We start from the raw sequence: 72,089 nt of genomic DNA on the forward strand, positions 1-72,089 counted from the left end.
AGGTCCCTGGAGGGTTCTGCTATTGACTCAAGAGCAGGGGCTTTCTTCAGATGACCCAAGAGTACATACCCACAAGTTTGGCAGCTGTGTGAGTAGTCAGAAGGGTCTGGTAGGAGCCCTTAGAAGACATATGGGTTGACAATTGTGGAAAAAAAAAACTCGTTGTATCAATCAGTAAAGTTTTCTCACAATTTCCACAATTGCATAATTGCATTAAATCAGGTACAGATCAAACTGCATAGAGATCTCACAATGGACTAGTTATGAGAAGGGAGATTTACATGTCACCAAGGTAACCAAAAAAACTTAAACATTAAGTCTCCTTGTATCCTAGTAACCCGTTCTCAATATCCATTTAATCAGCACATTTTGAGTCCCAGATGACTCATGTAGTTATCTAGTCCCTAGATAATCTTCTTGGACAATAGACTTTATTCTCAGGACAGCTCTGAAGGGGGCTCTGGTTCTCTGGTACCAAATCTAGAGGTTCCTATTCTGACAATATAATTTAGTACAATCTCTTATATTTGGTTCTCCAAACTTGAGACCTAAGAAAATTTTAGTTTCTGTACCATTCACTGTTTTTGTCCTTACCTAAATCCTGTACCTGATATAAGAATTAAAAATATATGAGGGTCCAACTGCAAAAATGAACTCTTTAAGATTACCAGACAGAGATACTATGAGCCAACTGGGAGAGCAAGGAATAGTTTACCTACCAGATCTATGGAGAACAGAAGAATTCATGACCAAACAGGAGATAGAGAACATTACAAAAAGCAAAATGGATAACTTTGATTACATTAAATTGAAAAGTTTTTGCACAAACAAAGCCAATGCAACTAAGATTAGAAGGAAGGTAGAAAATTGGGAAAGAATTTTTACAACCAGTCTCTCTGATAAGGGGCCTCATTTCTAAAATGTATAGAGAAGTAAGTCAAATTTATAAGAATAGAAGTCATTCCCCAATTGATAAATGGTCAAAGGATATGAACAGGCAGTTCTCAGATGAAGAAATTAAAGCCATCTACAACCATATGAAAAAATGCTGTAAATCATTATTGATTAGAGAAATGCAAATCAAAACAACTCTGAGGTACCACATCACACCTATCAGATTGGCCAACATGAGAAAACAGGAAAATGATAAATGTTGGAGAAGATGTGGGAAAATTGGAACACTAATGCATTGTTGGTGGAGTTGTGAAATGATTCCACCATTTTGGAGAGCAATTTAGAACTATGCCCAAAGGAATATAAAATGTGCACACCCTTTGACCCAGCAATAGCACTTCTAAGGGCTATATCCCAAAGAGATCATACAAATGGGAAAAGGACCCACATGTACAAAAATATTCATAGCAGCTCTTTTTGTGGTGGCAAAGAATTGGAAATTGAGAGGATACCCATCAATTGGGGAATGGCTGAACAAGTTGTGGTATATGAATGTAATGGAATACTACTGTGCTATAAGAAATGATGAACAGGCAGACTTCAGAAAAACCTGGAAAGACTTGTGTGGTCTGATGTTGAGTGAAGTGAGCAGAACCAAGAGAATGTTGTACACAATAACAGCCACGTTGTACGATGACTAATATTAATAAACTTAACCCTTTCCAGCAATGCAAGGATCTAAGACATCCCCAAAGGCCTCGTGATGGAAAATGCTATCCACATCCAAAGAAAGAACTATGGAAGTTGAATGCAGATCGAAGCATACTACTTGCTATCTTTTTTCTTCTTCTTCTGTTGAGTTTTGTTTCCTCTTTCTGGTGGTTCTTCCTATTGGTTCTAATTTTTAGTTACAAAATCACTAATGTGAAAATATGTTTAATAGGAATGTACATGTATAGCCTATATCAGATTGTACGCTGTCTTGGGGAGGGTAGTGGGGAGGAAAGGGGAGAAAAATTTTAAACTCAAAAGCATGTGAAGGTGATTGTAGATAAATCAAAATAAATTAATAAACAAATAAACAAAAAAGATTATCAGACAGATATGTTACAAATGGGAAAATAATACCATTATCAACACAAGTCATGTGTAAAATCTTATTTTGAGAATTTATTACTGAAACATACTTAAAGCCTGAATTTCTATGATGGATAAATTTGTAAGCTAATCATATTATCTTATTGCTTCCTCAAAATTTACTATTCCATTTATTTAGAAAATTTTCACATTATGTATTTGGTTTATTACTTTGTCTAATCATTTCCTCCTTGGGAGGATATCAACTGTATAGTATAATTTGGCCACAAACACAGGTTAAAATTGTAATATGTTCGTATTTGTATCCTATCATAGTAACTCAGAGATGTTCTAGTATCAATCTGTTATTTAATAGATTTAGTGTGGTACTTACAAAACTTCTTGATTATAGAAATTTGCTGTAAAAGGAAGAAGAGGGACATAGCTATAACAATGTTATGTACAATAGTAAATTATAGTCCCAGGAATTTTTCCCTTAAATAGAAAAATTTCACTAACCTTTATTTATAAATTGAAACTACCCATATTCTGGGGCTTCAGACATACAGCAAATACTTGCTAGTTGACTCATCATTAATACGTTGAAGCTCCGTCTTTAAAGCACCAAATACACTTTCATAATAGCCAAGAATTTTCAAATGAAAATTCGCTATTAAACTTGTTATTATCTGTTTTATAACCAATGTACCTCATTAAATATTTAACAGTTTTCAAATATCTATTTTTATCACATCATTTTAAAAGCCTAATTCGTGTGTAACAGCGTCCAGATTAAAAAATAGCTTTGTCGAACAGCATTTTTGTTACAATGGTCTCTTAAATTTCACAATGTAAGAGAATTTAGAAATACAATAATAACACACATCATTTCAGTTGACTGCATTTCCAAATCATCCCATATAAAAATCATTAATCTTATTACTTTTGGCATTTAAAACCCGTTTTAGAGTTACCAGGCATGGAACAATTACATTCGGTTAAAGAAATAAAAATAATGTAGTACTTAGCATATGCCAATCACTGTGTTAAGCCCTTTACAATCATTATATTATTTTGATCCTCACAACAATGCTAGGAGGCGGGTACCATTATTATTTTTCTCTTTACAAATCAGGAAACTGGGGCAAAGATAAGATAACTTGCCTAAGATTACATAGATAATACATTTTTGCAAATGGAACATAATTCAAGTTTGCCTACATTTTCCCAGCATTTTTTAATACCTGTATTTTGGAATCTAATTTGAGATTAGAGGGGTTAACAGGGAGAAGGAGAAGGTCTCTGATTTGGGGGAGTTATACTAGATCTTTGGTTTAAACAGTCTTTCCTCTTTTCATGGTCAGAAATGTCAAGGAAGGGTTAACAAGAGGTGGTTTTAAGGTGGAAACCTTTTACCTAATTTTTTTTCTTTCTTCACTCTAGAATTACTTCCAAACTAGCTGCCTTCTTTCATCGCCCTAGAACAATGCATCTATTAATCTTGCCATTTACTTTTAAATATTTTATCAAATCTAATCCTTATTTTTCCTTATCATAAATGCTACAGAGTGGTACCCCAAAACTTAATAAGTTATTTCAGAAAGGAGTCAGTTCCTGGAAGTACTCCAAATCTTAGGACTACTCCTCTGTAATTTTAAAAAAATAATCTTCCAAATATGCTAAGATGTTTTCAGCAGTTTTACAATCTTTGATTATCTGACCTTTTTTTTTTTTCTTACTACCTAATCCTCCAAGGAAAGCCTAAAGTGGGAGTTAATCCTCCTTCCTGGGAAAATTGCTACAAGTATGAAAGTTCATGAATCTTTCTTAGTGTTCTAAACACTTTGGCTATAGCCCTTAGATTTTTTTTTTTCTGGCTAGCTGCATTTTAAATCTTTCAAGGTAACAGAATCTACAGACATTTTACATGACACAGACATTTTACATTTTACAAAGACACAAACACAGACAAAATGACAAGAAAGATAGAAGCCGAACAAAATGTGAAGTCACAGTCAATACAGAGGTACAGTTATAAAGTCTTGCAGCTTCAACTTTACAGAGGTGTGTAGTTTAAAAAACAATAGAGACACACGCGGGGATAAGAGGCATGCAGTTACAATTTTACTGAGGTGTTCAGTTAAAAAAAATCAGCAGAGGCACACAGAGAGGCCAATTAAGAGATGTGTGCTGATTAAGAAAGGATATCCTTACCATCCAAAATGAACCAGGTCACACTGGAGGGGCCCTGGAGTTTTCCTCACAAATAATGGCAAGCTCAACCAAGGCAGGATCTTGAAATTGGAGCAGGGAGAAGGGTAGGGGACTCATAAGACAAGGGGGGAATCAGATTCCAGAGAAATAAAACTCTGGTGCACATAGTCCATTCCCACTGGTACCAGAGAGTCCAATGATCTGATTCCATGTCCAATCACACTTCTGACACCAATTAATGTCAAGTGGACCAAACTGGTCTCTAACTTGTGGATAGCCAGAGCCAACAGAACTGGCTGGAGACAGGAAAGTCAGGAATCAAACATAAGTTTAATTTCAAAGTGATAAAAACAGTCTGCAAGCAAGGAAATAGATTAGATGCATGTGCCAGAGCCCCATCCATAGTGGGAGCACTGGAGGCAGTGGGACTGAACCTTGATTTTTTTTTTACTTCTGGCTAGAAAAACAGTCAAATACTGTAGTGCAACAACAGTGAGGCACAAGAGCAAGAGTGAAGCAAGGTTGTCTAGTGATAAAATGTCCATTCATAGCAGGGCTTCATGTCTGGGCCTGTTGGAGCTTGATGAAGCTCAGGGACCATCACTTCTAGAAGGTGAGTGCAAAGAATTGTTGTTATACCAACCTCAGGGCACAGCTTGTTAGCTGGGCCTTCACTCTGGAAAACAGAGTCTCTCCTAATATCTGGACATTTCCCCCTTTTGACCAAAGGGAGGGGGCCTGAAAGAACCCCTACCCTTCTGGCCAATAAAGGAGAGGCAGGTATAAGCCAAGATGCCACAAGCGGCCAGTTGGACCAGGACAAGCATTTTTATCTCAGGAGGTCAGTTCCTTCAGGGAACCTATTGTGGAAGTATGTCCCAGGTACCATTGCTAGTTATTGTTTACTTGCAAACAGAAAAGAGAGGGAGAACAAGAAGGTAGAGGGAGAAATGCCAACACGTGCTTGAATCAGCACCTTGGTGGCTGCACACATAACAAAAGGGAAGAGGGAAAAAACTAGGATAGTGTATTCACCTTCCTCTGGAATCTTAGAATAGCTGTCTTATCTGGAAGTTGGCTACTTCTGGATCTGTACTAGACAAACCTTGAGGTCCCTGGAGGTTCTGCTGTTCACTCAGGAGCAGGGGCTTTCTTCAGATGACCCAAGAGTACATACCCATGTTTGGCAGCTGTGTGAGTAGTCAGAAGGATCTGGTAGGGGCCCTTAGAAGACATATGGGTTGACAATTGTGAAAAAAAACCAAACTCGTTGTATCAATCAGTAAAGTTTTCTCACAATTTCCACAATTGCATAATTGCATTAAATCAGGTACAGATCAAACTACGTAGAGGTCTCACAATGGACTAGTTATGAGAAGGGAGATTTGCATGTCACCGAGGTAACCAAGAAAATTTAAACATCAAGTCTCCTTGTATCCTAGTAATCTATTCTCAATATCCATTTAATCAGCACATTTTGAGTCCCAGATGGCTCATGTAGTTATCTGGTCCCTAGATATCTTTTCATGGACAATAGGCTTTATTCTCAGGATAGCTCTGAAGGGGGATCTGGTTCTCTCGTTCCAAATCTAGAGGTTCCTAGATAATTCTGACTTAATGTAATTTAGTACCATCACTTACATTTGGTTCTCCAAGCTTGAGACTTAAGAAAATTTTAGTTTATATACCATTCACTGTTTCTATCCTTACCTAAATCCTGTACCTGATATAAGAAGAAATATATATACATATATATACATATATATATATATATATATATATATATATATATATATATAAGGGTCCAACTGCAAAAATGAACTCTTTAAGATTATTAGACAGATACCATAAAATGGGGAAATAGTTTCACTTTCTTTACCATTATCAATACAATTTATGTGTACAAACTCAATCCAATTTTGAGAATTTATTACTGATACATACTCAAAGCCTGAATTTCCATGATAGATAAAATTGTAAGCTAATCATATAATCCTGTTGCTTCCTCAAAATTTATCATTCCATTTATTTAGAAAATTTTCACATTACGTATTTGTTTTATTACTTTGTCTAATCATTTCCTCCTTAGGAAGATATCAACTCTATACTATAATTTGGCCACAGATAACAGGTTAAAATTGTAAGATGTCCATACTTTTATCCTATTACAGTAACTTGGAGATGTTCCAGTATCAATCTATTATTTAATAGATTTGGTGTTGTACTTACAAAACTTCTTGATTATAGAAATTTGCTTTAAAAGGAAAAAGAGGAACACAGTTATAACAGTGTGATATATAACAGTAAATTACAGTCTCAAGAATTTTTACCTTAAATAACAAAATTTAACTTTATTTTAAAATTTAAACTACCCATATTATGTTCTGGGGCTTCAGACATATAGGAAATACCTGTTAGTTGACTCATCATTAACATGTTGAAGCTCCATCTTTAAGCCACCAAATACACTTTCATAATAGCCAGGAATTTTCAAGTGAAAATTTGTTATTAAACTTATTATCTGTTTTATAACAAATGTGCCTCATTAAATATTTAACGGTTTTGAAATATCTATTTTTATCACATCCTTTTAAAAGCCTAATTCATGTCTAACAGCATTTCTGCTACAATGGTCTCTCAAATTTCACAACATAAGAGAATTTAGAAATACAATAATAACACACATCAATTCAGTTGACTGCATTTCCAAATCATCCCATATGAAAACCATTAATCTTATTACCTTTGACATTTTAAAACTGTTTTAGAGTTTTCAGGCATGGAACAATTACATTCAATTAAAGAAATAAACAATTCTTGGAGCAGTGGAACCCATGAAAGGATAAATAATTTTCCAGCCAAAGGCAACTGAGAAATTCAGCAGGAAAGGTCTGTTGCACCTGGGTAAGAGTGGAGCACAGTCCAGTATAGGCCATGCCAACACAAACCCAGCCATGGAAAACCAGGAACAAGACTTGGGAGACACTGAATGAACAGTGGCATCAACTGCTTTCAGAGCTCTGAGCCTACAGATGATAAGGGGGTGGAATAACTGGCCAGAAGGAGATACAGGGGTCTCCTTGCTAGCACTGAGGCAGGACTTGGTTCTGTTTATTTTCCCATACTTGATTTTGGGTCACAGTCTTGAGTGGCAATCCCAGAGCAAGGAAGAGCACTAGAATACCAGAGCTTGAAGTCTCAATGCAGTGGAGAATCTTCTCAAAGTTCCAGGGTTGAAAAGAGTGCTTGTGGTCACTGACTGATCAAAGTACAGGCCAGGAGAGTAGTAAACACACCTTTCTTTGATCATACCACCTTGGAAGAGCTGAAAACTAACAAATCCCTAAAAATATCTCTAAAACCAGCTGCATAAACCCCTGAAGCTTGGGATAGTGTGCCCTCTACCCTGGAAACAGATCCATACTTAACAGATAGTTGAAAATCAAGACATGGACTGGGAAAATGAGCAAAGAAGAGAAAAAATTCTGACCATATAAAGTTACTATGATGACAAGGAAGATCAAAACACATACTCAGAAGATAATAAAATCAAAGCTCCTACCTCCAAAGCCTCCAAGAAAATTGCGAATTGGTCTTAGGCCATGGAACAGCTCAAAAAGGATTTTGAAAATCAAGTAAGAGAGGTAGAGGAAAAATTAGGAAGAGAAATGAGAGTGATGCAAGAAAATCATTACAAATGAGTCAACAGCTTGGTAAAAGAGACACAAGAAATATTGAAGAAAATAACACCTTAAAAACAGACTAGGCCATATGGTAAAAGTGGTCCAAAAATCCAATGAGGAGAAGAATGCTTTAAAAAGCAGAATTGGGGGGATGCAGGCAAGATGGTGGTATAAAAGCAGTGACTTGCTTGAACTCTCCCCCAAATTCTCCAAATACCTGTAAAAAATGGCTCTAAATAAATTCTAGAGCAGCAGAACCTACAAAAAAGAGAGTGAAACAAATTTCCAGCCCAAGACAACCTCGAGGGTTGATGGGAAAGGTCTATTGCACTGGGCTGGGAGAAAAACATAGTTCAGCGTGGGTGTGCAGGCAAAGACCAGGCCTCAGTGAACCTGGAGCAGGCCTTAGGGGGCTGAATCATGGGTAGTTGTGGCAGTTTCCAAACTTCTCAAACCACAAATGCCAAAGACAACTTAGAAGGTCAGTAGGAAAAGTCTGTGACTGTGGTGAGAGAGAAGCTCAGTACCAGCCCTAGTCCCTAGGCAGCCCCGGGGTGGTGGTTGCTTCCAGAGCTTGGCCTATAAACAGAGGGGGAATCAAGTGGCTGCTCAGAGGAGGAATGCAGGGATCTCTTTGCTGGTGCTGAGGCAGGAAGCTCTTGTTTTGCCTGTGCTTGGATCTGGGTCAGCGTTCTGGGTGGCAGTTATAGGACAAGGAGGAGTGCTGGCATGGTGAAGCTTGTAGTGGTAGTGGAAGAGAAAATCCTCCTCACAGTTCCAAGGCAGAAAAGAGAGCTTGTGGTCACCCATAGAGCAGAGCTCAGGCTAGGAAGAAGTAAACACCTCACCCTTGATCATACCACCTTGGAAGAACTGAAAATTTACAGGTCCCTAGAAGTATCTCTGAAAACAACTGCACAAAACTCCCAAATCTTGGGACAATACATTCTCCACACTGGAAGCAGACCCCTACCTTAACAAAGAGTTTAAAACTCAAGTAATTAGCTGAGATCATAAACAAACTGTGCAAAAAAAAAAGTCAGACCATAGAATCTTTCTTTGGTAACAAAGAAGATCAAAACATACAACAAAGACAACAAAGCCAAAACTCATACATCCAAAGCCTCCAAAAAAATATGAATCAATCCCAGGCCACGGAACAGCTCAAAAAGGATTTTGAGAAGCAAGTAAGGGAAGAAGAGGAAAAACTGGGAGGAGAAATGAAAGTGATGTAAGAAAATCATTAAAAACAAGTCAACAGCTTGCTAAAGGAGACCCAAAAAAATACTGAAGAAAATAACACCTTAAAAAATAGCCTAACCCAAATGGCAAAAGAGGTCCAAAAAGCCAATGAGGAGAAGAATGCTTTCAAAAGCAGAATTGGCCAAGTAGAAAAGGAAGTCCAGAAGCTCACTGAAGCAAATAATTCCTTAAAAATTAGAATGGAGCAAATGGAAGCTAGTGACTTATGAGAAATCAAGACATTGTTAAACAAAACCAAAAGAATGAAAAAATAGAAGATAATGGAAAAGTAGGTACAAAATCTCACTGAAGAAAGTAATTCCTTAAAAATTATAATTGAGCAAATGGACGCCAATGACTTTATGAGAAATCAAGAAACAATAAAAGAAAACCAAAAGAACGAAGAAAATAAAAGACAATATGAAATATCTCATTGGAAAAACAACTGACCTAGAAAATAGATCCAGGAGAGATAATTTAAAAATTATTGGACTACCTGAAAGCCATGATCAAAAAAAGAGCTGAGACATTATCTTCCAAGAAATTATCAAGGAAAACTGCCCTGATATTCTAAAACCAGAGAGTAAAATGGAAATAAATCCACTGATCACATTCTGAAAGAGATCCCAAAATAAAAACTCCAAGAAATATTATAGCCAAATTCCAGACCTCCCAGATCAAGGAGAAAATAATGCAAGTAGCCAGAAAGAAACACTTCAAGTATCATGGACCACAATCAAAATAACACAAGATTTAGCAGCTTCTACATTAAAGAATCAGGGGCTTCTAATATGATATTCTGGAGGGCAATAGAGCTAGAATTACAACTAAGAATCAACTACCCATCAAAACTGAATATAATCCTTCAGGGGAAAAATGGACATCCAATAGAATTGAGGATTCTCAAGTATTCTTAATGAAAAGACCAGAGCTGAATAGAAAATCTGACTTTCAAATACAAGACTCAAGAACAGCATAAAAAAGTAAACAGGAAAGGGAAATAATAAGGGACTTAAAAAGGCTAAACTATTTACATTCCTATAGGGAAAAATAATACTTGTAAGAATGGTCTTATTATTAGGGCAGTTAGAAGAGGGTGCAGGTGTGAGTTAAACATGAAGGGATGATATCTAAAAAAATAAAATTAAAGGGTGAGAGAGGAATGTACTGGGAGATAGGGAAAGGGAGAGGTAGAATGGGGTAAATTATCTTGCATAAAAGAGGCAAGGAAAGGATTTTTCAGTGGAGGGGAATGGGGGAACGTGAGGAGGAATGAATGAACCTTACTGTCATCAGAATTGGCTCAAAGAGGGAATGACATTGAATATTGAATAATTGAATGTGTAATTCAATTGGGTATAGAAATCTATCCTACCCTACAGGAAAGTAAGAGGGGAAGGGGATAAGAGAAGGGGGAGTGATAGAAGGGAGGGCAGATTGGGGGAGGGGGTAGTCAGAAGCAAAATATTTTTGAGGAGGGACAGGGTGAAAGGAAAGAGAATAGAATAAATGGGGGGTAATAGGACGGAGGTAAATACAATTAGCAATAACTATGAAAAAATTTTGAAGCAAATTTCTCTGATGATGGTCTCATTTCTCAAACATATAGAGAACTGAGTTAAATTTATAAAAGTAAGAGCCATTCCGCAGCTGATAAATGACCAAAAGATATGAATAGTTTTCAGATGAAGTAATTAAAGCTATCGATAGCAATATGAAAAAAAATGTTCTAACTCACTATTGATTGGAGAAATCCAAATTAAAACAATTCTGAGGTACTACCTCATACCTATTATTTTGGCTTATAGGACAGGAAAGGAAAATGACAAATGTTGGAGGAGATGTGGGAAAAATGAGACATTAATGCACCATTGGTGGAGTTGTGAACTGATTCAACCATTCTGTCAAGCAATTTGGAACTAAATGGCTATAAAGTCATGCAATGCCCTTTGACCTAGCAATATCACTACTAGGTTTGTATGCCCAAAGAGATAAAAAACAAAAAGGAGAAGGACCTATATGTACGAAAATACTTATAGTGGCTCTTTTCTCATGGCAGGGCATTGGAAATTGAGGGGATGCCCATCAATTGGGGAATGGTTGAACAAACTGTGATATGCAATTATGATGGAGTGCTGCTGTGCTATAAGAAATGATGAGCAGGCTTCTCTCAGAAAACCTGGAAAAACTTACATGAGTTGATGCAAAGTGAAATGTACTGTGTACAAAGAAACAGCAACATTGTAAGATGATCAGCTGTGAATGACTTAGCTATTCTCAGCAATGCAATGATCCAAGACAACTCTTAAGGACTTATGATGAAAGAAGCTATCCATCCCCAAGGAAAGTACTGATGGTGTCTAAGTGCAGATTGAAAGCATACTTTTTAAAAACTTTTAAAAAAATTTTTCTTATGGGTATTTTTTGGCCTGTTTTCTTTTACAACATGACTAATATGGAAATGTTTTACATGACTACACATGTATAACCTATATCAAATTGCTTGCTTTCTCAATGAACGAGTGTGAGGAGGGAGGAAGAGACAGAATTTGGATCTCAAGGTTTTAAAAATGAATGCTAAAAATTGTTTTTATATGTAACTGGGGGAAAATAAAATACTTAATAGAGCTGTGAATCAGTACAACCATTTTGGAAAGCAATTTGGAATTATGTAAATAAAGTGACTAAAATGTCAAAAAAAAAATTAGGAGATACCCTGTTTTCCAGAGCTAAGAACCAGTTTGGCATAACAACAATCCTTTGCGCTCACTCTTTGGATGATCTCACCCTCTGGCAAAATCATATAATTATTTTATTGCCTTAACCAGCACCAGGTGTTCTCTGAGCTTGGACAAGTTTTGGTTGTGAAGCCCTGCTATGACTCAAACTTGTAGCATTGTTGCTGTTACCCCTCATTGTGAGGGATACAGCTCACTGTGCAGCCATTGGTATAAGTATTGAAATCTCCCCACAACTACCTCAGGTCCCCCCACTAGTGATGGGGTCCAGTCCATTTGTCTAGATCCCCTCCTTGTGTACAAGATGTTTTCCTCACTTTGAAATTAAACTTCTGTTTGATTCCTGACTCTGTTGTCTTTAGCCTACTCTGTTTGGTCCCAGCCATCCACAGGTTAGAGAATGGTTCAGATCAGTTTGCATTTGTTGATGACAGAAGTAGAATTGGACATGGAACTGGGCAATTGGACTCTCCTGTACCAGTGGGAACAGACTAGGCACCACCTTGGTCGAACTTGCCATTCTTTGTGACACAAACTCCAGAGCCCCTCTGGTCTCCCGGTTTATTTTGAATCATTTTGGTAAGGATGTCCTTTCTTAAACTGCACTCCTCTGTTAATTGGCCTCTCTCTGTGCCTCTGCTGCTTTGTTGTTATTGTTTTACTGCACACCTTTGTAAAATTGTAACTGCGTGTGTTTGTTTTTTAAACTACACACCTCTGTAAAATTGAAACTGCATGCCTTAGTAACCTTGTGCCTCTCTATGAACCATAACTGCGTGCTTTGTTAAAACTATATGTGTCAGGGGCAGATAGGTGGCACAGCGGATAGAGCACCGGCCCTGAACTCAGGAGGACCTGAGTCCAAATCCGGCCTCAGACCAAACACTTGACACTTACTAGCCACGTGACCCTGGGCAAGTCACTTAACCCCAATTGCCTAAATAAATAAATGAATGAATGAATGAACAAATAAAACTATATGTGTCTGTTTGCATCTGTCTTGTCATTTTGTTTGTATTTATGTCTTTGCAAATTGTAAAATGTCTGTTGTGTTTGTGTTGTGTGCTAGATTCTATTACCTTGAAAGATTTAAAATGTAGCCAGCCAGAAAAACTTCTACGGGCCATACCCAGTTTAGAACACTGGGAAAGATAAATGAGCTTTCATAACTGAAACAATTGTCCTAGTAAGCAGAATTAACTCCTAATTTAGCCTTTCCATGGGAGATTAACAAGAAAAGAGAAAAAGAAAACATCTGCAAGACACTTTGTTCTGTTATTTCAGCTTTGGCTATGTTGGAATTACAGAAATAAAATCAGATAATCAAAGTTTGTAGAACTGCTAAAAACATCTTGGGAGATTAAGGAGTTTGGAAATTAATCATTTTAAGACTGTAGGGGAGAACTCCTGAGACTTTGGGATAATTCCAGGAACTCACTCCCTTTTGATATATCTTAGTAAGTTTTGAGGTACCACTCTGTAGAATTTGTTATAAGAAAAAATAAGAATTAGATTTTATAAAAGTTTTAAAAGTAAATGGATTAATGGCTTCATTATTTTAGGGCAATGAAGGAAGGCAGCTAGTTTGGAAGTAATTCCAGAGTGAAGAAAAAAATAGATAAAAGGTTTATACCTTATAGCCACCTCTTGTTAACCCTTCCTTGACATTTCTGACCATGAAAATAGAAAAGACTGTTTAAACCAGAGAGACTCCTGTGACTGCCCCAGGTCAGAGACACTCTCCCTGTTAAACCCCTCTCATTTCAGATCAGATTCCCAAATATATGTGTTGAAAAAAGTGCTGGAAAAATGTAGGGAAAATTGAATTATATGCCAGTTGCAAAAATTTATTAGCTGTGTAATCTTAGGCAAGTTATCTTATCTCTGTTTGCCCCACTTTTCTGATGGACAAAGGGAAAATTAATAATGGTACCCAGCTCCCAGGGTTATTTTAAAGATCAAAATGATGTAATTATTGTAAAGTGCTTAACAAAGTGACTGGCATATGCTAAGCACTAAATTATTATTATTTCTTTAATTGAATGTAATTGTTCCATACCTGATAACTCTAAAATGGTTTTAAAATGTCAAAGCTAATAAGATCAATGATTTTTATATGTGATAATTTTGAAATACAATTCATTTCTTAAATCATTGTATTTCTAAATTCTCTTACATTGTGAAATTTGACAGACCATTGTAACACAAATTCTGTTAGAAAAAGCAATTATTTAATCTGGATGCTGTTACATATGAATTGGTCTTTTAAAAGGATGTGATAAAAATAGATATTCGAAAATTATTAAATATTTAATGAGGAATATTTTGTTATAAAGCAGATACTACTACTAATAATAACATATAAGAGCAAATTTTCATTTGAAATTCTTGGCTAAAATGAAAGTGTATAGGGTGGTTTAAAGATGTAGCTTCAACACATATTAATGATGAGTCAACTATCAGGTATTTGCTGTATGTTTGAAGCCCGAGAATATGGGTAGTTTTAATTTATAAGTTAAGGATAAATGAAATGTTAACTTTTAGGGAAACATTAGGAAAGATATTCAAACCCTAAATTGTGTTTAGTGAAATTTTGTTATGTAAGGTAAAAATTCCCGGGACTGTAACTTACTATTATTTTGAATTTTAATTACAGGGATAGTTGCCAGAATTATCTGGAAATTGCTAAAGCTGAATGTTTGTGCCTGGGAAAAGTTTTGGGAATGACCTTAGCACAGCCTACATAGGATCTTCCTGACTCTATTTTCCCATTGTGCTATTTTTTTTCTGAAAAGGAAATTCCAACCTGGTTAATTTTGAGCCTTGCATTTAATACCCTGTGACTACATGATTGGCTGTCAGATATGATTCATGCTTGGAATCAAAAAGAGCTAAGGGCATTTTTCACTCTGTTATGATATATGACATTGTTATAAATATATCCTTATTTTCCTTTTATAGCAAATTTCTATAATCAAGAAGTTTTGCAAGTACAATACTAAATCTAGTAAATAACAGATTGATACTGGAACATGTCTGAGTTACTGTAATAGGATGCCAGTATGAACATCTTATAATTTAACCTATATTTGTGGTCAAATTATAATATAGGGATGATATCCTCCTAAGGGGAAAATGATTAGACAAGGTAATAAAACAAAGATGTAATGTGAAAGTTTTCTAAATAAATGGAATAGTAAATTTTGAGAAAGCAACAGGATTAGACTGTTTTCTCTAATAGCTATATACATATGCATATGATTGGCTTCCAAATTTATCTATCAAGGAAATTCAGGATTTGAGTATGGTTTAGTAATTCTCAAAATTAGATTAAGGATTTTACATATAAATTGTACTGATAATGGTAAAGAAAGTGAAATTATTGTTAAAGTAACTGTCTGATAATTTTAAAGGGCAGAAGAATTCATTTTACAGTTGGACCCTCATAAATTTTTAAAAGATTCTTATATCAAGCACAACATTTAGGTAAGGATAGAAACAACAAATGAAATTCTTGGAAGTTTCAAAGTAGGAGTACAAAATTTAAATTATATTAAGTAAGAATTATCTAGCAACCTCTAGATTTGGAAACAGAGAAGAAGAGCCCCCTTTAGAGCTGTCCTGAGAATAAAGCCTATTGTCCATGAAAAGATATCTAGGGACTAGATAACTACACGAGGCATCTGGAACTCAAAATGTGCTGATTAAATGGACATTGAGAATGGGTTACTAGGATACAAAGTGTTAGTTAATATTGGTGATAACCATTGTCTTGTTTTGGTCTTTTGTTTCAAGATGTTTACGTTTAAGTTTTCTTGTTACCTTGGTATCATGTAAAGTTCCGCAACGTAACATTAAGGTGACCTGATTTAATGTAATTATGATTATGAGAAAACTATATTGCATTGTTTGAACCTAGACTTACATGGCTAGAAAGCTGTAAGATCTCCATGTCCCATTCAGAGATCCTTAACCAAGGACCTATGTTATGCTGACCAGAAATTCACATTCAAAGATTAATTGCAAAGTTTTTCCTAAGCACCCCTACCAGGTTCTTCTGACTACTCCCACTGCCGTCAAACTTGTGTGTGTGGACTCATTGGAGCGAAGCCCCTGCTCTTGAGTGGATGGCAGAACCCTCCAGGGTTCTCTGGTTTGTCTAGTATGGACCCAAAAGCAGCCAACATCCAGACGAGAAACCTGTCTAAAGATTCCAGATGAGGGCTGAGTATACTGTCCTAGTTTTTATTTTTTCTTTTCCCCTTTGTTATGTGCCCAAAGCCAAGGCTCTGATTCAAGCATGTGTTGGCATTTTCTCCCTCAACATACCTGGACCCCCTATTTTTTCTGCTTGCTAGCAAAGAATGGCTAGCAATGATACCTGGGACATACTTCCCCAATAGGTCCCCTGAAGGAACTGACTCCTGAGATACAAATGCTTGTCCTGGTCCAACTGGCCCCTTGTGGCACCTTGGCTTATACCTGCCTCTCCTTTATTGGCCAGAAGGGTAGGGGTTTTTTCATACCCTTTCTCTTTGGCCAAAAGGGGGAAATGTTTAGATATTAGGAGAGACTCTGTTTTCCAGAACTAAGGCCCAGCAAGCAAGATGTGCCCTGAGTTTGGCGTGCCAACAATCCTTTGTGCTCATTCTCTGGATGATCTCACCTTTTAGCAAAATTACATAATTATTGTACTACTTTGACCAGCATTAGGTGTTCTCTGAGCTCAAATAGGTTCTGCTCACAAAGCACTGCTAAGAATCAAACTTGTAGCATTATTGCTGTTACCCCTCATTGTGAGGGATACAGTTCACTGTGCTACCATTGGTATCAGTCTTGAGATCTCCCCCACACTGCCTCATGTCCTGGGCAGGGCCTGGAACATGTGTCTAGATCTTCTCCTTGCCTTCAATTCACTTCCCTCACTTAAAAATTAAGTGTCTTTTTGATTCCTAACCCTTCTGTCTCTAGCCTGTTCTGTTCAGCTCTGGCCATCCACAGGTTAGAGGCTGATTCAGGCTGGTTGACAGTCACTAGTCTGAGGGTCCTTCCACCTCTGATAGTCTATGGTTTTAATTATAAGGTTCCTTTTAGTTCCAATCATTTGATGTTTTTTATTTTAAAGTTCCTTCCAGTTCTAAACATTCTCTGTTCTCTATTTTTAGGATATTTCCAGTTATAAACATTCTATGGCCCATAGTCTAAGTGTCTGTTGAGGACTGACATTCTGTATTCTGTATTTTAAGTTTTCTTTTAGTTCTAGACATTCTAGGTTCTATATTTTCTGGCTTCTTCCATTTCTTAACATTCTATTCCCAATAGTCTAAAGGTCCTTCCAGCTCTGACATTCTATGTTTTCTATTTTAAGGTTACTTCCAGTTATAAACATTCTTTCTTTTCCATTTTTGGATTCTTCCAGTTCAAAACATTCTATGGTCATTCATCTAAGGTTCCTTTGAGCCCTGTCATTCTGTATTCTTTATTTTAAGGTTCCTTTTAGTTCTAATCATTCTAGGTTCTCTATTTCAAAGTACCTTCCACTTCTAAACATTCTATAACCAACAGTGTAAGGTTCTTTTGAAGCCTAACATTCTATGTTCTGTATTTTAAGTTTCCTTTTAGTTCTAAACATGCTATGTTCTATGTTTTATGGTTCCTTCCAATTCTAAACATTCTATACCCACTAAAGGTCCTTCCAGCTCTGACAGTCTATGTTTTCTATTTTAAAGGTAACTTCCAGTTCTAAATATTCTCTGTTCTCTATTTTAAGTATCCTTCCAGTTCTAAACATTCTGTGGCCAATTATTTAAGAGTCCTTTGAGCTCTGTCATTGCTTGTTCTTTATTTTAAGGTTACTTTTAGTTCTAAACATTCTTTGTTGTATATTTTATGGTTCTTTCCAGTTCTAAAGATTCTATATCAAATCCCCTAAAGGTCCTTCCAGATCTGATATTCTATGGTTTCTATTTTAAAGTTCCTTCCAATATTAAGCATTCTATATTCTCTATCTTAAGGGTCCTTCAAGTGCCCACATTCTATACCCAATAATCTTAGTGTACTTTCAGCTCTGACCTTCTAAATTCTCTATTTTAAGTTTCTTGTCAGTTATAAACTTTGTGTTCACTATACCCTAAGGGTCCTTATAGCTGTGATACCCTATGGGTCCCTATTTTATGGTTCCTTTCAGTTCTAAACATTCAGTATTCTGTATTTCATAGTTCATTCAGTTCTAAACATTCTATGTCACGTAGTCTAATGGTCTTCCAGTTCTGACATTCTCTCTTCTCTATTTTAAGGTTCCTTCCCATTCTTTACATCCTATGCTCAATTAACTAAGGGTCATTACAGTTTTGATATTCTAATGTCTCTAAGTTAAGGGTTCTTCCAGTTCTAAACATCCTATGGTCAATAGTCTAAAGTCCTTCTAGCTCTGAGAATTTGTGTTCTCTATTTTAAAAGTCCAACCAGTTCTAAATAGTTTATGACCAATAGTCTAGGGGTCCTTCCAGCTCTGACATTCAATATTCTCTATTGTAAGGTTCCTTCCAGTTTTAAACATTCTAGGCGCTCTATTTTAAAGTTCCTTCCACTTCTAAATGTTCTATGGCCAATAGTCTAAGGGTCCTCTGAGCCCTGACATTCTATGTTCTGTATTTTAAGTGTCATTTCTAAACATTCTGTGTTTCACATTTTATGGTTTACTCCACTTACAAACATTCCATACCCAATCTCCTGAAGGTCCTTCTGGATCTGACACTCTATGGTCTCTATTTAAAAATTCCTTCCAGTTCTAAACAATTTATTTTCTCTATTTAAGTTCCTTCTATTTCTAAAAATTCTTTATTCTCCATCTTAAGGGTCCTTCAACTTCTCACATTCTATACCCAATAATCTAAGTGTACTTCCAACTCTGACATTCTAAGTTCTCTTAAGTTTCCTTTCAGTTATAAACCTTCTATCCCCTATAACTTAAGGGTCCTTACAGCTTTGACATCCCTAAGGTCCCTATTTGAAGGCTCTTTTAGTTCCAAATATTCAGTATTCTCTATTTTAAAATTTGTCCACTTCTAAACATTCTACCATTAATAGTATAATGATCTTCCAGTTCTGACATTCTATGTTCTGGATTTTGAGGTTCCTTCCAGTTCTTAACATGCCCAATAGACCATGCGTCCTTACAGTTTTGACGTACTATGATATATAAATTAAGGAAGGGTACTTCTTTTTCTTAACATTCTATGATCAATAGTCTAAAGTCCTTCTAGCTCTGATATTTTGTGTTCTCTGTTTTAAAGGTCCTTCCCATTCCAAAGAGTTTATGGTAAAAACTCTAGAGGTCCTTCTAATTTAGACATTATATGGTCTCTATTTTCATATTCCTTCCAGTATTAAACATTCTGTATTCTCTAATTCAAAGTTCGTCCAGTTCTAAACATTCTGTGGCCAATAGCTTAAGGGTCCTTTGAGGCCTGACATTTTATGTTCTGTATTTTAAGGGGTTTTTTTTTTAATTCTAAACATTTTAGGTTCTCTATTTTAAAGTTTCTTACATTTCTAGACATTCTATGTTCAAGACTCTAAGGGGACTTTGAGGCCTTACATTCTATGTTCTGTATTTGAAGATTTCTTTTAGTTCTAAACATTATATGTTTTGTATTTTATTGTTCCTTCAACTTCTATATATTCTATACCCAATAGTCTAAAGGTCTTTCCAACTCTGACATTCTAAATTTTCTATTTTAAGGTAACTTACAGTTCTAACATTCATTGTTCTCTATTTAAAGTTCCTTCCTGGGGCAGCTAGATGCCGCAGTGGATACAGCACTGGCCCTGAAGTCAGGAGGACCTGAGTTCAAATATGGCCTCAGACCAAACACTTAACACTTACTAGCTTTGTGACCTTGGGCAAGTCACTTAACCCCAATTGCCTAAAAAAATAAAAATAAAGTTCCTTCCTGTTCTAAACATTCAATATTCTCTTTCTTAAGGGTCCTTCAAGTTCTCACATTCTATACCTAATAATTTAAGTGTACTTACATCTCTGACCTTCTAAGTTCTCTATTTTAAATTTCTTTTCAGTTCTAAATATTCTATGCACTATAACCTAAAGTTCCTTAGAGGTGTGACATTCTTTTACATATCTTAATGTTCCTTTCAGTTTTAAACGTTCTATATTCTCTATTTTAAAGTTCATACTATTCTATATATTCTATGGCTAATAATCTAATAGTCTTCCAGCACTGACATTCTATGTTCCATATATTAAGGTTCCTTTTAGTTCTAAACATTCTGGGTTCTCCATTTTAAAGTTCCTCCCACTTCTAAACATTCTATGGGCAGAAGTCTAAGGGCCTTTTGAGGCACGACATTCTATGTTCTGTATTTTAAGTTTCCTTATAGTTCTAAACATTCTGTGTTCTCTATTTTATGGTTCCTTCCACTTCTAAACATCCTATATCTCATAACCTAAATGTCCTTCAGGGTCTGACATTCCATGATCTCTGTTTTAAAATTCCTTCCCATTCTAAATAATCTATTTACTCTATTTTAAAATTCCTTCCAGTTCTAAACAATCTATATTCTCTTTTTAAAAATTTATAAAATTCTAAACATTCTACGGCCAATCGTCTAATGGTCTTCCAGGTCTGACATTCTCTCATCTCTATTTTAAGGTTCCTTCCTGTTATTAACATTCTATGCCCAATAAACTGAGGGTCCTCACAGTGCTGACATATTGTGATCTATAAATTAAGGGTCCTTCCTGTTCTAAACATTCTATGGTCATTAGTCGAAAATCCTTCTAGCTCTGACATTTTGTGTTCCCTATTTTAAAAGTCTGTCCAGTTGTAAACATTCTGTTGCCAAGAGTCTAGGTGTTCTTTCAGCTCTGATATTCTGTAGTCTCTATTGTAAGGTTCCTTCCAGTTTTAAACATTCTAGGTTCTCTAATTTACAGTTCCTTCCACTTCTACACATTCTATGGTCAGTAGTCTAAGGGTCTTTTGAGCCCTGAAATTCATTATTCTTTATTTTAAGGTTCCTTTTAGTTCTAAGCATTCTATGTTTTATGATTCCTTTCAGATCTAAACATTCTATCCCCATAACCCTAACGGTCCTCCTGGGTCTGACATTCAATGATCTATATTTTAAAGTTCTTTTCAGGTCGAAATAATCTATTTTCTTTATTTTAAAGTTCCTTCCAATTATAAACATTCTATGTTCTCTATTTTAACTTTGTTTTTTGTTCTAAACTTTCTATGCCCTATAACCTAAGGGTTTTTACATCTCTGACATTCTATGTTCTCTATTTTATGGTTCCCTCCAGTCCTTGACATTCTATGCCCAGTAAACTAAGAGTCCTTACAGTTTTGACATACTATGGAATATAAACTAAGGGTCCTTCCAGTTCTAAACATTCTATGCTGAATATTCTAAAGTTTTTCTAACTCTGCCATTTTTTCCCTTGGTTTTAAAGGTCCTTCCAGTTCTAAACAGTTTATGGTCAATAGTCTAGGGGTCCTTCCAGCTCTGATATTCAATGTTCTCTGTTGTAAAGTTCCTTCCAGTTTTAAACATTCTAGGTTCTTGAATTTAAAGTTCCTTCCACTTCTATACATCTACGGTCAATAGTCTAAGGGTCTTTTGAGCCCTGAAATTCATTATTCTTTATTTTAAGGTTCCTTTTAGTTCTAAACTTTGTAGGTTCTCTATTTTAAAGTTCCATCTAATTCTAAATATTCTATGGCCAGGAGTCTAAGGTCCTCTGAGGCCTGATATTCTATGTTCTTTATTTTATGTTTCCTTTTATTTCTAAACATTCTGTACTCTATATTTTATGGTTTCTTCTACTTCTAAACTTTCTGTACTCAACACCCTAAAGGTCCTTCTGCCTTTGACATTCTATGGTCTCTATTTTAAAGTTGCTTTATAATTCTAAACAATCTATTTTCTCTATTTTAAAGTTCCTTCTTGTTCTAAACATTCAATATTCTCTATCTTAAGGGTCTTCCAAGTTCTCACATTCTATACCCAATGATCTGAGTGCACTTCAATCTTGGACTTTCTAAGTTTTCTATTTTTAATTGGCTTTCAGTTCTAAACCTTCTGTGGCCTATAACCTAAGGGTCCCTATAGCTGTGATATTCTATGGTCCCTATTTTAGCATTCTTTCCATTTCTTAATATTCTATGCCAAATAAACTGAAGGTCCTTACACTTTTGACATACTATGGTATGTAAATTAAAGGTAATTCGAGTTCTAAAACTTCTGTTGTCAATATTCTAAAGTTCTTCTAGCTCAGGCATTTTCTGTTCTTCCTTTTAATGGTCCTTCCAGTTTTAAATATTTTATGGCTAATAGTCTGAGAGGGGCCTTGTAGATCTGAAATTCTATTGTCTCTATTTTAAGGTTCTTTCCAGTTCAAGACATTCTATGCTCAATTGTCTAAGGGTCCTTCCAACTCTGACATTCTATGTTTTGTATTTTAAGTTTCCTTTTACTTCTAAACATTCTATGTTCAATATTTTATGGTTCCTTTCCCTTCTAAACATTCTATACCCAATACCCTAAAGTTCCTTCTGGGTCAGACATTCTGTGTTCTCTATTTTAAATTTCCTTCTAGTTCTAAACAATCTATTTTCTCTAAGTGCACTTCTTTCTCTGACTTCTAAGTTCTTTATTTCAACTTTTTTTTTCAATTCTAAACCTTCAGTGCCATATAAGGACCTAAGGGTAGTTACAACTGTGACATTCTATGGTCCCTATTTTAATATTCCTTCCAGTTCTAAACATTCTATGGCCAATAGTCTAAGGTCCTTTGAGGTCTGCCATTGTGTTCTGTATTTTAAGGATGCTTTTAGCTCTAAACATTTTATGTTCTATATTTTATGGTTCCTTCCATTTCTAAACATTCTATACCCAAGAGTATAAAGTTCCTTCCAGTTCTAAACAATTTGTTTTCTGTATTTTAAAGTTCATTCCAGTTCTAAACATTCTATATTCTCTATCTTAATGGGTCCTTCAAATTCTCATATTCTATACCCAATAATCTAAGTGTACTTCCATCTTTGACTTACTTATTTCTCTATTTTAAGTTTCCTTTCAGTTCTAGATTTTCTTTGCCTGATAACCTAAGGATCCTTACAACTATGACATTCCATGGTCCCTATTTAAAGGTTCCTTCCACTTCTACACATTCTGTATTCTCTATTTTAAAGTTCGTCCAGTTCTAAACATTGTATGGTCAATAGTCTATATGTCTTCCAACTTTGACATTCTATAGTCCCTATTTTAATGTTCCTTCAAGTTATTAATATTCTATGCCCATATGATATGGGTCTTTACAGTTCTGACATACTATTATCTACAAATTAATGGTCCTTCCACTTCTAAACATTTTATGGTCAGTAATCTAAAGTCCTCGTAGCTCTGACATTTTTGTTCTCTATTTTAAACATCATTCCATTTCCAAACAGTTTATGGTCAATGGTCTATGGGTCCTTCCAGCTCTGACATTCTATGGTCTCTATTTTAAGGTTCCTTCCAGTTCTAAATATTCTATATTCTCTATATTTAAGTTTATCAAGTTCTAAGCATTCTGTTGCCAATATTCTTAGTTTCCTTAGAGGCCTGACATTCTATGTTCTGTATTTAAAGTTCTTTTTAGGTATAAACATTCTATGTTCTATATTTTATGGTTCTTTCCACTGCTAAGCATTCTATTCCCAATAATCTAAAGGTCCTTTCAGCTTGGACATTCTGTGTTTTCTCTTTTAAGGTTACTTCCATTTCTAAACATTTTCTGTTCTCCATGTTTAGAGACTTTCCCATACTAAACATTCTATGGTCAATCATCTAAGTGTCTTTCCAGCCATCCAATTCTTTATTCTTTATTTTAAGGTCCCTTTTAATTCTAAACATTCTAGGTTCTCTATTTTAAGATTTCCTTTTAGTTCTAAATATTCTATGTTCTATATTTCATGGTTCCTTCCACTTCTAAACTTTCTATACCCAATACCCTAAAAAGCCTTTTGGGTCTGACATTTTATGGTCTCTATTTAAAGTTCCTTTACAGTTATAAACTAACTATTTTCTCCATTTTCAAGTTCCTTCCATTTCTAAATATTCACTATTCTCTATCTTAAGGGTCCTTCAAGTTCTCACATTCTATACCCAATAATCTAACTTTATTTCTATCTCAGACTTTCCAAGTTCTCTATTTTAATTTTCCTTTCAGTTCAAAACCTTCTATTCCCTAACCTAAGGGTCCTTACAGCTGTGACATTCTATGGTCCCTATTTTATGGTTCCCTGCAGTTCTAAACATTCTATATTCTTTATTTTAATGTCTATCCAGTTCTAAACATTCTATGGCTAATAGTCCAATGGTCTTCCACCTCTGACATTCTATGTTTTCTATTTTAAGGTTACTTCCAGTTCTAAACATTTTCTGTTCTCTATTTTTAGGGTCCTTCTAGTTTTAAACATTGAATGGCCAGTCATCTGAGAGTAATATGAGCCATGTCATTCTATGTTCTTTATTTTAACAGTCCTTTTTGTTCTAAACATTCTAGATTATTTATTTTAAAGTTTCTTCCCATCCTAAACATTATATGGTGAAGAGTCTAAGGGTGCTTTTAACCCTGACATTCTATGTTCTGTATTTTAAGTTTCCTTTTAGTTTTAAACATATTATATTCTATATTTTATGCTTCCTTCCATTTCTAAACATTTATTACCCAATACCCTAAAAATCCTTCCAGGTCTGACATTCCCTGGTTTCAATTTTAAAGTTCCTTCCCATTCTAAACATTCTGCTTTCTTTACCTTAAGAGTCTTTCAAGTTCTCACATTCTGTACCCAATAATCTAAATGTACTTCCATCTTTGACCTACTAAGTTCTCTATTTTAAGTTTCCTTTCAGTTCTAAATCTTCTATGCCCTATAACCTAAGGATCCTAACAGCTGTGATATTCTCTGGTCCCTATTTTAATGTTCCTTCCAGTTCTTGACATTCTAGGGCTAATAAACTAAGGGTCCTTACAGTTTTGACATACTATGGCCTATAAATTAAGGGTTCTTCCAATTCTAAATCGTCTATGGTCAACAGTCTAAAGTACTTCTAGCTCTGATATTTTGTTTCTTCTCTGTTTTAAAGGTCCTTGTAGTTCTAAACAGTTTATGGTCAATAATCTAGGAGTCCTTCAAATTCTGACATTCTGTGGTCTCTATTTTAAACTTCTTTCTAATTCTGAACATTTTATATTCTCTCTTTTAAAGTCTGTCGGGTTCTAAGCATTCTGTGTCCAATAGTTTAAGGTTCCTTTGATGGCTGATATTCTATGTTTTTTATTTGAAGTCTCCTTTTAGTTCCAAAACTTTTGTGTTCCATATTTTATTATTCCTTCTGCTTCTGATAGTATAAAGGTCCTTCTAGGTCCGATACCATATGTTTTTATTTTAAGGTTACTTACAATTCTTAACATTCTCTATTCTTTATTTTTTGGGTCCTTTCAATTCTAAATATTCTATTTTCAGTTGTCTAAGGGTACTTTGAATACTTCCATTCTCTGTTCTCTATTTCAAGTTTAATTTTACTTCTAAACATTCCAGGCTCTCTTTTTAAAGGTTCCTTCCAATTCTGAATATTCTATGCTGAAGAGCCTAAGGGTCCTTTCAGCCCTGACATCCTATGTTCTGTAAATTAACTTTCCCTGTGTTGTAAATAGTCGATGTTCTATATTTCATGGTTGTTTTAACTTGTAAACATTCTATACCCAATACCCTAAGATCCTTCTGGTTCTGACATTCTATGGTCCCAATTTTAAAGTTCCTGCCAGTTTCAAACAATCTATTTTCTCAAATTTAAAGCTTCTTGCAGTTCTAAAAATTCAATATTCTCTATCTAAAGGGTCCTTCAAGTTCTCATATTCTATAACCCAATAATCTAAGTGTCCTACCAGCTCTGACTTTCTAAGTTCTTTATTTTAAATTTTCTTTCACTTCTGAACCTTTTCTGCCCTATAACCTAAAGGTCCTTACAGTTGTGACATTCCATACTCTCCATTTTAAAGTTCCTTCCAGTTCTAAACATTTTATATTCTCTATGTTAAAATTCATCCAGTTCTTAAAATTCTACATTCTTTAATCTAATGGTCTTCCAGCTGTGATACTCTTTGGTGTCTATATTAAGATAAGTTCCAGTTCTTAATATTCTGTGCCCAATAAAATAAGAATCCTTAAAATTTTGACATACTGTGATCTATCAATTAAGGGTCCTTCCAGTTCCACACATACTATACTCAACTCTCTAAGCATCCTTCCAACTGTGACATTTTTTTCTTCTCCATTTTAAAGACCATTCCATTTCAAAACAATTTATGGCAATATTCCATGTTCTGTATTTTAAGTTTCCTTTTATTTCTACACATTCTATGTTCTGTATGTGATAGTTTCTTCCAATTCTAAACATTCTATACCCAATAGTGTAAAAGAACTTCCATCTCTGATATTCTAGGTTTTCTATATTAAGGTAACTTCCAGTTCAAACCTTTCTATGTTTTTGATTACATTAACATTAATTGAATGTTAAGTTCATTCAATTCTAAACATTTCTGGGCAATACTGTAAGGTTCCTTTGAGGCCTGACATTCCATGCTCTATATTTTAAGTTTCCTTTTATTTCTACACATTCTATGTTCTATATGTGATAGTTTCTTCCAATTCTAAACATTCTGTAACCAATAGTGTAAAAGAACTTCCATCTCTGACATTCTAGAATTTCTATATTAAGGTAACTTCCAGTTCAAACCTTTCTATTTTATCTATTATGTTAACATTAATTAAACATTAAGTTCGTTCAATTCTAAACATTTTCTGGTCAATACTCTCAGGTTCCTTTGAGGCCTGACATTCTGTGTTCTGTATTTTAAGGTTCCTTTTAGTTCTAAACGTTCTAGGCTCTCTATTTTAAAGTCCCTTCTACTTCTAAACATTCTATGGCCCATAGTCAAAGAGTCTTTTGAGCTATGACATCCTGCCTTTGGATATTAAGTTTCCTCTTAGTTCTAAATATTCTATGTTTCATCTTTTCTACTTCCTTCCCCTTCTAAACATTCTATACGCAATGCCATCATGGTCCTTGCGGGTCACACATTCTATGTTCTCTTCTAAAATTTCCCTTCACTTTGAACATTCTAGGCCCAATAGTGTAAGGGTCTTTCCAGTTTTGATATTCTTTAGTCTGAATTTTTAAGAGTCCTTCCAGTTCTAATCTTCCCACGTTCTCTATTTTAGAGTACACATTCTATGTTCTTTATTTGAAGAGTTCTTTCCATTTTTATCATTCTATACCCAATAGTCTAAAGGTCTTTCCAGCTCTGACATTCTATCATCTTTAGTATAAGGCTGTTTTCAGTTCTAAAGATTCTGTCTTCTATATGTTAGAGTTACTGCCAGTTCTAAACGTCCTATACCCAGTAGCCTTAAGGTTCTTTCAGCTCTGGCATTCTATTGTTTATATTTTGAGGTTCCTTCTAGTTCTACATGTTCCATATTCTCTACTTTAAAGTTCATCCACTTCTAAACATTCTGTGGTCAACTGTCTAAGGGTCATTTGGGAACTGATGTATTATGTTCAGTATTTTAAGGTTGATTTTAGCCTAAACATTCTGTGTTCTATATTTTACCGTTCCTTCCACTTCTAAACATTCTATTCCCAATACTTTAAAGGGTCTATTTTAAGTAATCTTACATTTCTGAAGATTCGCCGCTCTTTATTTTTTGGGTCCTTCGAATTCTACACATTCTATATTCTCTATCTGAAGGGTCCTTCATGGTGTTACATTCCATATGCAATGATGTAAGTGTACTTCCATCTCTGACCTTCTAAGTTCTCTATTTTAAATTTCTTTTTCCAGTTGTAAACCTTCTCTGCCCCATTACATATGGATCGTTGCACCTGTGACATTCTGTGATCGCCATTTTAAAGTTCTCTCCAGTTCTCAACATTTTGTAAAATTTATCCACTTCTAAACATTCTAGAGTCATTAGTCTAATGGTCTTCTAGCTCTGACATTCTTGGGTCCCTATTTTAAGATGCCTTGCAGTTCTTAATATTCTATTCCCAATAAAATAAGGGTCCTTTCCATTTTGACATGCTATGATCTATAAATCCAGGGTCCTTCCATTTTGCACCATTCTGTGCTCAATTTTCTAAGGGTCGCTCCAACTATGACATTCTATGTTTCCTGGTTGAAGGTTCCTTTCAGTTCAAAACATTCAATGTTCTATATTTAATGGTTCCCTCCCTCTATAAATATTCTCTACCCAATACCCTAAACGTCTTTCCGTGTCTGACATTCTTTGTACTCTATTTTGAAGTTTCTTCCAGTTCTAAACATTTTATATTCTCTATTTCAAAATTCATCCAATTCTAAACATTCTACGGTCAATAGTCTGAAGGTCTTCCAGCTCTGACATTCTATGATCCCTATTTTAAAGTTTCTTCCACTTTTAAACATTGCGTATTTTCTATTTTAAATTTTGCCCACTTCTAAACATTCTACAGTAAATATTCTCTAGGTCTTCCAACTCGGACAAACTATGGTCTCTATTTTAATGTGCTATCCAAATTTTCATATTCTATGCCCAATAAAATAAAAGGGTCCTTACAATTTGGACCTACTATTATCCATAAATTCAAGGTCTTTACAGTTCAAAACATTCTATGCTCAGCTGTCTAAGGGTGCTTCCGACTGTGACATTCTGAGTTCTCTATTTTAAGGTTACTTCCAGTTCTAAGCATTCTATGTTCCAAAGTCTAAGGGTGTTTTGAGCCCTGATGCTCTATGTTCTGAGTCTTCAGTTCCTTTTAAATTGTAAACATTCTATGTTCTGTACATTTATGGTTCCTTCCATTTCTAAACATCCATTACCCAATAGCTTAAAAATCCTTCAGAATCTGACATTCTGTGTTCTCAATTTGAAACTTCCTTCCAATTCTAAACATTCTATATTCTCTATCTAAAGGGTCCTTCAAATGCTCACATTCTATACCCAATAATCTAAGTGTTCTTCTAGCTCTGACCTTCTAAGTTATCTATTTTAAGTTTCCTTTCAATTCTAAAACTTCTCTGCCCTATAACCTAAGCGTCCTAACAGCTGTGACATTCTATGGTCTCTAATTTCAAGTTCCTTCCAGTTCTACACCTTTTACATTCTCTATTTCAAAATTCATCCATTTCTAAACATTCTACAGTCAATTGTCTAATGGTCTTCTAGCACTGACATTCTTTGGTCCTTATTTTAGGTTCCTTGCATTTCCTAATATTCCATGCCTAATAAAATAAGAATCCTTAGAATTTTGATATCCTGTGATCTATCAATTAAGGGTCCTTCCAGTTCCAAACATACTATACTCAACTCTCTAAGCATCCTTCCAACTCTGACATTTTTTTCTTCTCCATTTTAAAGATCATTGCATTTCCAAAGTTTATGGCCAATACTCTCTGGGTCCTTCCAGCTCTGACATTCTATGGTTTCTGTTTTAAGGTTCCTTCCAGTTCTAAACATTCTATTTTCTCCATTTTAACGTTCCATCACTTCTAAACATTCCATGGCCAAGAGTAAAAGTGTCCTTTGAGGCCTGACATTCCACGTTCTGCATTATAACTTTCCTTTTATTTCTACACATTCTATGTTCTATGTTTGATGGTTCCTTCCAATTCTAAACATTCTATACCCAATATTGTAAAAGAACTTCCTTCTCTGATATTCTATGTTTTCTATATTAAGGTAACTTCCAGTTCAAACCTTTCTATGTTTTCTATTACATTAACATTAATTGAACATTAAGTTCGTTCAATTCTAAGCATTTTCTGGCCAATAGTCTCAGGTTCCTTTGAGGCCTGAAATTCCATGCTCTATATTTTAAGTTTCCTTTTATTTCTACACATTCCATATTCTATATGTGATGCTTCCTTCCAATTCTAAACATTCTGTAACCAATAGTGTAAAAGAACTTCCATCTCTGACATTCTAGAATTTCTATATTAAGGTAACTTCCAGTTCAAACCTTTCTATTTTATCTATTATGTTAACATTGATTGAATATTAAGTTAGTTCAATTCTAAACATTTTCTGGTCAATACTCTCAGGTTCCTTTGAGGCCTGACATTCTGTGTTCTGTATTTTAAGGTTCCTTTTAGTTCTAAACGTTCTAGGCTCTCTATTTTAAAGTCCCTTCTACTTCTAAACATTCTATGGCCCATAGTCAAAGAGTCTTTTGAGCTATGACATCCTGCGTTTGCATATGAAGTTTCCTTTTATTTCCAAGTATTCTATGTTATATGTATTCTAGTTCCTTCCCCTTCTAAACATTCTATACCCAATGCCATCAAGTTCCTTGCAGGTCACACATTCTATGTTCTCTTTTAAAATTTCCTTCCACTTTAAACATTCTATGCCCAATAGTCTAAAGGTCTTTCCAGTTTTGACATTCTTTAGTCTGAATTTTAAGAGTCCTTCCAGTTCTAATCATCCCACGTTCTCTATTTTAAAGTTCCTTCCAGTAGTACACATTCTATGTTCTTTATTTGAAGAGTTCTTTCCATTTTTATCATTCTATACCCGATAGTCCAAAGGTCTTTCCAGCTCTGACATTCTATCATCTTTAGTATAAGGTTGTTTTCAGTTCTAAAGATTCTGTCTTCTATATGTTAGAGTTACTGCCAGTTCTAAACGTCCTATACCCAGTAGCCTTAAGGTTCTTTCAGCTCTGGCATTCTATTGTTTATATTTTGAGGTTCCTTCTAGTTCTACATGTTCCATATTCTCTACTTTAAAGTTCATCCACTTCTAAACATTCTGTGGTCAACTGTCTAAGGGTCGTTTGGGAACTGATATATTATGTTCAGTATTTTAAGGTTGATTTTAGGCCTAAACATTCTACGTTCTATATTTTATCGTTCCTTCCATTTCTAAACATTCCATTCCCAATAGTTTAAAGGGTCTATTTTAAGGATACTTAAACTTCTAAAGTCTAAAGGTGTGTTGAGCCCTGACATTCTGTGTTCTGTATCTTAAGTTCCTTTTTAATTCTAAACATTCTATGTTCTGTATTTTATGGTTCCTTCCATAACACCCATTACCCAATAGCTTAAAAATCCTTCAGAATCTGACATTCTGTGTTCTCAATTTGAAACTTCTTTCCAATTCTAAACATTCTATATTCTCTATCTAAAGGGTCCTTCAAATGCTCATGTTCTATACCCAATAATCTAAGTGTACTTCTACCTCTGACCTTCTAAGTTATCTATTTTAAGTTTCCTTTCAATTCTAAAACTTCTCTTCCTTATAACCTAAGGGTCCTAACAGCTGTGACATTGTATGGTCTCCATTTTCAAGTTCCTTCCAGTTCTACACCTTTTACATTCTCTATTTGAAAATTCATCCATTTCTAAACATTCTATAGTCAATAGATTAATGGTCTTCTAGCTCTGACATTCTTTGGTCCTTATTTTAAGATTCCTTGCAGTTGCTAATATTCCATGCCCAATAAAATAAGAATCCTTAAAATTTTGACATACTGTGATCTATTAGTTAAGGGTCCTTCCAGTTCCAAACATACTATGCTCAACTCTCCAAGCATCCTTCCAACTGTGACATTTTTTTCTTCTCCATTTTAAAGATCATTCCATTTCCAAACAGTTTATTGCCAATATTCTTTGGGTCCTTCCAGCTTTGACATTCTATGGTCTCTGTTTTAAGGTTCCTTCCAGTTCTAAACATTCTATTTTCTCCATTTTAATGTTCCTCCAGTTCTAAATATTCCATGGCCAAGAGTCAAAGCATCCTTTGAGGCCTGACATTCCATGTTCTGTATTTTAAGTTCCTTTTATATCTACACATTCTATGTTCTATATTTGATGGTTCCTTCCAATTCTAAGCATTCTGTATCCAATAGTGTTAAAGACCTTCCATCTCTGACATTCTAGGTTTTTTATATTAAGGTAACTTCCAGTTCAAAACTTTCTATTTTTTCTATTACATTAACATTAATTGAATGTTAAGTTGGTTGAATTCTAAACATTTTCTGGCCAATAGTCTAAGGTTCCTTTGAGACCTGACATTCTATGTTCTGTATTTTAAGGTTCCTTTTAGTTCTAAACATTCTAGGTTCTCTATTTTAAAGTCCCTTCTACTTCTAAACATTCCATGGCCCGTAGTCAAAGAATCTTTTGAGCTATGACATCCTGCATTTGCATATTAAGTTTCCTTCTAGTTCTAAATATTCTGTGTTATATATTTTCTAGTTCCTTCCCCTTCTAAACATTCTATACCCAGTACCCTAAAGGTCCTTCCAGGTCAGACATTCTATGTTCTCTTTTAAAATGTCCTTCAAGCTTAAACATTCCATGCCCAATAGTCTAAGGGTCTTTCCAGTTTTGACATTCTTCAGTCTGAATTTTAAGAGTCCTTGTAATCATACCATGTTCTCTATTTTAGAGTTCCTCCCAGTACTACACATTCTATGTTCTTTATTTGAAGAGTTCTTTCCATTTTTATCGTTCTTTACCATATAGTTGAAAGGTCTTTTCAGCTCTGACATTCTGTCATCTTTAGTATAAGGTTGTTTTCAGTTCTAAAGATTCTATCTTCTGTATGTTAGAGTTACTGCCAGTTCCAAACATCCTATACCCAATAGCCTTAAGGTTCTTTCAGCTCTGACATTCTATTGTTTATATTTTGAGGTTCCTTCTAGTTCTACATGTTACATGTTCGCTACTTTAAAGTTCATCTACTTCTGAATATTCTATGGTCAACTGTCTAAGGGCCATTTGGGAGCTGATGTATTATGTTCAGTATTTTAAGGTTGATTTTAGCCTAAACATTCTATGTTCTATATTTTATTGTTCCTTCTACTCCTAAACATTCTATTCCAAATAGTTAAAAGGGTCTATTTTAAGGATACTTACAGTTCTAAACGTTTGCCGCTTTTTATTTTTTGGGTCCTTCCAATTCTAAACATTCTGCATTCTCTTTTAAGGTTCCTTCATGGTCTTACATTCTATATGCAATGATGTAAGTGTACTTCCAGCTCTGACCTTCTAAGTTATTTATTTTAAGTTTCCTTTCAATTCTAAAACTTCTCTTTCCTATAACTTAAGGGTCCTTACAGCTGTTACATTCCATCATCTCCATTTTAAAGTTCCTTCCCGTTCTAAACATTTTACATTCTCTATTTGAAAAGTCATCCATTTCTAAACATTCTACAGTCAATAGTCTAATGGTCTTCTAGCTCTGACATTCTTTGGTCCTTATTTTAAGATTCCTTGGAGTTCTTAATATTGTATGCTCAATAAAATAAGAATCCTCAAAATTTTGACATACTGTGATCTATTAGTTAAGGGTCCTTCCAGTTCCAAACATACTATGCTCAACTCTCCAAGTGTCCTTCCAACTGTGACATTTTTTTCTTCTTCATTTGAAAGATCATTCCATTTCCAAACAGTTTATGGCCAATACTCTCTGGGTCCTTCCAGCTCTGACATTCTATGGTTTCTGTTTTAAGGTTCCTTCCAGTTCTAAACATTCTATTTTCTCCATTTTAATCTTCCTCCAGTTCTAAACATTCCATGGCCATGAGTCAAAGGGTCCTTTGAGGCCTGACATTCCATATTCTGTATTTTAAGTTTCCTTTTATTTCTACACATTCTATGTTCTATATTTGATGGTTCCTTCCAATTCTAAACATTCTATACCCAATAGTGTAAAATAACTTCCATCACTGACATTCTAGAGTTTCTATATTAAGGTAACTTCCAGTTCAAAACTTTCCATTTTCTCTATTGCGTTAAAGTTAATTGAACGTTAAGTTCATTCAAGTCTAAACATTTTCTGGCCAATAGTCTAAGTTTCCTTTGAGGCCTGACATTCTGTGTTCTACATTTTAAGGTTCCTTTAAGTTCTAAACATTTTGTGTTCTATATTGTATGCTCCCTTCCATTTCTAAACATTTTATACCCAATACCCTAAAGGTCTTTCTGGGTCTTACATTCTATGATCTCTATTTTAAATTTCTTTCCTGTTCAAAAAATTCTGTATTCTCTATCTTAAGCATTCTTCAAATTCTAAAATTCTTTACCTAATACTCTAAGTATACTTCTAGCTCTTAAATTTTAAGTTCTCTAAGTTTCTTTTCAATTCTAAGCCTTCTTTGTTCTATGAACTAAGGTTCCTTACAATTGTGACATTCTATGGTCCCTATTTTAAGGTTCCTTCCATTTATTAATATTTTATGCCCAGTAAAATAAGGGCCCTACCAGTTTTTACATACTGTGGTCTATAAGTTAAGGTCCTTCCAATTCTAAACATTCTATGGTCAATAGTCTAAAATCATTCTAGCTCTGATATTTTTTTGTTCTCTATTTTAAACTGTGTTCCGTTTCCAAACATTTTATGGCCAATACTCTATGCGTCCCTCCTGCTCTGACTTTTGTGGTCTCTGTTTTAAAGGTCATTTCAGTTCTAAACAATCTCTTTTGTCTATTTAAAGTTGCTTCTAGTTCTTAACATTCCATATTCTTTATCTGTAAGGTCCTTCAGGTTCTCATATTCTATACCCAATAATCTAAATATACTTTCAACTTTGACCTTTTATATTTTCTATCTTAAGGGTGTGTCAGATTTACTCATCCTGTACTCAGGATGTACTTAATATCAGTGTGCTTCCTGTCTCACCTTCTAAGTTCTCTATTTTAAGTTTTCTTTCAGTTCTGAACTTAAGGGTTCTTACAGTTATGACATTCTATGGTCCCTGTTTTAATGTTCCCTCCAGTTCTTAACATTCTATGCCCAATGAACTAAGTGTCCTTACAGTTTTGACACACTATGGTCTATGAATTAAGGGTCTTTCCATTTCTGCACCTTCTATGGTCAATAATTTAAGGGTTGTTTTAGGCCTTACGTTCTGTCTTCTGTATTTTAAAGTTCCTTTTTGTTCTAAACATTCTAGGTTCTCTATTTTAAAGTCCCTTCTACTTCTAAACTTCTATGGCCCATAGTCAAAGGGTCTTTTGATCTATGACATCTTATGTTCAGATTTTAAGTTTCCTTTTAGTTCTAAATATTCTATATTATATATTTTATGGTTCTTCCCCCTTCTAAACATTCTATACCCAATACCCTAAAGGTCCTTCTGGGTCAAACATTCTATGTTCTCTTTTAAAATTTCCTTCCAGCTTAAAAATTTTATGCCCAATAGTCTAAGGGTCTTTCCAGTTTTGACATTCTTCAGTCTGAATTTTAAGAGTCCTTCTAATAATCCCACGTTCTCTATTTTAGAGTTGCTTCCAGTACTATACATTTTATATTCTTTACTTTAAGAGTTTTTTCCATTTTTATCATTCTATACCCAATAGTGCAAAAGGTCTTTCCAGCTCTGACATTCTATCTTGTTTAGTATATGGTTGTTTTCATTTCTAAAGGTTCTATCTTCTATATTTTAGAGTTACTTCCAGTTCCAAACGTTCTATACCCAACAGTCTTAAGGTTCTTCCAGCTCTGACATTCTATTGTCTATATTTTGAGGTTCCTTCTATTTCTAAATATTCCACATTCTCTATTTTAAAGTTCATCCATTTCTAAACATTCTATAGTCAATTTTCTAAGGTTCCTTCCAGCTCTAAAATTATATGGTCTCTCTTTTAAGGGTGCCTTGTGTTCTAAACCTTCTATGTCCTATAACCTAAGGGCAGTTCTAACCCTGACATTCTATATTCTTTATTTTAAGATTCCTTAGTGTTCTAAACATTCTATAGTCAGTAGTCTAAGGGTCCTTCAAGTTGTGTTATTCTATGGGTTCTATTTTTAGTGTCTTTCCACTTCTTAACATTCTATAGTCAAAATTCTAAGGGTCCATCCTAGTCTGACATTCTGTTGTCTCTATCTGAAGGTTCCTTAAGTTCTAAATAATCTAGCTTCAATAGTCTAAGAGTCTTTCTAGCTCTGACATTCTAGGTCATCTCTTTTCATAGTCTTTTCAGGTCTGACATTTTATGTTCTCTATGTTAAAGTTCCTTCCAGTTCTAAACATTCTGTGGTCAATAGTCTAATTATCCTTCCAGCTGAGACCTTCTATGGTCTCTGTTTTAAGGTTTTTTTTTCTCAGTTCTAAACATTGTGTGGTCACTACTCTAAGGGTCCTTCCAGCTATGACATTCTATGGCTAACACTCTAAGGGTTTTTCCAGTACTGATAATCTGTCTTTTCTATTTTAAGATTACTTCCAGTTCTGAACATTATCTGTGCTTTATTTTAAAGTTCCTTGCAGTACTACACATTCTATATTCTTTATTTTAAGAGTTCTTCCCATTTTAATCATTCTATACCCAATAGTGTAAGGTCCTTCCAGCTCTGACATTCTAACATCTCTGTTTGATGGGTCATGATAGTTCTAACCATTCTGTGGCCAGTAGTCTAAGTGGACTTTTAGCTGTGAGAGTCCATCCTCTATATTTTAAGGCTCCTTCCAGTTTTAAACCTTCTATGGTCACTGTTCTAAGGATCCTTCCAGCTCTGACATTTTATGATCTTTATTGTAATGTTGCTTTCGTTTCTAAAGATTCTATGTTCCATATTTTATGATTCCTTCCAGTTCTAAACATTTTATATTCTCTATCTTAAGGGTCCTTCCAGTTCTAACATTCTATGCTCTATAATCTAAGTGCATTTCTAGTTCTAATATTCTAAGTTCTCTATTTTAAGTTTCCTTTCAGTTCTAAATCCTCTATGCCCTATAACCTAAGGGTCCTTACAGCTGTGACATTCTATGTTCTATATTTTAAGGTTACTTCAATTTCTAAACATTCTATATTCTCTACTTTAAAGTTTGTCCAATTCTAAACATTCTGTGGCCAATAGTCTAAGGGTCCTTTGAGCCCTGACATTCTATGTTCTGTATGTTAAGGCTCATTTTAGTTCTAAACATTCTAGGTTCTCTATTTTAAAGTTTCTCCTACTTCTAAACATTCTATGGCCAACAACCTAAGGGTCCTTTGAGACTCAAAGGCCAATTCCATTTGTTCCACCTTGTAAGGATCCTTCTCACTCTGACCTATTCTCAGTTCTTGATTTCAAAGACCCTTCCACTTCACAACCTGTAATAAAGTTACTTCCAGCACAGAAATTCCATGTTCTATATTTTAAGGCCTCTTGTGGCTGTACCATTCTATGTTATGTCCTTTAAACCCTACTCTAGTTCTGAGATTCTCTTTTTTAATGTTTAACAACCCTTTGAATTGTTAGCATGCTAATTTCAATAGTCTATGACCCCTTCTAGCTCTGATATTCTGTGTTCTACTCTTAAGGTTTCTTTGTTCTCTGACATTCTGTATTTTTGTTTTTACTTCTTAACATCTCTTGCAGTTCTAAACATTTTATGATCATTTCAGGCTCCTTCCCACTCTGATATTCTAAGTTCTACATTTTCTGCTCCTTTTTGGTTTTTTACATTTTATATTTGATAGTGTAAAGTCCTTTCCAGTTCTAACATTGTGTTCTATGTTTAAAGGTCCCTTCTAGCTCTGACATTTTATTTTCTGTATTTAAAAAAACTCTTCTACTTCTTAGCATTCTGTTGTTGAAGGCCTCATTTTATGTTCTCTGTTTTAAAGCCTCTTTCCTTTTCTGACCTTCTATGTTCCATATTTTACAGTGCCTTTCAATTCTAAACCTTCTGTGGTAAATAGTCTAAGGCTCCTTTCAGGTCTGAAATTTTATTTCCTATATTTAAAGATCACTTCCAATTCTTATCAATCAGTGATCAGTAGTATAAAGGACCCTTACATCTCAGATATTCTGTTTCATATTTGAAGACCCTTCCAATTGTGACATTTTATTCCTTGTTTTGGTGCTCTCCTCCAGACTGAACATCCTCTATTCCATGGTCTCTAGTCAATGGCCTAAGACCTTTTCCAGCTGTGATATTTTTTATTCTGTATTTTAAAATCCTTCCCAGATGTTTTCTTTTTCCTTTTTTTATTAATTTATTTTGCTTTATCAACAATCACTTCCATAAACTTTTAAGTTTTAAATTTTTCTCCCCCTCCTTTCCCACCTCCCTCCCCAAGATGGTGCACAATCTGCACATATATATCACACATACATATGCATTCCTATTAAACATATTTTCACATCAGTGATGTTGTAAGTAAGAATTAGAACCAATAGGAGGAACCACCAGAAAGAGGCAACAAAACATAACAGAAGAAAAGAAATAGCAAATAGCATGCTTCAATCTGCATTCAAACTCCATAGTTCTTTCTTTGGATGTGGACAGCATTTTCCATCATGAGGCCTTTGAAGATGTCCTAGATCCTTGTATTGCTGAGAAGACTCCCAGTTGTTTTAAAAGTCTATGGTCAATAGACTAAGACCTCTTCCTGCTCTGATATTCTCAGTACTGGTTTTTAGCTACTTGCCAACTGTGACATTCTATTTTCTGTATTTTGCATTCCTTTCCAGTTTTTAACACTGTGATAGCCTAAAGCTGTTTCCATCTCTAACAATCTATACTTTGTGTTCCAAGACTTGTCCAGCTCTGTGTTCAATTTTTTCTTGCCACCTTCCAACTCTGACCCCCTATGTTCTCTATTTCATGTTACTTTCCAATTTCAAACATTCTATCTTTAGTTATCTAAGGTCCTTTCCAACTCTAACACTCTAGGTTCTATATTTTATTGTCCCTTCCAATTCATAATCTGCAAATGTCCATAACTTAAGGCTTGTCTCAGCTCACATATTCTCTGACTTATCTTTCTACGCACTTTCCAATTCTGAGATTTGTTGTTCTAGGTTTTAATGCCCCTTATATCTCCTTCTATTTTATTTTTTATATTTTAGGATTCCTTCTAATTCTAACATTCTAGCGTCAACAGTTTTAGGCCCCTAGAAGGCCCTTTCCATCTCTAAAATTCTGTGTTCTATGTTTTAAAGTCGCTTCTAGTTCCAAACATTCTATGGTTGATAGTCTAAGGACCATCCCAAGTCTGACATTCTGTGTTCTAGGTTTTAAGACACCTTCCAGCTCTGGCACTTAATGTTCAATGTTTTAAGGCTCCTAATGACTTTGAATTCTATACACAGTAGTCTAAGGCCTCTTAGAGATCTGACATTCCATGTCCTGTGCTTTAAGGCCCCTTCCAACTATAAATTCCACCTTCTATATTTTAAGTTCCCTTCCAGTTATAAACATTCTATGATGAATATTCTAAAGCTATTTACAATTCTCACATTCTATATTCTTTGTTTCAAGGCTCTTTCCATCTCTAACCATCTAAGTTCTATGTTTTAAAGGCCTTTCTAGCTCAAAGATCCTGTGATCTTTTAAGCCTCCTCCCATCTCTAACATTCTATTTTCTGTTTCAAAATCTCTTCCTGTTCTCAGCAATCTATAGTTAATACTCTAAGACTCCTACCACCTCTGATATTCTATGTTCCATGTTTTAAGTTCTCTTCCATTTCTTAGCATTCTATGGTCATTAGTCTAAGGCCTCTTTGAGCTCTAACAGTCTGTGTTCTAAGTTTTCATGCCCTTTCCAGTTCTAACATACTGTGTTCTATGTGTGAAGGTCCCTTCTTAATATGTGAATGTCAATAATCCAAGGTCTCTTCCAGCTCATATTTTCTATGTTCTGTTTTTAAGTAAGTGCCCTTTGAACTCTAACAATCCATGTTCTATGTTTTAAGGTCCTTTCCAGTTCTTAACATTCAAAGTCTGATAGTCTAAGGCTCCTTCCAGCTTGGATATTCTATATTCTATGTCCTAAGCTTCCTTCAACCCTAATACTCTATGTTCTATGTTTTAAGGTCCTTTCCAGATCCCACATTATTTGTATGATGTTTAAGGCCCCTTACATCTCTGATGTTCTTTTTTTTTTAAATAAAAATTTATTTATTTTTAGTTTTCAACATTTCCTTCCACAAGTTTTTGAGTTCCAAATTTTCACCCCATCTCCCCCCTCCCCCCACCCCAGGATGTCTTGCATTCTGAATATCCCTTCCCCTACTGTGTCCTCTCTTCTATCTCTCTCCCCTTCTCTTATCCCCTTCCCCTTCTATTTTCCTGTAGGGCAGGATAGACTTCTGTACCCCATTTCCTATATTTATTTCCCAGTAGCATGTGAAAACATTTTTTTAAACATATGTTTTTAAAACTTTAGGTTTCAAATTTTCTCTCTTCCTCCCTCCCCACCCACCCTCATTGAAAAGGCAAGCAACTCAATATAAGTTGTACATGTGCAGTTATGCAAAACATGTCCATAGTAGACATGTTGTGAAAAACTAACTCTATTTCCCTTAATCCTATCCTGCCCTCCCGTTTATTCTATTCTTTCTTTTGACCCTGCTTCTCCTCAGAAGTATTTACTTCTGATTAACCCCTTTCCCAATCTGCCCTCCTCTCTATCATCCCCCTGCTCTCTTGTCCCCTTTCCCCCCTATTTTCCTGTAGGGTAAGACAGATTTCCATACCCAATTGAATGTGTATGTTATTCCCTCCTTAAGCCAAATCCTATGAGAATAGATTCACTCATTCCCTCTCACCTTCCCCCCTTTTCCCTCCACTGTAAGAGACTTTTCTGTTTTTTTTTTGTGAGATAATTTACCCCATTCTACCTCTCCCTTTCTTCTTCTCTGAGTATAATCCTCTCTCATCCCTTAATTTTATTCTCCAGATATGACCCCTTAATCTTCAGCTCACCCTGTGCCCTCTATCTACATATACATACATATAATTTTTTTCCTCCAACTACCCTAATACTGACAAAGGTCTCATGAGTTATAAATATCATCTTTCCATGCAGGAATGTAAACAGTTCAATCTTAATAAGTCTCTTATGATTTCTCTTTCCTGTTTACCTCTTCATGTTCCACTTGAGTCCTGTATTTGAAAGTCAAATTTTCTATTCAGCTCTGGTCTTTTCATCAAGAATGCTTGAAAGTCCTCTATTTCACTGAATGACCATTTTTTCCCCTGAAGGATTATACTCAGTTTTGCTGGGTAGGTGATTCTTGGTTGTAATCCTATCTCCTTTGCCCTCCGGAATATTATATTCCATGCCCTGTGGTCCTTTAATGTAGAACCTGCTCAATCTTATTTATCCTGATTGTGTTTCCACAGTACTTGAATGTTTCCTTCTGGCAGCTTGTAATATTTTCTCCTTGACCTGGGAACTCTGGAATTTGGCTATAATATTCCTAGGAGTTTTCCTTTGGGGATCTCTTTCAGGAGGAGATCTGTGGATTCTTTCAATTTCTATTTTGCCCTCTGGTTCTAATATATCAGGGCAGTTTTCCTTGATAATTTCTTGAAAGATGATGTCTAGGCTCTTTTTTTATCATGGCTTTCAGATAGTCCAATAATTTTTAAATTCTCTCTCCTGGATCTATTTTCCAGGTCAGTTGTTTTTCCAATGAGATATTTCACATTGTTTTCTAATTTTTCATTCTTTTGGATTTGTTCTACTGTGTCGTGATTTCTCATAAAGTCACTATCTTCCAATTGCTCTATTCTAATTTTTAAGGAAGTATTTTCTTCAGTAATCTTTTGGACTTCCTTTTCCATCTGGCCAATTTTTCTTTTTAGGGCATTTTTCTCCTCATTGGCTTTTTGGACCTCTTTTGCCATTTGGGTTAGGCTATTTTTTAAGGTGTTATTTTCTTCAGTATTTTTTTGGGTCTCCTTTAGCATCACTCTCAGTTTTTCCTCTACTTCTCTAACTTGCTTCTCAAAATCGTTTTTGAGCTCTTCCATGGCCTGGGACCAATTCATATTTTTCTTGGAGGCTTTGGATGTAGGAGCTTTGACTTTGTTGTCTTCTTCTGGTTGTATATTTTGGTCTTCTTTTTCACCAAAGTAAGATAATATAGTCTGACTCTTTTTGTGCTGCTTGCTCATGATCCCGGCCAATTACTTGAGTTTTAAACTCTTTGTTAAGGTACGAATCTGCTTCCAAGGTGGAGAATGTACTGTCCCAAGCTTCGGGGGTTTGTACAGCTGTTTTCAGAGATACTTGTAGGGACCTGTAAATTTTCAGTTCTTCCAAGGTGGTATGATAAGGGGCAAGGTGTTTACTCCTTTCCTGGCCTTGCGACTACAAGTACTCCTTTCTGTCCTGTAACTGTGAGAGGGGCTCCTCTCTCACAACCACTACAAGGTCCACCAAGCCAGCGCTCCTCCTCACCCCAGCACCGCTGCCCAGAACTGTGGCCCAGATCCAAACACGGGCAAAGCAAGAGATTCCTGCCTCAGCACTGGCAAAGAGATCCCTGCAATCCCTCTCTGATCAGCCACTGGATTCCCCCTCAGTCTGTGGGCTGGAAGCTCAGGAAGCAGCTGCCCCCCCACAGGGCCACGCTCTTGGGGAATGGAGCTGAAACCCCGCCTTCCTTTCTCAGGCACCGACAGAAACAGACTTTTCCCACTGACCTGCTAATTTGTCTTTGGCATTGGTGGATTGAGGAGTCTGGAAACCTCCACAGCTGCCCGAGATTCAGTCCTCTGAGGCCTGCTCCAGGTTCGCTGCAGCCTGCACGCCCACGCTATGGCCTGTGCACCCATGCTGTGCTGCGCTGCACTCCCAGCCCGGCAGGATACACCTTTCTAATCAATCATCCGGGTTGTCTTGGGCTGGAAATTTGTTTCAGTCTGTCTTTTTGTGGGTTCTGCTGCTTCAGAATTTGTTTAGAGCCATTTTTTATGAGTATTTGGAGGGGTTTGGAGGAGAGCTCAAGCAAGTCACTGCTTTCACTTCGCCATCATGGCTCCGCCTCCCATCTCTGATGTTCTATGTTCTATGTATTATGACCCCATTCAACTCTGACATTCTACATTTTAAGTTTCAAGGTCCCTTCTAGTTCTTGACATTCTATGGTGAATAATAATAATAATAATAATAATAATAATAATAATAATAATAATAGATAGCATTTATATAGCACCTAGTATGTCCCAGATTATGTATGAGGTGTTAAAGGAGGAATAGTACCTCTCATGTAAGGACTTGGGGAGCCCTTCTCAGGACCGTTCATCCAACTTTAGTGTCCACCTTTCACTGAAATCTCACTTGTGGCTCCAAGAAGCTGTAACATGTACAATGACCACACCCTAGCAAAGCCATCTCGGCTGCCAGGCTAAATCTTGTTGAGGGTAACCGACAGTGCTCAAACCTATCAGTGAGTTAGGGGGTGTCTACCCCAAGCATATGAAGAGTTCCCCTGGCAGAATGCATAGATGAGAATAATTTGTTCCAATGGTCATGAAGGCAACTGATGCAGGTGCTGGGGAGTGCTTAGAGCTTGGTCAGACATTGAAGCCAGCAAGAGCATCCCTTGCCAGTTGTTTTGACTTTTGTCTTGATACTGGACTTTGATGATTCTGGAAGAAAGAGCGAGGCTGACAACTTTGCACAGCTCTGCCTCACTTAAATCCAATTCATGCACAAGTCAAGATATCACCCAGTGATGTCATTGGTCCTCTTTGAAAATGAAATACCACCACCAACAATAACAACTATGTGCCAGGAGCTGTGCTAAGTGCTTTACAAAGATTATCTCATCTGATTCTCAGAACAACCCTTCTAGGTCTATATCCTAAGGTCCATTGAGGTCAAAGGATATGAACAGACAGTTCTCGGATGAAGAAATTAAAGCCATCTATAGTCATGTGAAAAAATGCTCTAAATTGTTATTGATTAGAGAAATGCAAATCAAAATGACCCTGAGGTACCACATCACACCTATCAGATTGGCCAACATGACAAAACATGAAAATGATAAATGTTGGAGAAGATGTGGGAAAATTGGAACACTAATCCATTGTTGGTGGAATTGTGAATCCAACCATTTTGGAGAGCAATTTGGAACTATGACCAAAGGGCTATAAAAATGTGCATACCCTTTGACCCAGCTATAGCATTTCTAGGGCTATATTCCAAAGAGATCATACAAATGGGAAAAGGACCCACATGTACAAAAATATTCATAGCAGCTCTTTTTGTGGTGGCAAAGAATTGGAAATTGAGAGGATACCCATCCATTGGGGAATGGCTGAGCAAGTTGTGGTATGTGAATGTAATGGAATACTAGTGTGCTATAAGCAATGATGAACAGGCTGACTTTAGAAAAACCTGGAAAGCCTTGTATGGTCTGATGCTGAGGGAAGTGAGCAGAATGAAGAGAACATTGTACATAATAACAGCCACGTTGTGCGATGACTAATATTGATAAACTTAACCCTTCTCAGCAATACACGGATCTAAGACATCTCCAGAGGCCTTGTGATAGAAAATGCTATCCACATCCAAAGAAAGAACTATGGAAGTTGAATTGCTATCTTTTTTTTCTCTTCTGTTGAGTTTTGTTTCCTCTTTCTGATGGTTCCTCCTATTGGTATTAATTTTTACTTACAGCTTCCCTAATGTGAAAATATGTTTAATAGGAATGTATATGTAGAGCCTATATCAGATTATGCATTGTCTTGGGGAGGGTGGTGGGGAGGAAGTGGGAGAAAAATTTTCAACTCAAAAGCATATGGAAGTGACTGTTGATAAATCAAAAGAAATTAATAAAAGAAATTTAAAAAAAAATAAAAGTACTAAGGTCCATTGAATCTCTACCACTCTGGTTATATTCAAAATGCTTCTCCCCTTTTCAGCAAACATTTATTAAGGTCTTATCTATAAGCAAAAGGCCCTGCGATGGAATACAAGTATAAATAAAATAGTGACAGGTAGGTGGTACAAGGGATAGAGCACTGGGCCTGGAACCAGGAAGCCCTGAATTCAAATTCAGTCTCAGATATTTACATAACTGTGTGACTCTGGACAATTCATTTAACCTCTGTCTGCCTCAGTTGCCTCAAGTGTAAAACAAGGACAATAATAATAGCATCTAAAACCCAGGAGTATTGACAGGATCAAATGATGTAATGTTTGTAAAGCACTTAGCAAGTGCCTGGCACATAGTAGGCACTTCATAAATGCACATTCTTTCCCTTTTCCTTAACAGGGGTGGGGAACCTGTGGCCTCAAGGCCACATGTGGCCTTCTAGGTCCTCGGGTACAATCCAAGTTTTACAGAACAAATAATTTTATCAAATGATTTGTTCCGTGAAGTTTAGATTCAGTCAAAGGGCCACACTTGAGGATCTAGAGGGCCACATGTGGCCTAGAGGCCAAAGGTTCCCTACCCATGCTGAAGGAGCTTATATTCTCAAAGGGGAGATAAGAGATGTATACCACACACACTGCACATGGTGAATTATTGATGCCAAAGACAAGTATCAGGATATACACTTACTTATCTGTGATTTGACTCCAAGGACTAGTCAGTAACCCCTCTTGAGATTCAAGTGGGACCATGAGAATGACCTTATCAGACTTTGAAAGTAGGCAAAGTTTGTTATTTGGATCCAAGCTGACCCCTCTAGTAGTCCCCTCCCTTCAACAGTCCCCCTGCAAGGCTCCTAGGTTCCAATCCTGGCCCTTTGCTATCCCCTTACTCAAGTCTGGCCTCCATTGGTGATGTCCCAAGCTATAGACTTCTCCCTGCTGGGTCCTGCTTGAAAAAGGGCTGCTAACTGAATACTCTCTTTTTCTAACTGTGTGTCAAGTGTTCTCCCTTGCTATCGTTAACAAAAGGTCTCTCTGAGCTGATGTCTGCTTGTTCACAAATGTGAAGAACCACTATGGGGAAATATTTGGAGTGCAAATGGGCCTCTGGGTTGCTAGCATTCAGAGAACTTTAAAGCCGGGAGGGACCTCAAAAACTGTCAAGTCCCTTTGTCAGGTTGATATCATCTATGACAAGTAGTCGCTCAGCCTTGGCTTAATGTAAAAGGGAACCTGCCATTGCCTGAGGGAGCCCATTGCATTCTGGGATAGCTCTCATCAGGAGGGTTTTTGTTTTGTTTTGTTTTGTTTTGTTTTTGGCTAGGCAAGGGGCTTAAGTGACTTGTCACACAGCTAGTAAGTGTTATGTGTCTGAGGCCAGATTTGAACTCAGGTCCTCCTGACTCCAGTACTGGTGCTCTATCCACTGTGCCACCTAGCTGCCCCCTGACATCATTTCTAAATGCACCTCTGCAGCGGCTACCCATTGCCAAATGATGCCAAAGAGAACAAGGCTGGCCCCTCTTCCATGTTTTCAAAGAGTCAAAAATAGTAATCCAGTTCCCCTCCTCCTTTTAGCTTTCTCTTCTCCAACTGAGATATTTAGTTCCTGAAACTGACCTTATAGAGTGTGATCTTGACTCCCCTCACCATCCTGGTCACCCTATTCTGGACATTTTTCAGCTTCAATACTTAAATAAATTTTCTATGTTCTTCCTAAATCATGGCACTCAGAACTCAGCACAGTCCTTCAGGTATGGTCTGCCCAGGACCAGTAGAGTCAGCGAGCCCATCACCTTCTTGGTTCTGGAAACTGCGTCTCAGATTGCAGTTGGTGGCCACTCCATATGGGTATTTGCTGCCTTGGCTTATCTGTTAGATCACTCCTGTCTGTAATGGGGAAAGATATCCTCATAGCTGGGAGATCTTGAAGGGCCTTCAGAAAACAGGACAGCAGTAGACAAGTGGTGAAAGGCTAAGAGCAAACACTTTTCAAAGGAACAATAACAAAAAAAATCAATGGCCTGATAGTAAAGATTTCTCCTAATCACTAATAATAAGGCAAATGCAAATTAGAACGCCCCTGAGATTTTGCTGAACACCAAGAAACGTGGAAAAGATGAAAAAAGATGAGACGACTCAATGCCGGAGGGGCTGTGGAAAGATAGGCATGCTGGAACACTGTTGGCAGACCTGTGACTTGGTCTAACCATTCTGGAAAGAAAATGAGAAGTATATGAAGAGTGACCAAAATGTCACTTTGAAGTAACAAGAAGGTAAGAAGATGCAAAGAAAGTCACCAAAATGACCCTTTGACTCAGAAGTCCTGCTGCTAGATAGATAGATAGAGATAGAGATAGATAGATAGATAGATAGATAGATAGATAGATAGATAGATAGATACATAGGTAGATAGATAGATAGATAGAGATAGATAGATACATAGGTAGATAGATAGATAGATAGATAGATAGATAGATAGATAGAGATAGATAGATAGATAGATAGATAGGTAGATAGATAGATACATAGGTAGATAGATACATAGGTAGATAGATAGATAGATAGATAGATAGATAGATAGATAGATAGGTAATGAATTGATACAGAGCAAAGTAAACAGAACCAGGAGAGCAAAATATATATATATATATATATATATATATAAAGACTAAAATGATGTGAATGCAAAGAAGGAAGGAACAAAGAAAGAGATGAAGGAAGGAAGGAAGGAAGGAAGGAAGGAAGGAAGGAAGGGAGGGAGAGAGGAAGGAAGGGAGAGGGGAAGGAAGGGAGAAAGAAAGGAAGGAAGGGAAGGAGAGAGGAAGGAAGGAAAAAAGGGAGGGAGGGAGGAAGGAAGGAAAAAAGGGAGGGAGGGAGGAAGGAAGGGAGAGAGGAAGGAAGGAAGGAAGGAAGGGAGGGAGGAAGGGAGGGAGGAAGGAAGGGAAAAAGGGAGGGAAGGAGGGAGGGAGAAAGGAAGGAAGGAAGGAAAAAAGCATTTATTAATAAATACAACTTCTATGCCACACACTGTGCTAAGAACTTCACAAATATATCTCATTTGATCCTCATAACAACCCTAGGAGGTAGGTGGTTTTTTTAAATCTCTTTTATAGATGAAGAAATTGAGGCAAAAAAGATTAAGTGATTTGCCTAGGGTCACATAGCTAGTAAGTGCCTGAACTTGGATTTGAACTCAAGTCTTCCTGACCCCAAACACAGCGCTCTATCTACTGGGCCACCTTGTGTACCAATACAGTCCCATAGCATTACTCAACTTGTATTTTCCATAGGACTGGCCATTAGGTACAGAAGCAGAATTCTGGAGTTGGGACTCATGACATAGGAACTGGAATATGTGGCTGTTGTTAACATGGCCCAAGAGAGACATCCCAGCAGCTAAGTAGCACTGGGCCAGGGAAGGCCACAGTGTTATACCTCTAAGCTGCCAGACTGCTAAACAGCTCTGGGCCCTTGCATTCTTTCCTGTGGTCCAGCCCAGGAGCTGTAGCAGGAGAGCTAAAATCCCAGAAAGAACAGTGGCAGGGGTACTGCATTCAACTGAAATCCAGCAATTGGTATCATATCTTGTGAATTTTTATTTGTTTTTGTTCTGGACCTGTGACTTACATCATAAAATCATAACAGGCAGAGTAGGCTACAGAGTCAAGTTGGGTTCAGGTGGAGAACCAGTGCAGCTTCCAAACACCTCAGCAGCATCTTTTGAACCCTGGTAATCCTCCCGATTATATGACTTTCACTCCTGTGCAGGATGAGGGGTTGGACCCTGAAACATCACCCTTATACCTTATTCCTATTTCATCACCTTGGGCCAGTGGGGGGAAACCAGAACAGGTTGGAAGATAATTGGGGGTATATAGAAGAAGGAAGCTATTGGCAGTTTCTTTGCAATTTTATTATGTTTAATCAACCATATGGACACAGAAAATTTAGTTACTTATGTCATATCAATATATAGGGTCAAGATAGCTAGGAAATTTTCCAGACAACTAGGATGGGGCCTCTAGATAATGATGATAATGATAAATACACACATAGACAGATAGATAGATATCATTAATACAGAGCTTTCCATTTTGCAAAACCCTTTATGTATGCTATTTCCCTTGATCCTCACAACAACTTTGGGAAATGGATTCCTTTGTATTCCCATTTTACAGAAAAATTGTCCTATTTGCATAATTCAGAATTAAACTTATATATGTATAACCTAAATTTATTTTAAACCTAGGCAGGCCTCTTTCCTGCCTGGCCTTTGAAAGCCAGTGGCTTGGAAAAGTTGGGCTGCCTGCCCATGTCCATAGAGAGAAACTTTTGCATCCAAGGCAGTCTTTTGACTACCAGATTGGAGTTGAGTGCCACCTAGTGGGCAAAATGGTAAAGTACACTCAGAGTTCTGCTATGCTGATTAATGGAAAAGTGACACCCTGTTTTTCTGTAAGTCCCTGGGAGACAGGAGATGAGCTGGTATAGGTTGCTATTACTACTTCAGCTCGTCAAGCATCACCTGGGATGCCTACTAAGCACACACTGTCACATGCACAAAGGATATGAGAAGCTAATTTTCAAAAGAAGAAATGCAAGCCATCAGGAAGTGCCCCAGCTTGCTAAGAAGAATAACACAAACTAAAACGACTCTGAGGTTTCAACTCACATTCATCAAGCTGGCAGAAGTGATAAAATAGCAGCTGGAAATAACTTTTGGCAATAACTGATACTAGAGGACTGTGGGAACCTAGTCAAATGGATACATTGATTGAACTGAGAATTGTCTAACCATTTTGGAAAATAATTTGGGATTGGGGGAGGGGAGAGTTACTAAACTATTCCTACCTTTTGGCCCACCATTATAAATTAATTTCTTTTGGAATAGGGAACACATTGAGTTTGTCCAAGCTATTTTCTCCTTGGAAGTATCATTAGTTTAAAGAATCATCACTACTCCTAATTGACCTCCTAGCCTCTAGGCTTTCTCTACCCCAATCTTGGGTGGGTGTCAAAACAATTTTCCTAAGGTAAGGTCTGACTATGGAACTCGAAATTCTTCAGCGTCTCCCTATTCGCTATAGGATAGAATAAAAACTCCTCAGCCCAGCATTCAAGGCCTTCCATTGTGTGGCTCTCATTTCATTATTCACTTTCCTGTACTCAACATTCTAGCCCAACTGGACTGCTCATTACTGTCAATCTCCTCCTTCCCTCCTCCATTTCGACCATTCTCAGAGGCCAGTCCTGCATAGATTCTCTTAGAGAAACTTGTCAAGACTTTTTCCTTTCTCTCCTCCACAATATACTTATCTATGTGCATGATGAATGTTATAGTTCCCTAGAGATTGGAAATTTTTGAGGACAGAGACACTATATAATTTTTATCTTTATAAACCCAATGTTGAATACAAGAACCTAAATGTAGAAGAAACTCAGTAAGTGATATGAATTGAATTGAATTGAATTGACTTACTATAAAAATGCTTGCAGCTGCAGTTGTGTGTGTGTGTGTGTGTGTGTGTGTGTGTGTGTGTGTGTGTGTGTGTGATTCACCCATCATTTCAGCCAAAGGGTCAGAGAAATCAATTTGTGAAGCATTGGCCCTAGCTCCTGTGCAAAAAAATGGAAGAAAAAGTATTCTACAAAGCATAGCATGTTATAGCTGAAAGGGTCTTTAGAGAGTATGTAGTCCGGCCCAATCCTTGACAAATGAAGGCCCAGACAGGGAAGATGACTTGCTCAAGGTCATGAAGTTGGTAAGTGTCTTAGATGGGATTCTTAGATGGGATTTGAACCCAGGTCTCTTGAATGTACATTCAGGGTTATTGTCATTATGCCTATGTGACATACAACTTTTTCCCATTCTTGTGTTTTAGGGTTATTCTTCCTGAAGAAATTATATGCCTATGACTACACATGTCTAACCTGCATTGAGTTGCTTACCTTTTCAGTGAGAGTGGGTGGGGAGGGAGGAAGGGAGAAAATGTGTAACCCAAAATTTTAAAAACACGTGTTAAAAAAAATTTGTTTTCATATGCAACTGGGAAATAAGAAATTCAGGAAATGGGGTATAGACATCTGTCCTGCCCTACAGGAAAATAGAAGGGGAAGAGGATAAGAGAAGGAGGGGGAGAGATAGAAGGGAGGGCAGATTAGAGGAAAGGGTATATAGAATGCATGCCATCTTGGGGTCAGGGGGAGGAATGAGATGGGAAGAAAATTTGGAACTCAAAATCTTGTGGAAATGAATGTTGAAAATGAAAAATAAATAAATTTTAAAAATAAAATAAAAGAGAAAAAAATTATATGCCTATTCCCTAGTATAACAATCCTTAGCATCCTCTCAGGGTGAAATCCATCCTCACTGGACTCTTCATATCCCTGCTCTAGAGATCAGTTACAGGAGATCTCTAAGCACCAGCAGCCATTGAGCAGCCACACAATTCCCAAGGACTAAGACAGGGGGAAAGTTGGTAAGAGTGGACAGCTTTTGTGATTACCAGGTCATGTAACCAGAAATAGTCACCATGGGGAAGTGCAGGGGCTCCATAAAGCATGTCTGAGCTAGTCCTCCCAATAGGGAGAAAAGGCACCAAAGCCAGACCCAGGTACCATGTTGCTGGGCAGCTCTGACATTAATAGGCTGAGCTGACATTTCAGCTCAGCCAGGACTAGGGTTCACCACCTGGGGCAAATTGGAAGTGGATTGCTTGGCAGGCCAGTGTGAGCAGATGGTTACAACATGATAGTGGGTGGAGGACTCGAGGAATATTAAAATGAGCTGCTAAAAGATGATGCCTGTTGGGCTCCAAAAGTGGGAGCCTTTACAAAGTAATAGGTGCTAATCTCCTAGCTGTGCTCAGTTAGAGGCAGATGAAGATATTCCCAAAACATTTAAGGATCAACCTGGACTTGATGGCTTTATGAAGAACTTTTACAGAGAAATTAGGAATGGTGCAACCTGGCCACTTTAGCCAGCATGCATTTGGAAATGTCTCATTCACTTCCACTTCTGAAGCTTGTAGAATGGAGTTATTGGGGATCAGGGAATAGAGGGAAAAAAGAAAGAGCCCTTGAAATGTTGTATCATCAAAAGAATGCTAGAGTGGTATACTTTTAAAAGATCTTAGAACATGGAACACAGAATGTCAAAAAGAGAAGGGATCTCATAATACGACATATCAGAGCTAAATTGGACCTTGGAATAGAGGGTGTCAGAGTTAGGAGAGACCTTAGAACATAGACTGTCAGAGCTGGAAGGGCCATTAGAATATCAAATGTTACAACTGGGAGGAACTTTAGAGCATAGAAAATAAAATGTTAGACCTGGAAATGGCTCTTAGAAATGATCTAGTCTCTTTTACTTGCCCAGACAGCTGACAGATACATGCCTATAGTCTCTGCTGCTGGGGGTGGCTGAGAGTGGTGGATTGCTTGAGTTCAGGAGGTCTGAGCTGCAGTCCAGCTGAAGTCAATGAAGAGTGATCACTAAATCTAGCACAAATATGGTGAACTCTTGGGAATAGAGCAGGTAAAAGCTTCCATGGCAGTTAGTATTGGAATCAGGCCAGTGAGTGACCGCTGAACTTCCAGATTGGGCAAAGTTGAAAAGATCCAGTCTCTCCCGTCCATACCCCCCAACAAAAAAAAAAAAAGAAAAAGAAAAAAAAAGAAAGAAAAGAAAAGAAATTATCTAACTGAACCCATTCATTTTCCAGAGAAGAAAACTGAGGCACATAGACAGTAAGTGACCTGTACAATGTCACATGGGTAGAAACAGAGTAGAATTTAAATGTAGGCCAATTTATAGGTAATTTGCATGTCTTTTTAGATTGATTGGGGGCAGCTCAGTGGTACCATAGTGGATAGAACACTGGCTCTGGAGTCAAGAGAACTTGAATTCAAATCTGGCCTCAGACACTTATTAGCTGTGTGACCCTGGGCAAGTCACTTCACTCTGTTTGCCTCAGTTTCCTCATCTGTAAAATGAGCTGGAGAATTAAATGGCAAACCATTCCAGTATCTTTGTCAAGAAAACTCCAGTTGGGGTCACAAAGAGTTAGACATGACTGAAACAAAATGAAATAGATTGGTTGATAGGCAAATCATTTATTAAATGCTTATGACGTGCCAGGTGCTGTGCTAAGTACTTGGGGCTACAAATAAAGGCAATCGAGAAAGTCCTTGCCATCAAGAAGCTTACATTCTGTTGAAGGAAGACAGTTCCCAGAAGGGGACTCGGAAGGAGCAGGCCAAGGAATAGTCTGAACAGAGTGACTTGTTTAATGGCTAAGTTCCAGGTGATATAAAATGAAACTTCACCTCTAGGAGGACCGAGTGGCTGAGTCCAAGATTTGTGTAGGGGAGAAATAAAGATGATGGCCAGGATACAGGCAGTATGATGTACCAAAAATGTATTTAGTCCCATGTTAGATACAAAGAGCTATAAATCAGTTATTCTGACTGCAAATTCTTCCCTCTTTCTACTATGCTATGTTACTCCTCTACAGGGTCCCTGCAAGGTCCTTCCTCAGTGTTTTCCTTAACAGACCCTTCCATCCCTGCCCCTGAACTGGTTGAATATGTAGTTATCATTATAGACTCTACTCCTAATAAGATTATATTTGCAAAGTCCTTAGCATAGTGTCAGGCATATAGTAGTGCTTAATGTTTCCTGACTTTATTACAAAGTAACATGGGGCCCACATGAAGTGAGAATGCAAACAAAAAATAAGTCTCCTTCCCCCAACACCTCTGACCCTGAAGGTTTATCCTACTTGGCAAGAACCAACAGCTGCTGCAAATGTGAGATTTAGGAATTGGACAAAACCTTAGAGGTTAATGAATCCAACCCAGAATTGACAGTAAGAGATCAAGTATTCTATCTTTTTTTAAAAAAATGTTTATTAATTTATTTTGATTTATCAACAATCACTTCCATATGCTTTTGAGTTGAAAATTTTTCTCCCCCTTCCTCTCCCCTACCCTCCCCAAGATGGCGCACAATCTGATATAGGCTTTACCTTTACATACCCAGTAAACATTTTCACATTAGTGAAGTTGTAAGTAAAAATTAAAACCAATACCAGGAACCATCAGAAAGATAAAACAGAATTCAACAGAAGGTAAAAATAACTGATAGCGATTTGACTTCCATAGTTCTTTCTTTGGATGTGGACAGCATTTTCCATCCCAAGGCTTCTGGAGATGTCTTAGATCCTCGTAATGCTGAGAAGGGTTCAGTTTAACAATCTTAGTCATTGCATAACGTGGCTGTTATTGTGTATAAAGTCCTCTTGGTTCTGCTCACTTCACTCAGCATCAGATCATACAAGTCTTCCCAGGTTTTTCTGAAGTCAGTCTGTTCATCATTTCTTACAGCACAATAGTATTCCATTACATTCATTTACTACAACTTGCTCAGCCATTCCCCAGTTGATGGGCATCCTCTCAATTTCCAATTCTTTGCCACCACAAAAAGAGCTGCTATGAATATTTTTGTACATGTGGGTCTTTTTCCCATTTGTATGATCTCTTTGGGATATAGCCCTAGAAGTGCTATTGCTGGATCAAAGGGTATGCACATTTTTGTAGCCCTTTGGGCATAGTTCCAAATTGTTCTCCAAAATGGTGGGATCATTTCACAACTCCACCAACAATGTATCAGTGGTCCAATTTTCCCACATCTTCTCCACCATTTATCATTTTCCTGTTTTGTCACGTTGGCCAATCTGATAGGTGTCATGTGGTACCTCAGAGTGTTTTGATTTGCATTTCTCTAATCGATCAAGTATTCTATCTAAGGTCACACAGGTAGTCAATGGCAGATCTTGGATTCCCATTGGAGGCATTTTACTCCAAGTACAATGCTCCTACCACTATATCACAGAAATGATCTTGAAGGGCCCTGCCATCCTGTGTTCTAAGGCCCCTCCCAGTTCTGACATCCTCTATTTTAAGGCCTCTCTCAGCGATGAACTTCTCTGTTCTAAGGTCCCTCCAGCTCTGACATTCCATGTTCTTTTTTATTTTATTTTTACTCTCTTCCTGCCTCAACTCCCTTCCCAACCCATTGAGAAGGCAAGAAAGATGATATCCATTATACAAATGAAGTCATGCAAAACATATTTTTAGCCATGTTCCAGGAAAAAAAGAGAAGAAAAATAAAGAGAAAAAATATACATGCTTCAATCTGTACTCTGAGTCCATCAGTTCTTTACCAGGAGGCAGAAAGCATGTTTCATCAAGAGTCCTTTGGAGTTTTCATCAATCATTGTATTGATCAGACTTGCTAAGTCTTTCGAAGTTGATCATTGTTACAATCTTGCTGTTACTATGTAAATTGTTTTTCTGGCTCTTCTCGTTTTACTTTGTATCTGTTCATAGAACTCTTCCCAGATTTTTCTAAAACCATCCCCTTCATCATTTCTTACAGCACCATAGTATTCCAATCACATTAATATACCATAATTTGTTTAGCCATTCTCCAATTGATGGCCATCCCCATTCCAATTCTTTGCCACCCATTCCATCTTCTAAGGCCCCTCCCAGTCCTGACTTTCCTTGTTCTAAGGCCCCTCCCAGTCTGGCATTCTCTGTTTTAAGCTCCCTTCCAGCTCTCACATTCTATGTTCACAGGTCCCACACAGCTCTGGCATCCTATGTCTGATGTCACTCCCAGTTCTAGTTTTCTCTGGTGTAAGGCCTCTTCCCAGCTCAGGCTTTCTGTGATTATATAATTCCAGTCCTCTTTTCCTGTTGCTTCTGAAGCAGCAACCATCCTGCTTGCTTCCCGTCCATTAGATAGGTAACCAGGATATGCGGGGGCTCCCTGCCAAGCCCCTGGGCTCCTTTCTGACTACAACCACCAGACCCTGAAATAACTACTTTTCAGCCATCCTTGTCTGGCTGCCTTTTCTTACTGCTGAGCTTTGCTCCCTGGGTGGTACTAATGACTCCCAGGGCTCCTTGAAGGAGCCGCCTTAGGATCTTGGTTGTGTGTGTGTGTGTGTGTCTGTGTGTGTGTGTGTGTGTGTGTGTGTGTGTGTGTGTACAGGACAGCAGGAGGGAGAAGATTGGAAACAAGGGTGAAGGCCCAAAGCCCGAGAGCCTCAGACAGGACAGGGAATCTAACCACCTCTGGCCTACCAAAGGGTAATTCTGGGGGCAGCCAAATCCTCTACCCCATTGCTTGTGTGGGACAGTTACAATTTAGAACCAGATGTCATGCAATTTTTTGCGACTTCTGGGTATGACTAATTCAGGAAGCTCCCATTGTCTAGAATAGTTAAGAAATAGGTTCTTCTGATGAAATGAATATTCTGCATAATATTCACTTCCCCCTAAGGAATTAGAATGTAGTAAAATAAACTTCCAAATTAAGCCACAGGATGCCTTATTCACCTTTTCTTTGATGTCTCCAAATCATAGCATCAATAACTCATGTCATTAGAACTTCAAAGTTTACAAAGCCCTTTTTCTCTTCACAACAAATCAGAGTTCAAAGTGGGATAAGAATTGTTACTGCTGTTTTGCAGATGAGGAAACTGAGAACCAAAGTGGTTTTTCTCTTTTTGTTTTTTTCTTTTTAGACAATTGGGGTTAAGTGACTTGTCCAGGGTCACACAGCTAGTGTCAAGTGTCTGGTCTGAGGCCAGATTTGAACTCAGGTCCTCCTGACTTCAGGGCAGGTACTCTATCCACTGTGCCACCTAGCTGCCCCTAAAGTGGTTTTTAAAAAGTACATGTATGTACCACCTTCAGGATTACAAAGCTTTTGTCCTACAATAACCAGCATGGTGAGGGAAATAGTGTGAGTTATATATCCATTTTATAGATGAGGAAAATGAGAGGCAGAGTGGTTTGGCAAAGGTTAGGCAATCAATCAGTTGATGTTACTGTTGAGTTATTTCTGTTATGTCTGACTCTCTGTGACCCCATTTGGGGTTTTCTTGGCAAAGGTGCCAGAGTGATTGGCCATTTCCTTCTCCAGCTCATTTTATGGATGAGGAAACTGAGGCAAACAGGGTTAAGTGACTTGCCCAGGGTCACACAGCTGGTGTCTGAAAACGAGATTTGAACTCAGGAAGACTCTAATTCCAGGCCCAGAGCTCTATGCACTGAGCCCCATAGCTGCTCATCCATCAGTCAGTAAACACATATCAAGTACCTGTTACATTCTAGGCATTGTGCTAAGTGCTAGGGATACAAAAAGGTAAAAGACAGTCCTTGCTCTCAAGAAGTTCACAGTCTAATGGGGAGACAACATAAAAAACAACCATGTCCAAATGAGCTATAGACAGGATACACTGTAGATAATCCACAGAGAGAAGGCCCAAGCAATACGGGGGATCGATCGGGAAAGGCTTCCTGTAGAAGGTGGGATTTTAGCTGGAACGTGAAAGAAGCCTGAGAAGTCAGCAGGTAGATATGGGGAAAGAAAGCATTCTAATAAAGGTTTCCTTTACTATTAGTAGCATTCTTATCACATTGTCGTGAGGCTTTTCTATCACAAGGCACTTGGGATCACTATTGCAAATATTTCACCAGTTCTCCATGTGTGAGACAGATGATTAGAGATGGAGGTGGAGAAGTCCCTAGGGATTACTTTTTGGATGAAATCTTATGGAGCCATGTTGGTTTTCTGGTTGAATAATAATCATTATTGTTGTTGCTATTGCTGTTTTTTGATTAATTCATTGGCAAACCCTACAAACTGGGGCTTGATTAATTTTTATGATGATTATCCAGACTTAAGAAAGGCTACTAGGTGATGCTAAGCCACCTAGAGCGCTGGGTCTGGAGTCAGGAAGACCAGAGTTCAAATCCGACCTCAGATACGTCCTAGCTGTGTGACCCTGGGAAAGTCACCCTGTTTGCCTCAGTTTCCTCATCTGTAAAGGGAGCTGGAGTAGGAGATGGCAAACCACAGCAATATCTCAGCCAAGAAAACCCTAAATGGGGTTATGGAGACTCAGACATGGCTGACATAACCAAATAGCAGCAGTGATTATAAAAATGATGGAGAAAATGTTAATAATGGCAGATTAAACTTAAAAGTGTGTCCTGCATACATTTTTTTTTTCACAGAACTAGTTGTGAAGTATTTACCAGCATACTTCTGGATTGGAGCTTTTTAAAAACCAAATGACTTGGAATTTTTCTCTCTGAAACCAAGAGGATGATCTTAGGTTGATCATAGGTCTCAGATTGAAAAGGGATCTTAGAACATAAAATGTTGAAAGGACCTTAAGTGATAATTTATTTCAACCCCTTTCTTTTTACAAATGAGGAAATTAATATCCAAAGAAAGGAACTAAATGTCCCAAGGTCTTATTGGGAATAAATTAGCAGAGCTGAGCTAAGAGGACTATTTTTCTGAAGTCCAATTATTTTCAGAAAGATAAGGCACTCCATGTCCCCACTCCCAGCCAACTGTGGAGTGGTGGCGTGGACAGAATGCTGAACTTGGAGGCAGAGGCCCTGAGTCTGAGTTCCAGTTCTGCCTTGATTTAGCTGTGTTACCTTGGGCAAGTCACTCCCCCTCTCTAGGCCTCTGCTTCCCCCTCTTTAAAATGAGGGGCTTGAATTCACTGCTATCTAAGGTTCCTTACCAGCTCTAAATAACCACGGTCTATGTTTCAATAGAGTCTGTTCCATTTGTGACATTCACTGAGTTCTACCTAGACTTCTACCTACTACTACCTACCTTTTTGTCCTACCTCGGCCTCACCACTGGGGTGGGGGTGGGGGTGGAGAGAGGGGATGTTCCATGGAGCTCTCAAGGTTGAGATCTGGAGCTTAGGCTCCAGAGTATGACTACTCCCTTTTGGGTCATCTAGGTGGTACAGTGGATAGAGCACTGGGTCTGGAGGCGGAAAGATCTGAGTTCAAATCTGGCTGCAGACATTTACTAGCTTGGGACCCTGGGTAGGTCATTTAACCTCTGCCTCAGTTTCCTCATCTGTAACATGAGCTGGGGAAGGAAATGGCAAACCATTTCCAGATCTCTGCCAAGAAAATCCCACATGGGGCCATGAAGACTCAGCCATGATTCAACAACACTTCCTTTTAAGGATATGGAGGCTCTCTGGGATACTAGCAGGCAGAAAACTAATTACTCTCAAGAGAATGTAGCCTGATCCGTCCAGACTGAGAGGAATATTCGGTACAAAGGAATTGACTTTATTATGGACTAAAATGTATCAAGGGGCTAAAATAAAGAGTCAGTTGGTTACTCAATAAACATTTATTAAGTGCCTACTATGTTCCAGGGACTGTACTGAGTGCTGGGCAAAAGACAATTCTTGCCCTCAATTAGAGAAGTCCAGAGGAGGACAGACAGATATGAAATTGACTGAGTAATACTAAAGTAACTGAAATTTTTACAGTGGTTTACAGTTACTTTATGCAGGTGATTTAATTCAATCCTCAATGCAATCTGTTCACATATGTAGGGGAAGTATTATCACCATTTTACAGCTGGGCAAACTGAGGTGTGGAGAAGCAAGTGATTTGGTTAAAGTCACCAAATGGCAAGGCCACAACTAAAATCCTACTACAATGCTCTTCATCCCACTCCCACTGCCTCTCAGAGTATAAAGATGAATAAAACATCTCTTAAGTGTTTCCTTTAGGTTCTTGCTTGGATAGAAAAAAACATCTGTAGTATTTCTTTTTAGTGTGTGTTTGGGTATGGGTTTGCCAAATTCCCATTTGTGTTCAGTGCCTCCGTGCCTTGTCCCCCTTTCTGGGCAATTTCATTCAATTTCACATTTATTCTGAGCAAGGAAATTTTGGTGAAGCCCAGGATGGGTCCACAGGGATGACCGAATGTGAGATACAGCAGAAGGATGTGTCCATGACAGAGCTACATCCTACAAATTCCCCCCACATACACATTTTTAGTTTACAATGGTGGAATCAGTCCCTGGGGACCAGGAACTGAACAGCCCCATATCAGTGTGGAACATACAAAGGGTACTCACACTTTACACAATTTGGAATGGATTGAGCTCTTTCTGGATTCTCCTCACCCTTCAAAACAGCTGGCTTCCTAGATCATCAGAAGTTGGCATGCTCAAAAAAAAAAAAGCAAAGTCCTCTCATAAAATATCAGATGCCAGAGCTAGGGAAGACTTCAGGACAGGAAATGTCAGTGCTGGGAGGAGCCTTAGAAAAGAGAAGGGTGGGGCTGGGAGGGATAGGGAATGTCAGCACTGGGAGGGCCCTTAGAACACAGAAGTCAAAGTTGGAAAGGCCCTTAGAACAGGGAATGTCATAGGTGAGAGGGGCCTTAGAACAGAGAAAGCTGGGGCTGGGAGGGCCCTTAGAACAGAGGAGGTTGAGGCTGGGAGGGCCCTTAGAATAGGGAATGTCAGAGCTGAGAGGGGCCTTAGGACAGGGAATGTCGGAGCTGAGAGGAGCCTTAGGACAGGGAAGGTCAGAGCTGAGAGGGACCTTAGAACAGAGAAGGCTGAGGCTGGCAGGGACCTTAGAAATAATCTCAAATTAGCTTCTAATCTCAAATGGAGTGTCAGAGCTGAGGCAATATCTACAAAGAATGAAACAATCCCTACGAGGAGTTTATTATCCTTGTAGGGAAGAACAGTTTGAGTAGTGAGGCATAGGGGGAGATGGAAAGAAAGAGGCTGAGATTAAGTAAAGGCATTTCTGTGTCCTTGAGCTTGGAAGTAGAACCTTTGTGGGTGACAAAGAGAAGCAGGACGTGACCATTCCTGTGTGTTAACTGCAGTGAAGGGGCTCTGAGGATTGAGGATATTGAATATTGTAGGTTAGTTTGTTTGAGGGCATGTCAACACGGATTGTCAAGTCCTTTAGCAGAAGGGTGGGAGATGAGGTGGAGAGTGAGATTGTGAGCAAAGTAATTAAAGTCTATTGGGTTCCCAAAGACAAGCCAAGGAGACCCACATTGCTCTGATGCATTTCTGCAGCAGAGCTCCCCTGAAGTGAGTTTAGGGGCACAGAATCTCCACTGCCACTTCAGTAGAGAGCCACTTAAATTTTCTAACTCTAAGTTAAAGGGTAAACTCTTTCACAGACTTAGTTGGAGGCCCCAGTGACCAAGAAACACAGGTCAAAAAATAGTATTATTTCTGATGGCACTACCTGAAGCAGCTGGTGGCATAGTGGATAGAGTGCCAGACCTAGAGTTAGGAAGACCTGAATTTGAATCCTGCCTTAGACACTTACTAGCTGTGTTACCCTAGGCAACTCACTTCATCACTGTTTCCCTCAGTTTCCTCATCTGTAAAATGGGGATAAGAATAGTACCTATCTCCTAGGATTGTTGCAAGAATCAAATGAGATAATATTTGCAAAGTACTTTGCACAGTGCCTGCTCAATAAACACTTATCCATTCATTTCCCTTCCTTGTAACTAACCAGGTCAATATTATCCTTTGGTCTTAAATCACTTGCACCTTCACCTCACTTCTGCTCATGCCTAGCCAAAATCCCAACCCTAGACTACTCTCGCTATTGGCGTCTTTGTATACTACTCTTGTGCTACCGAATAGAGCCCATGGAAGTTGTACAACCCCATGAATGGAGTCCACTGCAAATGACTGTTATCCCATCTCTAATAGGCTCTCACTGCAGCAAGGCAATCCTGTTTCTCCTCCCTAATTAAATGATAGCACAGTATAATAAGAAGATGATGGGGGGGGCAGCTAGATGGCACAGTGGATGGAGCACCAGCCCTGAAATCGGGAGGACCTGAGTTCAAATCCAGCCTTAGACCAGACTCTTGACACTTAGTAGCTGTGTGACCCAGGGCAAGTCACTTAACCCCAATTACCTAAAAGAAGAAGAAGAAGAAGAAGAAGAAGAAGAAGAAGAAGAAGAAGAAGATGATGATGACGGGATGGAAAGTCAAAGGACCTGATTTTGAATCCTAGCTTTGCCACTTGCTAGTTATGTGAACTTGGGAAGGGTCACTTGCCCTCACCAGGCCTCAGTTTCCTCACCTGGAAAATGCAGAGGTTGTACTTGATAATCTCTAAAACCCCTCCTACATTTAAATCCTGTGAAGTATGAGTGGTACAAACACTGAATGACATAATCATTGAGAGGAGAGAAAGCATACTACATAGTGCTTACATGCATGGAACAGGAAAGAGCACTAAACTCGGCACCACAGGACCCGGGTTCAAATTTCTGAATGTCAGCTCTGCTACTTATTCTTTTTTTTTTTTTTTTTTTGGTGAGGCAGTTGGGGTTAAGTGACTTGCCCAGGGTCACACAGCTAGTAAGTATCAAGTATCTGAGGCTGGATTTGAACTCAGGTCCTCCTGACTCCAGGGCCAGTGCTCTATCTACTGCGCCACCTAGCTGCCCCAAATTGTACTACTTATTACCTGTGTGACTTTGAGCAAGCCATTTAAGCTCCCTGTGCCTTAGTTTCCCCATCTGGAAAATGAGAGGCTTGTGCTTCCCAGCTACAGACCTATAATCCTAGGTATGACTTTGGGCAAGCCACTTAACTTTCCTGGGCCTCACATTCCATCTGTAGAGGGTTAGACTGGCTGTCCTCAAAAGTCATTTCAAAGTCCAGGGCTAGAATCCTATGACCTGGGTAGTCTGAGAGGGCTTGTCCCAGATGGTAGAACTTGAGTTGGGCCTGGAAGGATGGGTAGGATCTGGACCAGTAGACAGGCTCCTGATGAAAACAGCAACAGTGACAACAGAAAAGATTTGTCAAAGGCCCCATAACTAATAGGGGGTCATTGGCCCAAGATCTTGAAGATGAGAACCCAGGCTCTCATTCTGGACATCATTAGGTCTGTTTGCAAAATCTGGCCCAGACCCTTGAGTCTCAGCAGATGTCTCTGGTGCTATACCAATACGAATTATTATTATTCATAACAAAGTCAGTGCTATCACCTTTAAACTGGAAACCACAAATATGATGGCCTTTATCTTTGTCATCAGGAAATTGCTTTGAGGTTCTGAGATAAAAGGGGCCTCACCTGCAAGGAGCCCAAAGCAAACACTGATCTACCAACAACACTCAGACCAATATTGTAATAACAATGTGGTTGTTGACATCACACCTGCCTTTTGAAGAGCTCAAAGCACTTTTGGTGGTTATGGATTAACCCTTCCCATAGGATTTTCAGGTGGGCCAGGCCAACAGCTAGTAATCACATCCCTAATACACAAATAAACTAGAGACCCAAGAAAGAGGAGTACTAGACCCAAGATCACATAGCCTGGTTATGGTGATGCCAAGACTACAACTCAGATCTTCTGGCTCATCTAGGCCTGCAACCTTCATTATCTATGGCAGAATGTGAGAATCATGGATATCAATGGGCGCACATCATCATTTTTCAGGGAAAGAAACTGAGGCTGAGAGAGGGGAGGAGAAAGGATTTGTCCAAAGTCACAAAGTTAGCAAATAGCAGATCCAGGATTCGAATTCATTACTCTCATAATTATCTCATAAGATGTGGAAGTACAGCAAATTCAGGGATGCAGTCAGTTTGTCAACAAGTGTTTATGTCAGCAATTGTTTCATTCCAATACTACACCATGTACCAGATGAGGACAAAGGTCAGCATCCTTTTCAAAAGAGGTGACAATCCCTTTCCCTTTGGTATGCTGGTAGCGTCAAGGGTGTTCACAGGAGGGGTGAGTGTCAGGTGCTGAGAAAATCTGGAACAAAGGCATAACAGGCCTCGTATCATACTACAATGCTCCATTCTGGGCGATGTGTTTTAGCAGAGATATTGACAAGCTTGAGTCCATCCAAAACAGGACAGCCATGATGGCAACAGCAAGAGGGTGACCCCAAGTGATCACTAAAGTCGCCCAACAATAGACTGTCAACTCGATGGATTTTAGGCTCATAGATTCAGAGTCAAGAGGGATGAAAGAAGTCATCCAGTCCATAGATGTCAAATGTGCAGCCTTCAGGCTGGGAAGAGCCAGATTAAAATGCAATTGCTGGGTGATACAGTGAATAGAGCAATGGGCCTGGAGTCAGGAAGACTTCGGTTCAAATCCAGCCTTAGACACTTATAAGCTGAGTGACCCTGGGCAAGGGGAAGGAAATGTTTGGAAATGAAGGTGATTTCAAAATAAAAGAGAACAATAAGAATTCCTTAAATAATCACAACAGCACAGGACTTTTTTATCTGAGAGCAGTTTGTAACATTTTAAAGTGAAGGATAGTTTTTACTAAACGAAATGCCATCTTACCTCCTGGACCATCAGTAGTTTTGACCATTTCTAGTGCCTGTCCATTACATCCTGGACGATCCACTCTCTGCTAGGCACTTTACTAAGTGATTGGGATACAAAGACCATCCAGAAAAGCAGGCCTTTGCCATCAAGCGGCTTATATTCTACTTGGGGTTCCTACATATAAAAGGATAAATGAATACAAGGTAATTGAGAGAGGGAGTGAGTAGTAACAGCTCCAAGGGACCAGAAAGAGCTGAGGAGGAAATAATCCTTTTATCTTGTCCAAGATATACTTACCTACCAAAGGGCCACAGGATCCCTACCCAATTGCCAATTGCCTAGACCAGGGGTGGAGAACCTGCGGCCTCCAGGACACATGTCCTCTAGGTCCTCAAGTGTGGCCCTTTGACTGAACCCAAACTTCACAGAACAAATCCTCAGAATAAAAGGATTTGTTCTGTAAAACCTGGATTCCATCAAAAGGCCACACCCGGGGACCTAGAAGGCCACATGTGGGGGGGGGGGGTTTCAGTGTAGGTAGTTAGGATTATGCGTGTTGGATAATTATGGATTTTACTAAGGAGGTTTTATAACATTTCAGGCCTTGATACAATTAGTACCAAATAATTCATGATACAAAAGTTCAAGTGTAGAGGTGTTATTCTAGTCCAACACAGTGCTTGGTACACACATAGTATGTGCTTAACAAACCCTTTTTTTTTTTTTCTTGGCTAGGCAATGGGGTTAAGTGACTTGCCCAGGGTCACACAGCTAGTAAGTATTATATGTCTGAGGCCGGATTTGAACTCAGGTTCTCCTGAATTCAGTGCCAGCGCTCTACCCACTGTGCCACCTAGCTGTCCCTATTTGTCTTGATTGACTGGTTGGCAAACCCTCAAAATCTACCACCTGAGCCTTTTTGCATGAGGGAGGGGCTTCCATTTAAATGGAAGAATCAACAAAGATGGTTTCTTGAGAATTTTATGATTTACAAAGAGCTTTCCTCAGGTTCCTAGGAGATAGGACTATTATCCCCATTTATAAATAAAGAAACTCAGGCCAAGAGAGACAAAAGACACTTGCCCAAAGGTCACACCGTAAGTGGCAGAGTCAGAATCTGACCAACATCTGTTTATAAAATGCTTTCATAGAATCATAGAATCTTAGGCCTAAAGTTAGAAGGTACATCAAGCCTAACATTCCCATTGTACAGAGGAGGAAACTGAGGCCCGATGAGGCTAAATGACTTACTCAGGGTCACAGAGCTAGTAAATATCAGAGGGGGGATTTGAACCCTGGTCTTCCTGACTCCAGGTCCAATACTTAGGCCACAGATGCCATGGTGGCTCTGTATCCATGAACTGTCACATGGTGTCATGGAAAAAGCATTGAAGTAGGAATTAATGACATTGGGGGACTTCCCAAATACTTGCTCAACCATGGGCAACCACCACAATAGTCTATTGTGGGCAGCAGGAAACCCAGAGGGAATGTCTTGGTCTCTCTTGGTTGATTTCGCATCTCTGTGATACCTTTTAACTGTATGGTTAATTTATTCTTTGTGAGAATCTATTATTTTTATCTCTCCATAGGTCACTCAGGGCATTCAGAGCAAATGGGATAATTATGTGAGTAACTTCATTGTTTAATCTGCTTGATTGCATTTTGTTTTTGTACTGAGTGAATAGAGATCTTGGAAGTGATCCAGAGGAAGCCACTATCAGGCCCTTAGGATATGGTGATCTGGGAAGTGGTCTAGGCCAGTGAAAAGAGCCTTGGCCTGGGAGTCCAGTTGGATAGCTAGGTGGTGCTGTGGATAGAGTGCTGGGCCTGGAGTCAGGAGCACCTGAGTTCAAATCTGGCCTCAGACACACTTCCAAGCTGTGTGACCCTGGGCAAGTCACTTTACCCTGTTTGCCTCAGCTTCCTTGTCTGTAAAATGAGCTGGAGAAGGAAATGGTAAACCACACCAGTATCTCTGCCAAAAAAAACCCAAATGGGATCACAAAGAGTCAAACAAAACTAAAATGACTGAACATCTTGGGATTCAATTTGCAGCTCCACTTCTTTCGATGAGAATCTGGAGAAAATCATTGAATCCATCTGGGCCCAAGTTTCTTCCTCCACAAAATATAGCTTGGGCATTGTACAGTGCAAAGAATGGTACTAGATGGGTAGTCAGTAGACCTACCATTGGCCAAATCACTTAAGTTCACTGGGCTTCACCTTCCTCAGATATACAAGGCAGTTAGACCAAATGACTTTTAAGGTATCTTCCAGCTCGAAATCTGGATGGTGTCTAAAGTTCTGTACTAGTATAGATTGTCCTGTGATAGTAAGATCATAGATTTATAGCTGAAGGACACCTTAGAGGACATCGTGTCCAACCGTTTGATTTTACAAATGAGGAAACTTAAGCACAGAGAGGTTAAGGAGTTGTCCAGGGTCACACAGCAAATCAGTATCTGGGGTAATATTTGAACCCAAGTCTTGCTCACTGCCCTCAGTGCCTTATCCATTAAGCCATATTGCTTCTCAAGAATCCTCTGAGTAGGATTATGTGATGATCTAGGAAGTATCTCAAGTAGCTCTCAGCTCTAACATTCTCTCTCTCCTAAGGTTTCTTCCAGTGTTTCCATGTTCTAAAGCAGGGGTGGGGAATCTGCGGCCTCGAGGCCACATGAGGCCTTCTAGGTCCTTGGGTGCAGCCTTTCGACTGAGTCCAAGTTTCACAGAACAAATCCTTTTATTAAGGGGATTTGTTTTGTGAAGTTGGGATTCAGTTGAAGGGCTGCACTTGAGGGCCTAGAGGGCCACATGTAGCCTCAAGGCCACAGGTTCCCCAGCCCTGTAAGGTCTCTTTCACCTCTGATGATCCAATAGAATGAAACCTCCTTGGAGATAGGAAATTTCATCTTTTATCTTCAACACTACATGTAATAATATCCTTTTCTTAAGGGGATTTGTTCTTTGAAGTTGGGATTCAGTCAAATAATGTATATTAGTAGGTACTAAATGAATATTTCTTGAGTTGTTTTTTCTATGGTCTGAGATCCCTCCCATCTCTCATCTCAGACAGTCTATATTCTTTGCTTTCAAGTCCCTCTAAACTCTGACATTCAACAATGTATCTAATAAGATCACTTTCAGCTCTACAACACCATGATCTTGGAACAATGTAGTGGATTCCCTTCATATTGGAAGCCTTCAAGAAATGGATGGATGACTACTTATTGGGTATACAGGGTATAGGGCATATTTCTATTGAATATGGGTTGAATATATTGAATAAAACTAGGTGAAGTCTTAAATGGTCCCTTCCACTTCTAAAATTCTATGATTCCATGAGTCTAAGAGATGGTATGTTAGGTCAAGAGGACCCTATGAACTACTTGAGATCAGGGATGAGATCCAAGTAGCATAGGGAAGAGAAGGGAAAAGATGCTGAAAATTAAGGTTGTTATCATTGGGGCAAATTCAGAAGAAGCTACTCAGAAAAATCACCATGACTTTCCAAAGGACTGGATGCCCACTATGATGACAGACTCAGAAGAAAACAATGATGTGAAAACAGGTACACACAAAGCCTCAAAGGAAAAAAAAAAAAAAGACAGAAGCCCAATAAGAATTCCTGAAAGTGCTAATTTTTAAAAAATCAAATGAGAATGGTAGAAGAAAAATGGGAAAAGAAATAAGAGTGATGAAAGAAAATTTATGGAAAGACAATTTACAGTTTGACAAAAGAGGCAAAAAAAAAATACTGAAAAAAAAAGACCTTAAAAAACTAAAATTGACCAAGTGGAAAAACAGGTACAAAAGCTCACTGAAGAAAATAATTCCTTAAAAATTGGAATAGGCCAAGTGGAAGCTAATGACTTCATGAGACATCAAGAAATAATAAAACAAAGTTTGAAAAAATGAAAAAAATTAAAAGAAAATGTGAAATATCTCATCAAAAAAAAAACTGACCTGGAAAATAGTTTAGAAAAAAATAATTTAAGAATTATTAGACTATCTGAAAACCATGATCAAAGTATTTCAGAAATTATAAAGGAAATCTATTCTGACATTCTAGAACTAGAGGGTAAAATAGAGATTGAAAGAATCCAAATTGAAAGAGATCCCAAAATGAAAACCTCCAGAAATATTGTAACCAAATTCCAGAGCTTCTGGGTCAAAGAGAAAATAGTTCAGTCAGAAAGAAACCATTCAAATACCATGAAGCCACAGTCAGGACCACACATTCAGTAGCTACCATGTTAAAGAAGCAGAGGGCTTGGAACATGATATTCTGGAAGGTAAAGGAGCTAGGGTTACAACCGTGAATAAGCTACTCAGGAAAACTGACCAAAGCTAAATGGAAAATTTGGCTTTCCAATACAAGATTCAAGAGAATCATAAAAAGGTAAACATGAAAGAAAAATCATAGGGATTCAATAAGGTTAAACTGTTTACATTCCTGATGTAACTCCTAACTTTATTATTATTAAGACAGTTAGAAGGACTCTAAAGAGACAGACGGCATGGGTGTGAGTTGGTTATTTTGAGATGATCTCAAAAAATGGATAGGTGAGAAAGAAAAATGCACTGCAGAAAGGGGAAAGGAGTGGTAGAATGGGAAAAATTATCTCACACAAAAAAAGATGCATAAGGAAGAAATGGACGGGAAAATGTGGGGGGCAGGCAATGTTTGAACATCACTCTCATCTAAATTGGTTCAAAAAGGGAAGATTTGTGTGTGTGTGTGTGTGTGTGTGTGTGTGTGTGTGTGTGTGTGTGTAGTATATGTGTAGTATATGTGTGTGACTGGATATAGAAATCTATCTTACCCAAGAGAGTAAGAGAGGAAGGAGATAAGAGAAAGGGGAATGGTAATATAAAGGAGAGGGGATTAAGGTAAGCAGTAGCAAAACAGAGTTTTGAAAAGGAACAAGTTAGAAAGAGAGAGAAAAGGATAAATAGAAGAAAAAAAGATAGAGGGAAATGCAAAATTAGTAATTATAACTGTGAATATGAATGAGAAAAATTCACTCATAAAATATAAGCAGATAGTAGAATGGATTAGAAACCAGAATCCAATAATATGTTGTTTACAAGAAACACACTTGAAACAAAGAGACACATATAAAGTTGGATAAGGAGCTGGGGCAGAATCTATTATACTTTAGGTGAAATGAAAGAAGCATGGGTAGCAATCATGATCTCAGACAAAGCAAAAGCAAAAATGGATCTAATTAAAAGAGATAAGCAGGGAAACAATATTTTGCTAAAAGGCACCACTGAGAGTGAAATAATGTCATTACTAAACATATATGCACCAAATGGTATTGCATCCAAATTCTTAAAGGAAAAGTTAAATAAATTATAGGAGGAAATAGACAGTAAAACTATAGTATTGAGGGACTCTGACTTTCCCTTCTCAGAGCTAGATAAATCTAAAATGTAAGGAGATGAATATAATTTTAGAAAAGTTAGATATGATAGACTTCTGGAGAAAATTGAATGGGAATAGAAAGGAGTATACCTTTTTCCCAACTGTACATTACACCTTCATAAAAAGTGACCATGTATTAGGGCATAAAAACCTCACAAACAAATGAAAAAAGCAGAAATATTAAATACACCCTTTTAGATCATAACACAATAAAAATTATATCCAATAAAGAGCCATGGAAACATACATTAAGAATCAATTGGAAACTAAGCAATCTAATCCTAAAGAATGAGTGGGCAAAAGAACAAATCATAGAAACAATCAATTTCACTAAAGAGGATGACGAGAACAATGCAACATACCAAAATTTGTGGGATACAGCTAAAGCAGTGCTTATTTTCTATCTGTAAATGCTTACATCAATAAAACAGAGAAAGAGCAAATTAATGAATTTGGCATGCAACTAAAAAAAAACTAGAAAAAAAATAAAAATTCCCAAATGGAAATCCTCAAAATCAAAGAAGAGATTAATAAAATTGAAGGTTAAAAAACATTGAACAAGTAAATAAAACTAGGAGCTGTTTTTTTTTTCTTTCTTTGCTAGGTAATGGGGCTAAGTGACTTGCCCAGGGTCACACAGCTAGTGAGTGTTATGTGCCTGAGGCCGCATTTGAATTCAGGTCCTCCTGAGTCTAGGGCTGGTGCTCTATCCACTGCACCACCTAGCTGCCCCCAGTAGGAGCTGGTTTCATGAAAAAAAAAATAGATAAGCCATTGGTTAATTTGATTTTTAGAAAGAAAGAAGAAAACCAAATTACCAATATCAAAAATGAAAAGGGTGAATGCATCACTAATGAAGATAAGATTAAAGCAATAACTAGGAGTTATTTTGCCCAATTGCATGTCAACAACATTGACAATCTAAGTGAAATGGATGAATATTTATAAAAATATAAATTGCCCAGATTAATAGAAGGTAAAATAAAATACTTAAATAAACCTATTTTATGAAAAGAAACTGAATAAGTCATAAATGATTTCCCTAAAAAATCCCCAGGACCAGATGGATTTACAAGTGAATTCTACCAAACATTTAAGGAATAATTAATATCAATACTATATAAATTATTTGAAAAATAGGTAAGAAAGGAGTACTTGCAAATTCCTTTTATGACACAAATATTGTTTTAGTACCTAAACCAAGGAGTGCAAAAAATAGAGAAAGAAAATTATATACCAATTTCCTTAATGAATATTGAAGGAAAAATTTTAAATGAAATACTAGCAAGGAGATTATAGCAATGTGTCACAACAATCATATACCATGACCAAGTGGGATTTATAACAGAAATGCAGGGTTGGTTCCATATTAGGAAAACTATCAGCATAATTGACTATATCAATAACAAAAGCAACAGAAATCACATGATTATCTCAATAGATGCAGAAAAGGCTTTTGACAAAATATGACACCCATTCCTATTTAAAAAAAAAACAGTTGATAAATCAAAATAAATTAATAAAATAAAATAAAAAACAGTAGAAAACATAGAAATAAGTAGAGCCTTTCTTTAAATGATAAGTAGCATCTAAAACCAAGAGCAAGTATCATCTGTAATAGGAATAAGCAGGAAGTCTTCCCCAAAAGATCAAAGTTGTAAAGCAAGGATGTCCATTATCACCACTATTCAATATTGTGCTAGAAATGCTAGCTATTGCAATAAGAAAAGAAAAAGAAATCGAAGGAATAAAAATAAGCAATGAAAAAACAAATCTATCATTCTTTGTAAATGATATGATGGTATACTTAAAGAACCCTAGAGAATCAATGTGAAAACTAGTTGAAACAATCAACTACTTTAGCAAAGTTGCAAGATAAAAAACAAACCCACATAAATCATCAGCATTTCTCTACATTACCAACAAACCCCAGAAGCAAAATAAAGAAAGAAATTCCATTTAAAATAACTGCAGACATTGTAAAATACCTGGGAGTCTGCCTGCCAAGACAAACCAGGGACTTTATGAACACAATTACACTTTTCACACAAATAAAGTCAGATCTAAATAACTGAAGACATATTAATTACTCATGCATAGGCCAGGCCAATATAATAAAATTACAATTCTACCTAAATTAATTTGTTTATTCAGTCCCATGCCAATCAAACTACCAAAGATTATTTTATAGAGTTAGAAAAAATAATAACAAAATTCATCTGGAAGAACAAAAAGTCAAGAAAATCAAGGGAACCAATGGAAAAAAAATGCAAAGGAAAGTTGCCTAGCAGTACCAGATTTCAAACTATATTACAAAGTGGTAATCATCAAAAAAATCTGATACTGGCTAAGAAATAGCGTGGTAAATCAGAGGAGTAGATTAGGTGCACAATACACAGTAGTGAATGACCACAGTAATCTAGTGTTTGGTAAATCCAAGGATCCAAGCTTTTGAGGCAAGAATTCACCACACAAGAAAAATTGCTGAGAAAACCAGAAAGCATTTTGGCCAAAGCCAGGCATAGACCACCATCTCACACCCTATACCAAAATAAGATCAAAATGTATACATGATTTAGACGGGAACAATGATATCATAAGTAAATTAAGGGAACATGGAAATATTTACCTGTCAGGTCTATAGATAAAAGAAGATTATATGACCAAACAGGAGATAGAGGAGATCACAGGAAGTAAAATGGATAATTTTGATTACATTGAATTGCAAAGAGTTTACACAAACAAAACCAATGCAACCAAATTTAGAAGGAAATCAGGAAGCTGGGGAAAAAATTACATTAAGTTTTTCTGATAAAAGCCCAATTTCTCAAATTTATAGGGAACTGAGCAAAATTTATAAAAATAAGAGTCATTCCCCAGGTGATAAATTGTCAAAAGATATGAACAGACAATTTTCAGAC

Source organism: Phascolarctos cinereus, unplaced genomic scaffold (assembly GCF_003287225.1).
Source record: "Phascolarctos cinereus isolate Bilbo 61053 unplaced genomic scaffold, phaCin_HiC Scaffold_8;HRSCAF=390, whole genome shotgun sequence".
In the NCBI taxonomy this organism is placed as follows: Eukaryota; Metazoa; Chordata; class Mammalia; order Diprotodontia; family Phascolarctidae; genus Phascolarctos; species Phascolarctos cinereus.